The sequence below is a fragment of the Panthera onca genome, chromosome E2 (assembly GCF_046562875.1).
Source record: "Panthera onca isolate mPanOnc1 chromosome E2, mPanOnc1 haplotype 2, whole genome shotgun sequence".
Taxonomy (NCBI): domain Eukaryota; kingdom Metazoa; phylum Chordata; class Mammalia; order Carnivora; family Felidae; genus Panthera; species Panthera onca.
Window position 1 is genome coordinate 39,927,699 of NC_138353.1, and position 72,089 is coordinate 39,999,787.

General features: G+C 37.3%; 1 pseudogene; it reads right to left on the minus strand.

The window, feature by feature from the left end:
• Positions 1–1,882: 1,882 nt before the first annotated feature.
• LOC132691335 (transmembrane protein 160 pseudogene) lies at positions 1,883–34,077 on the minus strand (annotated as a pseudogene).
• Positions 34,078–72,089: the final 38,012 nt, after the last annotated feature.

A 72,089-nucleotide genomic window follows, 5' to 3' on the forward strand; every position in this document is an offset into this window, starting at 1 on the left:
TTAAGGTATTGGTCAGGCTGCATTCTGATTACAGGTTTGAGTGGGAAAGGATACTTTTTCCATACCCCTTAGTTTGCAGAATTCATTTTCTTGTGCTGTACAGAATGGTACCTTGTTTCCTTAGAGCAAACAAGAAACCCTCTGACCTAATCTTGGCCACCTGACTGCACTGCATTCCAGGTTTGAGTTTCTGCACCATGACTCAAGTTCCCCCTTTGGAGTCCACCCAGACATTTACATTCATCTTTCAGTACTGATGTTCTCCATGCAAGTTGTGGCTCATGTATCAGTGTTTACAAGAAAATCAATCAGTACTTTTGATTAAGTACTACAAATCATAACAAATTATAATTATGTGTAGAAGCTGCTTTCCCATATAAAATGCTAAATTCTTATAAAGAAGGTAATATGACTTCTTCATATGCTGAACAGATGGCACTCTTACAGGATTCATCTGATTGGATCGGACCACCCAGAATGATTACCCTTTTGATTAACTCAAAATCAAATGCTTGGGAACTTAATCACATCTGAGAAGTCCATTTACCTTTGGCAAGTCACAGGCTGTCTGTACTCAAGGAGAGAGGGTTATATAATGTTGTGACTCATTGGCGAGTCACCTTAGAGTATGTTTGCTTGCTACAGACTGAATGCCTGTGTTCCCCAAAATTCATATGTTGACATCGAATCACCAATGTTAAGATATTTGGTGGTGGTGACTTTGGAAGGCAATTAGGTCATGAGGCTGGAGCCCCTATGAATAGGATTAGTACCCTTACAAATGAAATACCAGAAACCTCCTTGCCATTGTACCACCTGAGGATACAACAAGAAGACAGTCATCTATAAACCAGGAAACAAGTTCTCACTGTATTCCCATCCTCCAGAACTGTGAGAGATAAAATTCTATTGTCTCTAAGCCACTCCATCTATGGTATTTTTGTAGTAGCAGCCCAAATATTATACCAGCCTCTCAATTTGTAGAGTGACAAAGAAATAATACACACACTTCCTTAGGTCTGTCACAGGAATTCAATGAGTCAAAGCAAGCACAATGCTTATATATAGTAAAGGTTTTGTAAGTATTAGGTATCATAATAATTATTTACCTTATTTATCATATGTCAATTATTAATTCTTCCTAGTATAAATTTATTTTATTTACCAAAGTTAACGGAGGCTAGAAAACAAAACCTAATCATGATTATTGTATTTTGAGGTTGAATAACAAATACTCAACACAACTGACTCCAATGCTTCAAAATATATTTTGAGATAGAAAATAGCATCCTAGCCTCCACAAAGAAATGATAGATGGGCTGATAAGGAGATGTGTGGAGTTTTCTGAGCATGTCTGCACACACAGTACACTTTAGAGAGGACTTTAGTGGAGTGATTTTTCCCTTGAATGATGGTGGTAACCAAATCAATGGGAGTGGCCAGTGCTGTTGGCAGCTGCTGCCTAATGGGTACCTCTTGCTAAGGGACTAGCTAAGCAGTTCCAGATTATCCTTCCAGAGCCTTGTGCTATTTCTTGCCTCTGAATAATTGCGTATTTCTTCATTGCCATAATGGACATATTCTAGATTTTCATGCAGCAGTGCTAGAAGCACAGGCAGCAGGCCAGTGAGGAGGTGGATCTAGCCCATTCTATGCTGAAGAAAGTTCCGTGAGGAGGCTACATAGGTATGGTCTCTGAGAACTGGGATACTGTATTTGTTCTATCACCATCAAGCTGTGTGGCTAGACAATTACATAACCTAGCTAAACCCAGGCCTCTCCATCCGCCAAGTAAAAATAGCCATTTCTTAATTTTAGTAATGATTAAAGCACTACTTGTTAAAAATACTTTTTTTTTTTTTTTTTTTTTTTTTTTTTTTTTTTTTTGTGGACAAGGGTCAGGTTTTAATGTCCCGGTCCTCGGGCCGTCCAGCGCCCGGCCATTCCCCGTGGCCCAGCTGTTCACTCCGGTGGCGGCCGGCCGGCTTCGTCGGGGCCTTCGGTGGTGGCGGTCCCATCGTCCTCGGGCACCAGTTCCACATCCAGCTCCAGCTGACCCATGTAGAGACCGACGTCACAAGCCCAGAGCAGGCCCACGGCCAGCACGGCCCCCACGCCCGCCGCTGCGCCCCCCAGCGACAGCTGCATGGGTCCCCGCAGTGCAGCCAGGCCCACCACGTAGGAGGCACCGCCCCACACGACGCACAGGCCGCCCAGCAGGAAGAAGCCGTAGGCAGCTTCCCGACCCATGTCACTCTGCAAGAAGGAGATGACCCCAATGCCTGATGCCAGGAGGCCATTGCGGAACCAGGAGAGGAAGTCTGTTTCATGCGCCTTCCGGAGGAGCCAGGCGTCCGCACGGTCCAGCTCGGACACGGGGGGCGGCGAAGCCCCGGCGCGGGGGCCGTGGCCAGGGGCGAAGAATCCTCGGGCGCCCCCGCTCCGGGGCCGCGGAGGCGGCAGCAGCGCCCCCCGGAAGCGGAGCCCGGCCAGTCGGGCGCCACTTTTGTTGTTATTACTATTATTATTAGTGTTAGAAAATACCTAACACAGAAGCTGACACGTGTGTGGCTTAAGGTCAATTATGACCCCATTTATGCAAAGGTCTTAATATTCAAAGCTAAGATAAAGCACATGGGTGGGATAGTATGAACTTTCCCGGAAGACAAGTTTGACTTTAAGCTCAAACTGTGTGGCTAAGGATCCCTGCTAATACTTGCATGACCTAGAGTCTCCACAAACTATTGATGCCAGTTGTATCCATCACCTGTAAAAAATGGTGGTAAGTCACAGTGCTGCCATGAACACTGGACAAGGTGAGCTGAGGGATTTCGTACCCAATGCCTAGTATATATCAAATGCTCAGTGGGGTAAGATACTAGCAAGGAATAACAAGGGGGGGGGCGGATTTTAACATCACTCCTCTGACTCCATAATCCAAAATCTTAGTCATTTAACTTTACACAATACGTTTTTGAGGCTCTGCACCATGTCTGATGCTCCTCTTCTGCAGTCCACACAGAAAATTTGTATTTATCCTGATGTTTTCCATGCAGATTGTGGCTCATATGTCTATTCTCCCAGGGCAACCAATCATCACTTTTGCTTCAGTACTATAGATTATATCAAACTATAATTATTTGTGTAGACTCTGCCTACCCACTGAAAATGCTAAGTTACTGAAAAAATGGTAACTTTTAATTTTCTTCATATGCTAAACACAGAGCTCAACTAGCAGTAGTCACTTAAGTAATGTAAACTATAAAAGCAATGATGGAATAAATGAGTGAATGAACAAAAAATAAATGAGTGTTCCCTTACATCATTTTGCAGTTATCTTTGCCACGTAAGCATCTGGTAAAGGAGAAATGTAATTCCCATTTGCACACAGCAGATCCCTTTAAAATGGTTTCAATGATGACTGGCATGGTTCTCTGCCCTCAAATCTCTTCTCTAGAATTCCACTTCAACAGATAATTTCAAATATTCCTATAAAATTATTTCCATAGCAGTTTCCAATCAACCCAAATGAAACCATCCAAAGCAAACAAATAATGTAAACAAGAATAGAAATGGTGATTAAGAGTACACTTGTCATGATGAGCACTGAGAAATGTATAGATTTGGTGAATCATTATACTGTACACCTGAAACTAATATAATACTGTATGTTAATTATACTTGAACATTTTTTTCAAAAATTAAAAAGTAAAATAAAATAGCAATGAAAATATATTTTAAAAAGAAGTGTTTCCTAAGTTGTTTTTATACTGTATTTATTTATGTCTAGATAATTCAGTTATTTTATTTTCAAGAATTTTAATTCTTATTCCATGCTTTTTTATTATTTTAAAATAAACAAGTTCCCTACTCTGTTTCCACTCTCCCCAAAACTTTCCAGATAATATAGCTATGATATCACTTCCTAAGACATGATCCACGTCTGATAGGAAAAAAGGAGGCAGTGAAGTGACTTATAACACCCAAGGGGTTCTGTGGAAATATCTCCTGGATGCGGGGGTGGGGGGGGTGGGGAAGGTAAATATCTGATTGGAATCCAACCAGTGGATGGCAGTTCAAATGAGAGAACTATGAAGATTGGTAAGAAATTAGGTAGTTCCTAGAGAAGAACAAAAAAGATAAAAAATAAGTAAATATACAGAATCAAGAGTGTGAGGAAGAAAATGGAGAAGTGTAAATCACTTACTATGTATGAGACATCACTGTAGTCTTTGGATATTTAATACACAAAAATGAACATTTAAATAGCACCACTCCATCTACCCACTGCCTCATAATTTATATACCACAACAAGTAATTACTCCAACTGAAACAACCTTGGTATGTTTACTCCAGAACTTTTTAAAATTGCTTTTACTGTCCTCCTCTGCATTGACTGATATTCTCCGGCTCCAGTGTTTTATTCTTACTTAGTCATATTTCCTTGTATCTAAAATTTGAGCTCAGGTATCACATTGTCCATAAAATCCTACCCGTCCAATTCCCTGCCATGTTCAGTGCCCTATACTATGTTTCTTTATGCTGCTTTAATAACCCGTGGTTCTGTTTTGTTGCACCTACTTGGTTATATCTGTCTTTACAGTCATCAACGATAGTTAAATAAAAATTGGAGGAATGCCCCATTTTAACATTCACAGAAAACCTGTAAGTAGGTGTTATGCTGAATCTTACACATCATAAATACTCAAATACCCAGAGTATCAGTGTCAGCTCCAGGATTCAAAGCCCTATCTGTCAAACGTACAGTCCATACTCTTGTCACTCAGAAACATTTTAATACTTTAATTATAATATAACCTCACAAAAGAGAAAATGGCTGTTGCTTGGAAAGAGTTACACCAGAAAAACAATATAGACCTGACAAAGAGAATCAGAATTAACTTCTGAATTCTTGATGAGAAAAAGCAAAAGAAAGGAAATAAACATTTCTGACTGATCAGATAAGTGAAAATACATTCTGTGCAATGAAATCTGTGTTCTTTATACATGCCAGAAAGACATTTTGGGGGTGGGGTGGGGGCATCCAAAGTGTTATAAAGTCTTTCTTGTACTCCTATTATAGAACTCTTAGAATAAAGAAAAAGACCAATGGTCTTGGATCCAGGCAAAATGAATCCATTTGTTATCCCTGATCAACAGAGCAAAGCTGATATTTTTAACAGTGTGACTTTAGTTAGATATGTTAAACTCTCTAGACTTAGTTTCCACATCTGAAAATTGGACAACGTGATATCAATGTCATAGAACTTTTATAGGTTGTAAATTAGGTAATATAAAATGTCCATTCCAGTAATTGCCACATACAAAATAGAAAGACAAGAGGATAATGATCATAATGGCAGCTAAGTCAGGTCTTAACTCCCTGAACTACAATGTCCTTAGGCAATTATGTTTTGCACTATCCAGTGATCATAGGAGTACCCTAAACCATGGTAAATTTATTTCCAGGCATAATGTGCATATGCTGGGTGATAAAATTTTTATGAACACCACTCAGAATTATTTCTGCTTTTGTTAAGAAAGCCACTGGGCCAAGAAGGCTTCATTTCTACCTTGGCTTATTGGTGCTTTGTCGTTGTTGTTGTTGTTACTTTGTTTTTTACCATGAAAAAGGAAATGCAAACACAAAGGATGAAACCAAAGGGAAACTATGGCACTATTATCATTTTTAGATGGAGAAAGGTTTGTTCTCCACACCCTAGTATGACTTTCTCTGGAAGTGAGCAGTTGGCCTAATTGTAGTCCCAAACACAAAGTTTTCCTACCCGCTACACCCAAATTATGTGAGCCAATGGCTGCTCAAAATCTCAGAAAGTATCACTGCATATGAATATAAGAGTAGAGGTAAAACGAAGCCAACTCTTCTTTGTGTTTCATCCATCTGGTTTCCCTTCTTACTGATCCTAACACATGGTCCAAAGGTTGAATTCTCTGAGAAGCATATGCTGAGACATAATAGGGGTCCAAAGAGTTTACTGGGGAGTCACCCTGAGAAAGGAAACAGGAGCAAGCATGATTGAGAAGGACATGCCATCAAATTGCAAGGCAGAGCTGGCAAAGTCTCTTGTGTCCCAAAGAAAAAGTCTGGACCAAAGATTACCAATCTGAAGAATCCCATGATGAGTGGGAAATGGCCAGACTTTTTACCACTGCCTTGCTTAATAATTAGATAGAAGACACATGAAGGAGTGTGATATAAGCATGAAAATACTGAAAGAAACCCTGAAAATGCTACCAGGTGAAGGTTGTCAGCTTCCATACTCCATGAAGATAAACATTAAGTCTTTTCTTGAAGAGGAATCTGAAAGGTATGCCTCCATACAAATGACCCAGTGGACCATGTACATAATACAGTCTCAGACCTAGCATGTGAAACCTCAGAATTGCTACCTACTCTTCTAGTTGAAAAACTAGCTGAGGGACAGAAATTTTGTTTCTTATCTTCACCTCTTAAAATAGTGGCCATGATAATGATGATCAGTCAGTTTCAAAACAGTTTCATTTGTTCTAAACTTTGTGCTTCTGCCAGAGTAAATTCTTATATATTTTTTAAGTACTGATATGATAAAATAAGTTTAAAAAAGTAATTTAATTGTTCTACATTTAGAAGCTGAAAATTAATAAGAAGGCAAAGATCATAGCATTAATCCTACTCTGACACAATCTTTGAGATTATTCTTGGGATGAATATTTTCTCTAGGGGTTAGTAAGTATGAGGGAATGAATGAAAAGCTGTAGTACACTAGATAATTTAGAATAAGGAATTCAAATAAGCAGTGAATACAAACTATTCCAATTAAGTTGTATGTTTAATCATCTGCCTACTTTTAAAAAATAAAATATTTAAGCCTCTTTCCTCCAAAAAATAATAAAAAAAAAAAAAGCAATTTCCCTCAGAAGCCTACTGAAGCCTGAACTGAAATATGAGGAGGCCACTCAGTCATGAATTCTACCAGACAGAGAGACAAATAGCCCCACATAGTTTCATTTAATCAACTAAGCCCATTTGAGAAATGTGGGGTTGGGATACTAAGTCAAGTTGGAGATTACACATGTCAGCAGAGTTAATGGCCTTTCTCTTTTGAGAAACTGCCATGGGGACAGAATTGTATTTAAACTTGTAGGGGGGTTAAGAAAGCCTTTAATTTAGCATATTCCATATTACCCAAGTGCACACTGAAACAATCAATTTATTGATCATTTTATTGAGCACCTATTATATATCAGGTAGAAGGCTAGGTTTACAGCGCACAGGGAACTGTCAATAAATTAAAAGAATTAAGTGCTAGGATATGACTGATATGACTCACTGATCAGTTACCCAAGGGCATTCACTCTCACTGTATAAAAGTTTTCCAATAATATGCCCATGAAAGACAGACTGACTCAAATTTACAATAATATGGAGAGATATGCAAATTGTTCAAATATATTTGAGAAAATTACCATGAGTTATGGTGTGGAGAGACACAACTGAGAAGAAATCAGAGGTTGAACAGACTCACGGCCTACCAACCAGAAAGCCCATCATCAATAATCTAGTCCCATCCACCCAGCAAACACACACACACTGCTCCTCTTCTTCTGCTTCCTTATGAAAATTGCTAAAATGAGCTGTAGGAGTGGAAGAGGAGGAAAGGCTGGGTGCTACATTCTGAAACAGGAGTTCAGGCAGATTGTGAAAATAGAAAGGGAGAAAACAGGTAATGGAGGAGGTGTGGACATTTTATTTCCTTATATACTCTTCTAGGTAGAAAAGAGTCATGAATGATTTCCACAAAAGCAAGAACAACAAAAGCAAAAACTCCTCCATTCATTTGTGAATTCTATCAGGCAGTGATGCCAAGAGACACAAACAGCTATTGCTACCCAAAGATCACCAACCAGAAAGACCAGGGCAAATTCTTGCTGAACCTTTGACGCCCAACAGAGTCTCACCTGACTTTGTCATGGAAATCTACACAAGATACTCTATCACTGAACATATGACAAGTACATTCTAAAGACCCAGATGTTTACAAGTGAAACATAAGAGGGAGAAGCATATCCTTAACTCAGCAAACAAACAACTATGCAAGTTAAACACTCAAAATGTTCCACCTATACAGAGAGATTTAGCTTAAAAAACACATCTCCAAGCAACAAAAAAGATGAACTTCATTAGAAATTAGGGAATCACAAAAAGAAAACATTTTGCACCTAGCACTTAGACAAATACATACATTTTAAGGACAATAACTGTGGCTTCTTAAAGCCAGTCTTCTCACAGAGCAGGAATGTAGGGGCTTGAAGGTTGAGTAGATATACTTTAAGAGGTAAAGATGTGTAAACACAAAGCAACGGGAAGAAAAATCATCTGAAAAGGGACTGAATTTTGAATAAACATGGCATTTTCTCAAACAAAACAACACAGGTCTTAAAGCCTGGAGTTAGGGCTGTGTGGTGGGGTTAAGGAAGGAAGCTAGCCAGATGAATGTAGAGTGGGGAGGAATACAGAACCTTGGAATTCAAGGTGCAGAGTCTGGGTCTATTGTGTAGGCCAAGGGCAAGCACTAGATCCCTGGGCATTATTTTCTTGGAACTCTGGTCTAAAGGGTTTCTTTAAAATCTTGCCAATGCCACACTACATGCAGAACTGGAAATCGAGGAGACTTTGGTCAAGAGAGGTAAAGGGATGTACTCAGGGCCATGCAATGAGTTACTGATTTTATTGTCACAGGAAAAATCCATGCTGTGCATTGCTACAATATGCATAATTATCCTTAAAAAGAACTACTTCTGCCTACAAAGGCATCTGAAACAGTGCAAAAGTCTGTGGGTTTTTTTGGTATTTTATGCAAATACATTTTTCTTTCTTTTCTCAATCTGTTCCCATCTGTCTTTTTTAAGAATACTCTGAAAAATAAAGAAATAAGTAAATAAATGCGGAGGGGGAGGGAAAAGCACCTGGTCATTTATATCAATTATTGAGTACTTTGGATGTTTTCATGAGTAACAATCAGAATGGATTGTTCTCTAAAGATTTTGCAGTTACACTGTTTATCAATACTGAGCTCCTCACACATGCTTACTATGAAAAGATAAGGATTAAAGAAGTGGATGTGGCTGGATTCTGAGATGTAGAGAAGCTGTAGCCAGGTGGTATGGACTTGACTGTGAGAACCTGGGCTATGACTGATACACAGCTTGCTTAGCTAAATATCTTTGCTAAGGCAGGTTCTTCAGCTCCTTCCCTAATGTTTATAAATATGTATATAGTAAAAACTGCACAGTTGTAGAATACTGGGTTAGAATTAGACCTTTCTCATAGGAATGATATAAGCATTACACAGCATAATATATGTAAAATGCCTTGCCCAGAACCTGGAACAGGGTCAGTGGTTAATAAATGTTTACTTCCATCATTTAGAATTAGTCTCTTACCCTTAGTCCCTTAAACTCCTTATGGGCAGGGCATTTATCTCCACATGTGAGCTCATCACTTCACATCTTGGCATTTACATTGCCAATATGTTGTTTTTAAAATTTTGTTTATTTATTTTGAGAGAGAGGGAGGGAGCGCGTGCACAAGTGGGGAGGAGCGGGGAAGGAGAGGGGGGGAGAGGGAGAGAGAGGGAGAGGGAGAGGGAGAGGGAGAGGGAGGGGGAGGGGGAGGGGGAGGGGGAGGGAGAGGGGGAGGGGAGGGGGAGGGGGAGGGGGAGGGGGGGTAGGGGGAGGGGGAGGGGGAGGGGGAGGGAGGGGGGGAGGGGGAGGGGAGGGGGAGGGAGGGGGAGAGAGAGAGAATCCCAAGCAGGCCCAGTGTGGTCAGTGCAGAGCCCGACAGAGGGCTTGATCCCATGAACTTTTGAGATCATGACCTGAGCTGAAATCAAGAGTCAGATGCTTAACTGAATGAGCCACCTAGGTGCCCCTGTTGCTTCTTAATAGAACACTCCCTCTGCCTCCATTCTCTCATCTGTCAGGTCATGATGGAAAATACTCTTCCTGAGCTTGAACTGCAGATTTCACATGGTATCTGTCTGGTGTATGAAACACTCATGGTAAACATTCAATAAATGTCGACCATTTTATGCAATACTATAATATAGGAGGCAATGTAGTGCCATAGTTAAGCAAATGTTCTTAGGAGCTCGACTGTTAATACTAGCTGTAGGACTTTGGATAAATTATTTTAATGCCTTGTGCCTCCTTTCCCCATCTGAAAAGAGGGGCTGATAATAGTACCTATATGACAGGATCGGTGGGTTTAATAAATTAGTTAAGTAAAGCACTTAGAATAATATCTGATATATAGTAAACATTGCTCTTTAATGTCTGCTAATACTCCTCCCTTTACACACGAATAAATGAGATATCAAAAGACAAACAACCCATTATTGTCACCCCTATTGTTTTAGACCCTGCAATGCAGGGGGAGAGGGGCATTTCTTTAGAGCTGGCTGCTCCAGTCACCAGCTGTTACTCTGTTAGAAAGATCTCTGGTGCAACTGGTTATGAACACATGATAACCCCAGAAGATGTTTGCCTTCTGCTGCCTTGGGCTTTTGCAACTATTCAAATCTCGCCTCTGCTTTCCTTTCCTCTTTTCCTTGTCAGCTGTCGCCTTTGGAATCCACGCTGAAGCCAACGTCAGTCACTTTAGCAAACTTGAGTGCTGCTGTGGGCTGTTCTTTGAACCCCTTCCAGCAAGCTCATGGTGTTCATCTGTGCGGAGAGAAGGAGTCTGCCCAAAGAATTCTCAGCACTTCAGGGCTTCCAAGCATTTCCCTGGTGTCTTTGTGCAACTCTATTTCAAATTTGTATGTCAGAAAGTTGACATTGTCTGCATTGAGAGTAAAATGTTACTTTTGGCATGTCATGTTTCTTTAAGGCTAAAGTATTTCAAATCTTGGTGCAAGGTATTTTGTCTCAGTGATATCAAAATAGGTTTAATCCTGGTGTGTTTTGTTTGTTTGTTGGGTGTTCTTGTATGTTTGTTTTCTTTTTGTTTTGTTTTGTTTTTGTTTTTGTTTTTGTTCTGTGGCCAGATTTATCAGTGTTCTTACTCTGAGATACGTTTTAGCATTTTTCATCTTTTCAGGGAGACCTACTTTCAGGTCTAGACTCTGCCACTTTCTGGCTACAGACTGGTTATTTTAGGCTTATTGATTCATAAATTCAACAAATATTTATTCAATGCCAAATATGGGTGAAATGCTTTGTGTCTGTGTATCACTGCATCCCCAGCACGTACAGATATTTCCCATGCTCTCAAACCGATATTTCAGTGGGAATAAACACAAATCAACATGGTCACAAACAAGAGCGTAGTATAAAATGAGATAAGTTAATGGACAGAAAGAACATGCACTATGAAAGCAGCAAGTAAGCTTGCTTAAATATAAGGATCATGGGGAAGACGGATCAATGAAGTTATATATGCATGGAAATCTGAAAGCCGAGTATAAATTCACAACAGGAAAGGGAAAGTGCTCCAAGGAGAGGAGATGGATGTACAAGTGTACAAAAGCACAGCTGCTGGAAGAGCATAGTCTGTTTCGATCTAAAAGGTCAGTGAAAGAGAACCAAAAATGCATCCATGGAACTGTGTATCACAGAGGTCAAGGTTAAAACAAAGAACCTGCCTTGCCTTCTCTAATCTGGACTAACGAAAAGGACACTTTACTTCCTGTTAGATTACCAGGTGATGCTGTGAATTCTTTAAGCAAAAGGCCGTTAGTGGGAGAAGGGAGGGGGTTCTTAAAACCATGCAATTCTTTCCGTATTATTTGCCTGTGTACCTCCAAGTCTCCCCACCCACCATCTCCACTCTACAATAAACTGCTACTGGCTCAGTGTTCCCAAAACATTTTATCCTATTTTCTGGGTGAATGGAGGTTGCTTGTATTCTTATAGTTATGCTAAATTATTTCCAGTTTGGCCCCAACCAATCTTCATTACTCTCTTGTGATGGGGGTGGGCCAACTTTTCTTGAAATAGCTGCCTTCCTTTCCCCAAAATGCTCCATTTGCTGCTGACCCATGGACCTTGCCTCACAAAACCCTTTATGTACATTATTTATTCTCATTTCAGTCCCTAAGTTAAGACGATCCAAATAAGTCCCTATCCCTCCAGGAATAACAGCAAAAACTCATTGGTCATTATTCCAAATTGCTTAAATATTTAATTTTATACTATTTGTTCCCATTAAATATAAGTTATTCAAATACAAGGTTCATATATTTCATTTTTTATTGGCCATCGTACCTTGTCTCATGTTTTTCTGTTTGGAAATGAATAAGACAGCTAAATATGGGAATGTTAAAGAGGTCCCTGCACTAAAAGTGAAATGAAATGAAAATTTCATTGAAATTTAAATGAAAATTAAGGAAGTATACATCACTAAGACATTATGGGCAAGGTAAATGAGACACTTAAAACTCTCTATATAGTGTGTTTCAGAAACCTAGTACCAGCTCAGTTACTAAACCTACTATATTAAAAATCATAATTTTTGAGGATTATGAGCTTTTCCAATGGTATATGTTTTAGTTCTTGGTCAAATGTGATCAAGGTGCAGTGCTTCCTCGACCATCAAACAGCAGATTCAGCACAGGTCTTCAGAGATTCCTTTGGAGGAAATAAACACACCACAAGCACAAACTACTCATTCCAGCATCTTAAGCCAACCACATGGACCATTTTAATTAAGTACTTTTGACATGCAGAAGCTTAAGCAGAATCCACTTATATTTGGACTTTAGTGATCAAACCAGGAAATAAAGTATCGTACTATAGTACTCCATTTTTTCTACATGTCTCAGGCATAGGTCAGGATATTACCAACAGGTGACACTACTCTTGGATTATTTGTTTTCTGAAATATAAACTGTCTCAATATTAGCAGAAGCTTTTTCTGAAATACACCTGATTACTTTCAGCTTTCCCAATATCTTATTGAAGTACCCCTTAGGTCAAATCTTTCATCCTTCAGAGTCAAAGGGAATCCAGTGCAAAAAAAAAAAAAAAAAAAAAAAAAAATTTGTGAATATGTGTTCACAGCTCCACTGTCATTAAACATTCGAAGAGGGAAAGGTAGAATAATCATAGTCAGCTCAGGCTGCCAGAGCAAAATACAATGGACTAGGTGGCTCGAGCAGCAGAAAGGTATTTTCTCAATTCCAACATCAAGATGTCAGTCTTACCAGCTTCTGGTGAGAGCTGTTTTTATGGCTTGTAGACAGCAACCTTCTTGCTGTGTCCTCAAATGGCAGGAAAGAGAAAGGGAACAAGTTCACTGCTGACTTTCTTTATAAGGACACTAATTCCATCATGGGAATCTACCCTCAGAACCTCATCTAAACTTAGTTATTTCCCCATGGCCCTATATCCAAATATCATCACATAGGGAGGTAGGACTTCAACATATGAATTTTGGAGGATTCAACTGAGTGCACTGCAAGTAGGAATGAGGTCAGTTTCCATTTTCAGGAGACTGAATACATATAATCTTTAGACAACTACTTTATTACTAGGAACTCCATGGAAGTTTATCCCCTTAATGTTTTCATATGTATTCAGAAAATCTTTTGGACTTTATCTTGATGTACAGAAAACTGTATCTCCAGCCTACAACATTTAGTCAGCCAGTGGATGCCCAATTCCTTCTTCCTGAATTTCACCTGAAACAAGACCTCTAGTCTTTTACTATACTTCCTCTAACAAGACATATAAACACATTTCATTGAAATAGAATAGCTTATTTATTATTTACTAAAAGTTACATTTGCATTGCTTAATACATATTTGCATCTAATCCATCTTAATTGCAATTTATAAAAAAAATCGCCAAATATAGGGTATAAAAAAATTTCAGCACTAAAAGATACTCAGGTGAGCATTTTCAAGATCATTTTATCCCATGACACTTGTCCTCAGCAGGAGCTCAGAATGTTTGCTGATAGATGTATATCATATGACAACACCAGGGATGATTGAAAACTGGCTCATTCCAAAGACAGCAGGGGACAATAGCAGGGGGTGGGGTGTAGGAACTAAGAGTTCACTTTCAATATGCTACACTTTAAGGTGATTTTCTCCCTCACTGAATTGTCTGCTTCTTCAAATGAATTCACTAATCTCTTAAAATGGGCTGGTGTAGACCATATCCTAAAACAGCATTGATATACTTAGTAAATATTGGTAGAATAAATGCATGTATTGATATACTTAATAAATATTGGTAGAATAAATGCATAAATGAACTCCCAATGCTCCCCCATACCCCCTACACCCAACATACAAAAAGCAGTAACAACCACAATCCTATCAGTGTGTTTTTGTTTTTTATTTCCTGAGAAACAGATACAGGATGTTTTTTCTCTAGCTGTAACATGGTATTGGGTATTGGTGTCTATGAAAGGGAAGAATTAAAATTAATACCATAAATTCTATTTATTGATTTAAAAACCAAATCATTAGCTAGTTAAAATAATAGTCTATATCCCAGCTGCTGATATGAATTAACAAATTAGCATGCTCCTGCTCATGTATTCCAGTAACATTTTATGAACTTGTGGCCTCTACTAGGCTCTCTTCTTGGCTCTGAGATTTTAAAAATAAATAACCTACAGCCCTGACCCACAAGATGCTTATAATCCAGCGGGGGGAAGATAAATATTCCAAGCATATCAATTATAATACATGTTTTTGCAATCGATAGTATCTATATAAAAATGAAGTGGTCTGTGAATCTAAAGGAAAAAAAAATTAAAAAGCAACAGAATACTGGAAAGGCCAACCACGGAGATCAATTCAAATTCAATTGATGAATCAGTTCTACTTCAAATGACGGAAAGAGACTGCTAGGTGGAGTCATTCATATATATTTACACTTTAAAGTTTTTACTGTCATATAATCCACTTGTAGGTTATAATCCAATTGTAGGTTCCCACATAACCTTCCTCTAGCTTCCCCTAATATAAATATCTTACTTTGTCACAGTATAATTATGAAAATCAGAAGGTGAGCATTGATACAATTATATGAACTAATACATAGATCTTACTATTTTGCCACAGGACACATGATCCAAGTTCAGCTTTTCAGCCTAATCCCTCCTCTTGGCTACAGGAATGAGTTTAGGGTGTGGTTAAATGCTTATAACAATTTATTAAGACTCAAATCAGGTGTTTTAATAGAATTCATCAGGAAATAGAAGATTCTTTTGTGCTAGAATTTCTAGGTATAGAATGAGAATCTCGGAACTACTAGAGGAGAAGATGTCTAGAAAAATATAGAGAGATTCTTAATGATATTAACATAGTACAGCAGTGACTGATAAAGATCTATCCCTGAATGCCTAGTTATAGGATTAAACAAATGACCTTTTACTTAGACTACTTGGAGTTTGATTTTCTGTCATATGCTAAATAAAATATATATGTGACTGATAGATATACACAAGTGACTTCCTTCAGGTAAGAGCACTTTTAAGTCATATATGTATATATAATTACTTACCTAATTGCCCTTGGAAACAAAGGTATACATAAATTATAGGAGACATATCTGGACTCTGAGTATGCTAACTTGTCACAACCTAAGTTTTCTCATACACGGAAAATCAAATCTATCTTACTGATTCCTGAGACAGTAAGCTTGAGCACTGAGCACCTAGCACCATAGTGTAGATGGTAAGCTACATAGTGTGCCAGGTCATCAGTGAATGACCACACCCCTGTCTTTCACATAATTCAAGGGGGTTCTCACTGTGGGTACCAAGGATAACTCATTGAGAACAAGATCTGAGAGAGGCAAAAGAAATTATATTCTCACTCTTCATGAATTCCTCAACTGCCCTACTCACTCCTTTGGTGGAAATGGTGCTGGGGGACTGAAATTTTCCCTTTATATTCAGGATTTAGACAAGAAGTTTGATATAAAAACTGCCACGATTATTTTCCTGTTCTCATCTTTGAAAGTCGCAGCCAGGCTGAGAGTGTGTTTGCCAAGTTTTCCGCCTGGAGGAAAATTGTGTGGCTGAGTTATAAATACATTGATGGATCCAGCTGGAACTGTCTCTTGTAATTTAATATGCAAAGAAATAATCTGAGTCATAGATGGAGACAAGCAGCTCCTTTCAGATAAGAGCGCTCTAAGTTTGGCTCTACGGAAGACTTTCAAAAAGCTTCTTCCACAGAACAAGAGATGGTCACAGGGCAAGTGGGGTCAAACTTTGTCCTTTAAAACAGCATTCAATTGCCTGTCCCAGTCTTTGTTCCAAACATAAGCAAAGGGGCTTATGCCACCTGAATTCTTTCTTAATAGGCTTAAATCAAAGGATGGTCTATAAAGTGTTTGCCAATTTTGGAAAGAAAATAAATTTTAGTAGCTGAGAAGTGCACATTTTTTATATTCCTTTAAGTTACATAATATGTACATGTACCCACTATGAATGAGATAACACGCCACAGAGTGGAGGGGAAGAGACGCTAAGAATTGCAATTGGACCCTGCCAGACCCTGCCCTGAATATAATGTTGAAGTCATATATTAATCCATATGTGGTTGAATTATTTTGAAGAGTTTATGATACTATTATGTCAACAGTACCATAAATATTTTAATTAAAAATAACAATGGTGTTAATAGTGCTTTTTTAATAAGAACCTATACCATTTGATACATATGGACACTGTTTTAACTATTGTTTATAAGGAATCATCCCTAAAACCCAGGGGCTACAAACAGCAATTTGTTATTTATCTTAATTATGCGGGGTGGTTAGGAGATTTTCCACTGGTTTCACCTGGATTCACTCTTGCATGTATCTGGAGGAGGATTGGCTATTAAAAGAGATTCTAGATCCTCTTTCCTATGTCTGGTAATTGATGGTGCTGCAAGTAAGGCATTTTTATTCTCCTCCATGTGCTCTCTCACACTCCATTTGGCTAAACCACCTTCCTTCCTCACATGGCAGTTTCAGGGCAATGCTCCAAGAGGTTACAAATCGAAGTTCTAAGTCTTCTTAAGGCTCAGCCTAAGAAGCAGTCTAATTTCTCTTCCATGATTTTCTCTTAAGTCAGAGCAGGTCCTGAGGTCAAGCCAGGTTCACAAAGTAGTGAATGAAACATGGCAAACATGAGAAAGCTGAAGCTCAGAAAAGTTCAGAAATTAAATAGTAAATGTCAGAGTAAGGATTCAAACCCACAGCTACTCATGGGGCCAATGTTTGTGAGTTTTCCACAGTGGCTGCCTGTGTGTTCAGTTTTGTTAAGCACTTTTTTTACCTAATATTTTAACTCTATCATTCCTGTGAGATAGTTGATGTGGGTATTTTAACAATAAAAATAGAGGTTCAGAAAAATTTGTGATTTTGTCAGAGAAAAGTTGGTAAGTAGGAGTATAATATAGAATATATTGAACTTTGCCAATCTCCTTAGGATGTTAATGATGTCATTCATTCATCCTAATTCCTCTGTGGAGACTACAGAGTTAGGGCATCAGACTCAACCAAGGAGGGCAATTAGGAGGCTACTATGATGATGATAGTGATAATGGTAATTCAGATCAGGGTATATAAATGGAGTGAAGTGGACTGGTTTGTGATATCATTTTGAGGTAAAACTGTGAGAGATCATAACTTTTCATCAAATCAATTCCTCAAACTTGTGCTGCTCTGCTTTTTAGGTTATCCTAGTAGGCAGTATCTCTAAGGATTCATTGTCATCTGGATTTTCAACCAATGGGAGGCACAAGTGGGAGATCTGAAAGGAAAGAAACAGAGCAGATGGTGTCTCTCACATGATCCCTCTCCTCCCAGCTCCATCCTCAAAGGATGCTGTATATCTTCCAGGGCTTCATCTCTGCTGCATAATCCCAAGTTTCTTCTACCAACCTAAGCAAGGTAGCGGCTTCCTGTGTTCCTAGGTTCCCAAAGGAGTCTTCTCTTTGGCTTTCTGTTTATCTACCACCGAGGTCATCAATTCCCAGGCAAATCACCTTTCTTCTAAGTAAACACAATACTTTTTATTTTCCTGCTTGGATCTCGGACTGATAGTGACTCAATGATGGGTTTCGTGAAGAAAGGGAGGAAAAGGGTAACCATCATTTGAGGTTTGAGCAAGTACATGGCTGGAGGTTCCTCTTATGAAGATCTGAAATCTTGCATGTGTGTGCACTTGCTAATTTTCATTCTCTAAGACTTAGTTTAATTATCAACCCTCAAAAACCTTCACCTTGAACTCTCTATGTAAAATAGATCTAGCTTAGCCCCACACTTTTAGTTTTTGTTTCATTTAGTAATAAGTGAATTATTTTTATTTTTTTTTTAACTTTCTGTGTAAAAATATAAGCTCTATGGTGGCAATGCCATGATCTTCTTGTTCCTTGTCATATTCCAAGTGCATCACACACTAATTGATAGATTAGTGTTTGTAGAAGGCAAAATGAAAATAGGAGGGGAAGAAGAAAGGAAGGGAGGTAAGGAGGAAAGAAAGCTAGAGAAGGAGGGAGGGAAATAGGAAAGGAGTACAAGAACTTTAAACTACCTCTAAGCACGTCTATCCCTACCATTGACGCACAAACTCTCTGCAAGCAAAGAAAACTGCCTAGCACCATGACAGAAATGAGGTGAGTCCTTCTCCCTCTTGAAAACATCAATAACCGGCCTGCATTTCTGGTTGTACCTGCCCTAGGATATTCTAATTATTTTCTCTACCTTCCAGGAGACAACCTTACCATATATTAAGGCTCAAATGACAATGTATTTCTAGGGATGCACCTTTATCTATGTCTGTCATTGTACTACTTAGATCTTTTGTTTTAGACTGTATGCCTGATGGGAAAAATTAAAGTCTGACATTTGCGTATTCTTTCTATATAAGACTCTAGTTGGGGGACAGGCCCCATCCTAAACAATCTACCTCCACCCAAATGCAATTAACCAGTTCATAATCAGGTTTGTTCTTAGGTGTAATACCTTGAAAGCAAAGTGGTGCAGAAAAACTTGGGAATTAAACACAGACAGGTTCATCCCACCTCTGTCAATTACTAGCTTGTTATTTCAATAAATCTTTTTTCCCTTCCTGAGCATAAATCCTCACATTTGAAAGTAAAAGATAATTACCCAATGATAATTACAGTATCTGAAAAACAAGATACATTAAACATTTGTTGAAGGAAAGACTGAAAGCCTGTCTCTGTTGCTATGAAATTTATGTGATTTTACATGAGTACAAAATAATAGCATGGTGCCTGCTCCACAGAGGTACTCACCAAATATTAGCTCACCAAACCTCCAAATGCTAACTGATATCACATTACCAGACTTCAAATCAGCCCTATTCTGCCCAGTCGTTATGATCATTAGTGGCTGCAGAAGTCTCAAAGGACTGCCTTATTCCATTTTCACTTCACTTTAGTAGTTATTTCATTCTACCAATTTCTTCCTGGTTCTGTGTTCACATAACTGCCCCACACTACCCTCAACTCTGCATTTCTAAACCTCATCTCATCTCCCATCTGAATGCACCTTATTTCCTTCTAAACTCTTATATTTTCAGGCCATAAGCCACATTACAGACATGGGGTCAACACCCTCTGACCATGTACGTCCAACTGATTCTTTCACAAAAATCTATAAATGCATTATTTTCTTTCCTGTCTTCACTACCTATGTCTTAGTTCCAGTCCCTACTGTATTATTCTTCAATTCTTTTCTATTTTAATAGACGGCTTATAAGATCACTTGAGGATCCTCATTTCCTATATACTTCACTATTTATGTTGCTACTTGAGTGATTTTCCTTTTAAAACATCACATAAATAGATGAAAAATGAAAATCATATCTAACCATTATCATTCTCAGTTTCCTTATCTGGGTCGTCATAGGAAAAATCCCAAACTAACCATAATACATCATACTCTTCACAATGCAGACCCCACCTACCTCCCTGGCTTTGTCACTAAGGTGACTATACACTTTTTATTATTATTATTAATATTATTATTATTATTTTATTAAGACTTTATTTTGTAAGAGCAGTTCTAGACTCACAACAAAATTGAGAGGGAGGTACAGGGATTTTCCATATACCTCCTACGTCCACTCATGCAAACCTCACCTCATTGTCAACCTCTCCCACCCAAGTGGTGTGTTTGTTGTAAGTGATGAACTTTTCTTGACACATCACAATAACCAAGTCCATAGTTTACATGAGGGCCCGCTCATTAAATCACATATTCTATGGTTTGGACAAATTTATAATGACATACAGATGTGTATACCTTTATAGTATATGCAGTAGTTTCACTTCCTTACAAGTCCTCGTGCTCTGCCTATTCATCCCTCACCACCTCCCAACCCCTGGTACTCCCTAATCTTCTTAGTCTTTCCAAAGATTTGTCCTTTCCCAGCATGTCATATCGTTGGAATCCTAGATTGGCTTCTTTCACTTAAGAATATTCCTTTAAGTTTCCTTCATGTCTCTTAATGGCCTGATGGCTCATTTCTTTTAGTTTTGTGTTCTTTTTACTTTTGCAATGTATTTCTTTAGGGAGAGATTCATGGTATGCTCTAAGGGTATCATGATTTCACTTCCTTTAAATTGGTGATGAAGGAATTTGAAAGTATTGATCTAGTGAACTCGATAGATACATACACACACACACCTTCAAAATTACAAATGTTTTCTTAAAAAAAAAACACAACTGACAAAAGGAGTTCTGAACAGGGAACAAAAATAAAACTTAGCAAAGAAAAAAATGATTTACTACCCAAGACATGCACTCAGCAATCATACCCAACAGTATCACTGTCCTTGGCATTTTGCTTCCCCACCAACAGCCTCTAAGAATAAACAATAAGAAGGAACAGCTTGTTCATCTTTTCATATGCTGCCCCAAACATATGTTATCAAAACTTTGCCTTTTTAAAAATATCATTAAAAGCATTAAAGATAAATCAGGCCTTTGTGGGTTTAATTATTCAGTATATTGCATTTTAAGTATTTATTAATATTCTGTCTTTGACAAACATTTCCAGAGAATTAGGGAGGTTATAATAAAAAGATTAATTGACTCCATTAATATTCCAGAATGAGCCTAGTTTATGCATCAACTGGGCAAAGCACATCTATCTTCTCTGAAGAGAACCCAAGACTAGCTTTGTAACCTTGGGGAAACTGTCTGACATCTTTAAGCCTTCATTTCCTCATCAGTAAAACAGAGATACTAATCATGTCTTTAACAAGAGATTCATATAAGGATTAAAGGAATGAAGTATATTAAGGAGGTGGCACAATGCCTTAAAGTGTCCAATAAATTTTTACTAATATCCAATATTCTTTCCAGTTACAGAGACAAGGTAACACACATTTTTACACAAATGGAAAGGGTCTGGGAATGCCCTGGGTGGGTGGTGATATTTGAACTGCTTTTGGAGGATGATGTAATATGCTCCAAGGGGAAAAGGCACTCCAGGGACTTGGGAAAGCATCAGCACAACATTATATTTAAATCCTATCTCTTCTGTGATTGATTTACTGCTGAGCACTACCCAAAACTACTCTACAACATTAATGAATTACGAAAATTCAAAGCAATACTTAGAACACAGAAGATACTGTCAGAATTTCCCACCAAGGTGCAAAAATCTATCTACTCAAACAAGGCATTACATGCACCCATATTCAGTCTTAGGAGCAAAGCAGATTCGTAAGAAGGCCCCTCAAATGTGATCTTCTTCCAAGCTCTTAAGATATAACAGGAAGGGTAATAATCTCTGCCACCTTGGATAAGCCTTTGCTATTCTTAAATTTAGAAGGGAAAAATGTCTGAGTCTAGGATGAATTATCAACAATGCTATCTGGTATGTCACTTTTTGTTGTTGATAATCTAGAGTCTGTCAGTTTCCCCAGAGAGACTAATACCAACATTCCGCAGATAAAGAAAAACAGGTAAATAGCACCTGTGGAATGTTTATTTATTTGTACATACCACACAGATCATTTTATAGGTATCATCTTATTTAAGCCTCACAACAGGCCTGTGAGAATGATAGTATAAACATGTTTGGGGAAGAAACCAAGGCAAAATGAACTAGCCAAAGTCACGTCAAGTGTGCACTGTTAATTGCATGCTACTAAAAATTCATCTCCTTATCCATTCTTCTATGACAGTACTGTAATCATTGCAAGTGTCTGCATATTAACCTACCTATGCCAATTAATTATAGCATTTTCGTTTTCCAGGTTCTGCCTGTGGAATCCAAGCATCCCAAAATTCATTAGTAATCCAAAACACTACAAGTCCATACATTCCTTTGTGTAAACAGGATCACTAGGGAAGAGTGTTGACTATATTTAGAAACCCCCCTGGATCTGTCTCCAATAACCAAACTTTGACTAACATTCCAAATCCTATGTTATTGGTGTTTAAGTCCATCTTCCAGCCAGTACAGCATGTGCAGTAGGCACAAATCAGAACAAAAAAGGTCTGCATTTTGGTCCTGTTACTAATAAACTGAGTAATTCAGAGGAATGATTTTATCAATCCCCTTATGAGGAAATGGGAACATTAAATGTACCTACCACATTAAATGTACCCACCAGCCTACACTCCCAGATTGGAAAACATCCTAGACAGTTTCCAATGTATTCCATAATAAATAATTATATGTTAACTATTTGTACATAATTTTTGCCATCATTATCCTCATCATCATTTTAAGATTATCTGTTGCTTTATTTACCTCCAGTGGCTCCTGTAATCAAGAAAAGATTATCACTATGAAAACAGAGTGACAGCAGGTATGGGAAACGTCATGTCTCAGAAACCTCAAGTGTGGATTTAGAAATTACTTTTATTAAAAGGAACCAAAGTCTGTTTTCTGACTGAGCCACGCAGAATGTTTAGGAGATACTCAAAGGATTCAGAGAGAAAAATAATAAAGAGTCAAATAAAAAAGAGAAAAGGAGAAAGAAATAATGACAGAGAAAAGATGTTAGTTTCTACTGGAACCTCTCTTTAGATCATGCTAATTACTGGAGACTGATGGCTTCAGGGAAATTGATACATCTACAACTCAGCTTTCTTGCATAAAAATAAGATCTTACTGGCTTCAGAATGTTCTAGTTTTAACTCTGCTTTTATGTAATTCAAATAGGAAGGAGAGAGACTTGTAAATTGTAGATGACTGTCCCCTCAATTCCTTAGACTTCACCAGGAGAACCTGAGTGTGAGAACAGAAATTAACAAGACATTTTAAACAACAGCCTTACTGGCTCAGTACTTATCGGAATGTTTTCCTGGGATATTTTTCACAGGACTTTATTTGGCCATGAAACAGCCTGTTTAAAACTGTTCTGGTGTCAAAAGGGGGGAATGAACAATCCTTAAGTACAAAGGGATTTTTGCTAACTCAGCTCCCTAGAAGAATCAATACTATATCATAACTCCCCCCCTCCCATTGAAATAGTGTGGTTTAAAATATAAAGATTCTACTCTTCTTTGGGGAAAAAGCAATGTTTAAATTTTCCACCTGACATGTTATAGTGTTATGTTTCATGTCAGGTTGTTTCAGCCATGGCAAATGATAGGAAGCCTCAGTGATACAATGATACAAATTCTGCAGCTCACATTGAGTTATCTTAGTGAAACATATCGGCTTGAAAACATACATGGGGAAGACATACAATTCTGAAAACCAGAGATAATACCCAGGGGTCCCAGAGATAGTGATGTTCATCATTTATTTTGGATGCAAGGACAAGGTAATAAAAGCAAGATAGTAATACTATTTATCCAGCTTCATAAAATTAAGACAACAGAAAGATTTTTGCTTTAACTCAAGGGGTAGATAAACCTAAAAATAGCTAAATAGAACCAGTTGAATATAAATAAATAATTCTAAAAATGACAAGAAGTCTAATATTTATCTCATACCTACTGTGTGCCAGAATCTTTCTGATATATTTGATTTAATAATCATAATTTTCATCATGTAGGTAATATTATTTTCAATCTTCATTTCTTTTCCAAAAAAAAAAGGGAAAAATAAATTGAAGTTCAGCATATTGAGCTCAATTCCCCACCATCATCTTTTTTAAGCCATCCAAAGACCACATAATTTTTTTTTTTTTTCTTTTTGGCATGGCTTTGAGTCAAGAGCCAAATAATGCCGGTTTTTCTGTTGTCACAAACACTGCCCTATGTCAGGCCTTTATTACTCTGGCTTAAAATTCTACAGTGATTTTTTTTAATGATTCACCCAAATTCAGCTCCTTGTTAAAGCCTTCCATATCCTTGTAGCCAAGTTTTTATTATCTTTAAGTGTAGTGCCAATCACTCATTCGTGTCCTCAGAAAACGCTATTGGAATTATTTCCAGTTTTAAATGCCATCTGAGCAGCACAGAATTGCTGGCTCGGCCTCTCCCAATTTCCCACTAAAATAACTAGAAACCTACAGAAATCCCAAACGTTCTTCCAGGCAACCAAAGAACTCTGAAAGAGAGCTCTGGAAACTGAGTAAATGTAGACGCAACCTAGGCCTCACAGCATCCATGGATAAATGTAAGGTCAGAAAACTAAACAGACTCTCTTATAAAACATTAATGTCAAAGTGATTTAAATATATAGGAATACCAGATACAAAGAAAAGGGTCTTCAGCCAATCCCAGAAATATAGGACATGTTTCATGTAGGCTAAGGGGCAGCAAGAAAAAGAGGTGCAGATCACAAAGAATCCATGAAATACCCATATGCAAAAGTTGACTCCATTAAAAAGAGTCATGGTTACAGATTATAGATGTTAAGCCAAACATGCAGGGAGAAAACCATAACTATATTGAACAGTAGGTTTACTTACTGCCAGAAAATGTTAGGACTGAAAATGCCAAAAAAAGGAACCAGACTGAGAAATTATAGCTCATATTTGCTATACGACAAATAGAAATCTACCAGTCGGATATGTTAGGAGATTCCTTTATCTCTTTATTGATGTTTCTTATCTCAGTTTAGAAATGATGTATTTATCAACTCTACAATCACCTCTTGCCACCACATATGATTTTTCAGCTGCGACAGCCTGAGGGTTCTTCCTTTCTCATCCACATCAGGATCTCAATTACTCTTTATACTCTTGGACTAGAAGATGCAGAAAGTCATTGGCCAGTAAGTAGAAGCTACAGGGGTAGGATGTAGATAGAAGGATGACAGGAAGGCTTTTGGTAGGCATGCATGTAGGCGACTGTTGTTGTCAGGCATTCCATTTGCCAGATTGTCTGAAAACTTAACACTCAGGATGAGGCTAACAGGTCTAAAGTAGATTTAAACAGGAGCTGTACGGGAAGTGGGCACAGAGCTATTTACAACCTACTTCCACCTGTGGAAATCCATGGGCATTTTATATAATGGGATGGTTGGCCAACTCCAACTAGGAGGCCTCCCTTTTTTAGGTGTAGAAATGAAATGAAAGTAAAATAAATCTATCCATCTGTCTATCTTTATATCTCACTGGAAATACATTATAGAGCGATGGAAAGGTATATCATCCAGACACTGAAGGATAACCTCTACTGGCCTTATAATCGGACATTGTTCTCTTTTTACGGACTAGTTAATAGAACAAGAGAGGAATCACTTTAAAACTAAGCCACAGTAGGGACACCTGGTTGGCTCAGTTGGTTAAGCACCTGACTTTGGCTCAGGTCATGATCTCACGGTTTGTGAGTTCAAGCCCCAGGTTGGGCTCTGTGCTGACAGCCTACAGCCTGCTTCGGATCTGTGTCTCCCTCTCTCTGCCCTCCCTGGCTCACTCTCTGTCTCTCAGATGAATAAATGTTTTAAAAAATCAAAAAGGAAAAACTAAGTCACAGGAAAAAATAAGTACATAGAACTATAGTCAGTATGATTCTGACTCTATCCATGTCAAATTGTGTATGTATGTAAGGGAGGTACATATTCATGTTTAACTGGAAGGAAATGTATGAATAATATAATTATTATCTCTGAGTAATGGATTTGGGAGGACTTTCATGTTCTCTTACCTACTTTTCCATGGTTTTAAATTTCTTATAGTTGTCACATTCTTTCTTTGTAATACAAATAAAGATTTAAAAATAAATGAATAAAATAGAGTCGCATGCAGCAAGTTCCCCATGAGCTGCTTCCAAATGTGCTATTTCTGTTAGCATTCAAGGCTTTGCGTACTTTGATTCTAATTGTCACTTTAGTCTTCTCTTCATTACTCTCTGGCAAACATGCCAAATCAAGTTCTCACTTTGGCTAGAATCCTCTAGCCAGGGCACTGTAAAGTTACACAAGGAAAAAAAAATATTTATCAGCAATTTTATGTTGCTTCTATAGTCAGACAACTTATATTCAGTATTACCTTAGGAAGGCTCTATTTTTCTATATCTTAGTCTGCCCATCTCCCTATCAAAAGGTTTAATTTTATTCAAGTATTTCATGTTAAGGGAAAAGCTTATCTTGGAATAATCTAGTGATTTCTTTCTATGCATCCATACCTGTATATCAACTCCTTTTTCCTATCATATATTACAGACCACGTGATCCATTAACCATCAGCCTTCCACTTATCAGCTGTGGTTTTCTTCATACCTTGGCTTCCCTTGTTCTCTCCATGTGATGTCACTTGTGCAAAGCAGTACCTCAAGGCCCAAATCAAATGTCCCCATCAGTTAAAGATCATTCCCCCCTCTTTGGCATCCTAGAACATTTCACCCCTCTAACTTCTTTCAAGTATTTTTCCCCGACTGTACTTGCTGTGTAACAGTACATTTTTTGGAGGGCAAAAGGCTACCTTTCTCTGTGTTCTCTGGTTTGCACATTCATATACTATGTGTGGATAGCCGTTAAAAAAAGGTGCAATCAACGTTTCATCATTGACATGTAGTCCTTTGGAAATATTCCAGGAAGCACAGAATAAGACTCAAGGAAATGGGACTGGAGAGATGTAGGAAGGAAAGGAGAGAGTTTTCTCCTCTTGTGGACAAGTTACCTTTTTTCACAATCCAAGGTAACATGAATGCTGGAGACAGGACCCTGAAATTGCAATCGATCCCTAACACACTAACTGGAAATTACTCCATTCACTGCAAAAAAAAAAAAAAAAAAGAATGGCCAGAGCCAAAGCAAAGCTAAGTCCCTTCCTTTTCCTATAAATAAAGTAACCAAGAATTATGATAGTAACAAAAACAGAATAGAGGGGGAAAAAACGCGTTTCCTTTTCCAAATCCAAATTCATTCTTCTCTTTGCTATAAAAGGAGAAGTGGGGGCTTGTTGAAAGCCATGTGGAGAATACATGTGATTTCTTCCAAATAGATACATAGGTGTGTATTTTGTACACACACAGACACATATTCTCTCTTATAGTCCACCTCTGCAACGACTCAGTAGTAGTACTTGAGATTATAGATTATAAAAAGCCAGAGATGTCATCAGGTCTAACCTTTCACCTGTGCAGCAGGCTAAGTCACACCAGATCATGGGATCACTCAGCTACAGATCTATCAGTGTGTGTGTTGAGTATTAGGTCATTCCTACCTGACTACACGTTTCTCAGGAGAAGCCCTATGTCTATTTTCTCTTTGTCCCAAATCCCTACCTTGAGAAATAGTGAAAACAAACAAACAAACAAACAAAACAAAAAACAAAAAACAAAAAAATGGTGGAATGAGTGAATACAATATTGAGCCAAACTAATAAACCAAAAGTTTTAATTTGCCTGTATTGTACCTGAGATGTTACATTCTACCTATTTCACTCAGAATCATGTTTTAGGCTGAAAAGGCAAAGCAGGAGGCAGATCTGTCTTTAGATTATTGACTGCGGCTGTCAACACTTCTGTGCGGCTTCTGACACTTCTTCTGGTTCTTTAATGACACATTTTCATGATCTCTTTGAACTTCTCTTCTTAATATTAGTTCCACTTGGTCAGCACCTCTTACTCATTGATGGACCCTGGGAGCAATAAATCCTAGGTTATTGAATTTATGTAGCTTGCATCAGTCCAGACTGGTTCCTGACTTGATGAGGGTGGAAGCTGTTTTTAAAAATACAGTTTATTAGATTCTATCTCTGGGGATTGTTTCATTCCATTAGGAAAGAGTTCAAGTAGTGACATTTCAAAACTTTTCCAGGTGATTATAATATTTTACTAATTTAGTTAACCTCTTGAGCTATGGGAGGCAGTTATACTTAACAACACCAGATTTGCCCAAGGAGACACCTTTATGAGGAAATGTTGACCTGAGGAAGGGAGGCATGAGGCCAGGATATAATGGTCAAAGGCATAATTTACCAATAAAGACGGAAATATTCACTAACATTCCTCAAAATGCACTACACATGTCCTAATATTACTAGAGGTAATTTAGGGGTAGTGAAAAGTATACTTTTCATTTCAAATTTTCATTTAAATTCCAGTTAGTTAACATATAGTGCAATATTGGTTTCAGGAAAATTCAGTGATTCATCCCTTATATATAAACACCCACTACACATCATAACATGTACCCTCCTTAATACCCATCCCCCATCCAGCCCATCTTCCACCCGTTTCTCTCCATTAACACTCAGTTTGTTCTCTATCATTAAGAGCCTCTTAGGGTTTGTTTCCCTCTCTTTTTCTTCTTTTCCTCCTCCCATATGTTCATCTGTTTTCTTTCCTAAATTCCACATGAGTGAAATATTATGCTATTCATCTTTCTCTAATTTATTTCACTTAACATCATACACTCTAGCTCCATCCACATCAATGCAAATGGCAAGATTTCATTCATTTTGATTACTGAGTAATATTCCATTATATATATATATATATATATATATATATATGTATATAATATACACATATATATATATACATATATATGTGTATATATATATATATATATATACATACATACACACACACACACACACACACCACACCTTCTCTATTCATTCATCAGTTAATGGGCATTTGGGCTCTCCCCATAGATTGGCTATTGCTGACAATGCTGCTATAAACATCAGGGTGCATGTACCCTTTTCAATTTATACAAAGGGGTGCAATTACCCTTTTGGGTAATACCAAGCAGTGCAATTGCTGGGTCATAGGATAGTTCTACTTTTAACTTTGTGAGGAAACTCCATACTGTGTTTCAGTGACTGCACCAGTTTGCAATCTCACCAACAGTGCAAGAGGGATCCCCTTTCTCTGCATCCTCACCAACATTTGTTATTTCCTGTGTTCTTAATCTTAGCCATTCGGACAAGTGTGAGGTGGTATCTCACTGTAGTTTTGATTTGCATTTTCCTGATGATGAGTGATGGTGAGCATCTTTTCATGTGCCTGTTTGCCATCTGTAGGTCTTTGGAAAAAACATCTACTCATGTCTTTTGTCCATTTTTAAACTGGATTATTTGTTTTTTGGATATGGAGTTTGGTAAATTCTTTATAGATTTTGGATACTAACTCTTATCTGATATGTTATTTGCAAATACCTTCTCCAATTTCATAGGCTGACTTTTAGTTTTGTTGATTGTTTCCTTTGCTGTGAAGAAACTTTTTATCTTGGTAAGGTCCCTATAATTCATTTTTGCTTTTGTTTCCCTTGCCTCCGAAGACAGGTCTATTAAAACATTGCTATCACCAAGGTGAAAGAGGTTCCTGCCTGTGTTCTCCTCCAGGATTTTGATGGATTCCTGTCTCACATTTAGGTCTTTCATAATTTTCAATTTATTTTTTGCATATAGTTTAAGAAAGTGGTACAGTTTAGGGGAGCCTGCGTGGCTCAGTCAGTTAAGCATCCGACTTTTGAGTTTGGTTCAAGTCATGATCCCATGCTTTGTGAGTTTGAGCCCAGCATTGCTGTGAGTGCAGAGCCTGTTTGGGATTCTTCTCTTTCCCCCTCTCTTTCTTCCCCTCCCCTGCTCTCTTTCTCTCTCTCAAAATAAATGAATAAACTTTAAAAAAAAGTTAAAAGAAAGTGTTGCAAGTTTCATTCTTTTGCATGTCACTATGCAGTTTTCCCAACACCATTTATTGAAGAGACGCTCTTTTTTCCACTGAATATTCTTTCCTTCTTCGCCAAAGATTAGTTAACCGTATAATTATGAGCCCATTTCTGGGTTCTCTATTCTGTTCCATTGATCTTTGTGTTTGTTTTTTGCTCTAGTACCATACTGTGTCGATGAGTGCAGCTTTGTCATATACCTTGAAGTCCAGAATCAGGATGCCTCCAGCTTTGCTTTTCTTTTTCAGGATTACTTTACCTATTCAGGGTATTTTGGGGTTTCATACAAATTCTATGATTGTTCTAGCTCTGTGAAAAATGCTGGTGTTATTTTGATAGGGATTGATTTAAAAGTATAGATTGCTTTGGGTACTATAGACATTTTAACAATATCTGTCCTTCCAATCCATGAACATTGAATCTTTTCCCATTTCTTTGTGTCCTCCTCAATGTCTTTCATGAGTGTTCTATAGTTTTCAGAGTACAGATCTTTTACTTCATTGGTTAAGTTTATTTTTATGTATCTTATGGATTTCGGTGCAATTGTAAATAGGATTGGTTCTTTGATTTTTCTACTGTTTCATTGCTGGTATATAGAAATGCCAAAGATTTCTGTATGTCGATTTTGTATCCTGCAACTTTGATGAATTCATGTATTAGTTCTGACAATTTTTTGATGGAGTCTTTTGGGTTATCTACATAGAATACCATGTTGTCTGGAAATAGTGAATGTTTGACTTCTTCCTTGCCAAGTTGAATGCCTTTCATTTCCTTTTGTTGTCTGATTGTTGAGGCTAAGTCTTTCAGTACTATGTTAAAGAGTAATGAAGAGAGTGGACATCCCAGCCTTGTTCTGAACCATAGAAGAAAAGCTCTCAGTTTTTCCCCATTAAGGAAGATACTGTGAGACATTGATATGACATTTATGACACTGATGTATGTTCACTCCATCTATCCCTACTTTGTTAAGGGTTTTTTCTCAAGAATAGAGGCTGTATTTCATCAAATGCTTTTTCTGCATCTATTGATAGTATCATATGGTTCTTATACTTTCTTTTATTAAGGTGATGTATCACAGTGATTGATTTGCAAATACTGAACCAGCCTTGCAGCCCAGGAACAAATCCCACTTGATCATGGTGACTAATTTTTTTAATGTACTGTTGGATTTGGTTTGTTAGTATCTTGTTGAGAAGTTTTGCATCCATGTTCATCAGGGATACTGATCTGTAATTCTCCTATTTAGTGGGGTCTTTGTCTGGTTTTGGAATCATGGTAGTTTTGACATCATAGAGTTAGTTTGGAAGTTTTCCTTCCATTTCCATTTTTTGGAACAGTTTGAGAAAAATAGGTATTAACTCTTTCTTAAATGTCTGGCAGAATTCCCCTAGGAAGCCATCTGGCCCTGGACTTTTGTTTGCTGGGAGATTTTTGATTACTGATTGAACTTCTTTGCAGGTTATGGGTCTGTTCAAATTTTCTATTTCTTCCTGTTTCAGTTTTGGTAGTTTGTGTGTTTCTAAGAATTTATCCATTTCTTCCAGATTGCCCAGTTTATTGGTACATAATTTTCATAGTATTCTCTTATCATTTGTATTGCTGTGTTGTTGGTTGTGATCTCTCCACTTTCATTCTTGATTTTATTTATATGGGCCCTTTGTCTTTTCTTTTTGGTAAGTTTTGCTTGGGGTGTATCAATTTTATTAATTCTTTCAAAGAATCAGCTCTTAGTTTTGTTGATATTCTGTTTTCCTTTGTTTCGATATTGTCTATTTCTGCTCTAATCTTTATTATTTCTCCTCTTCTGCTGGCTTTTGGCTTTATTGCTGTTCCTTTTCTAAATCCTTTAGATATAAGGTTAGGTTATGTATTTGAGACTTCTTTTGCCTCTTTATTTAGGCCTGTATTGCAATATACTTCCCTTTTAGGACTACCTTTGCTACACCCCAACTATTTGCTACATTTGGACTATTCTGTTTTCGTTTGTTTCAATGCATTTTTAAATTTCTTTTCTAATGTACTGGTTAACCCATTCATCTTACCATAGTAAGATGTTCTTTAACTCCCATGTACTTGAGGGCTTTCCAAATTTTTTTTTTTTTTTTTTGTAGTTTACTTCAAGTTTCATAGTGCCGTGGTCTGAAAATATACATAGTATGATCTCAGTCTTTTTGTGCTTGTTAAGGGCTGATTTGTGACCCAGTATGTCATCTATTCTGGAGAATGTTCCATGTGCACTCAAAAAGAATGTGTATTTTGTTTTAAGATTAAATGTTCTAAATATATCCGTTAAGTCCATCTGGTCCACTGTGTCATTCAAAGCCATTGCTTCGGGTGGGTTTTCTGCTTAGATGATCTGTCCATTGATGTAGGTGTGGTGTTAAGGTCCCCCACTATTATTGTATTTATGTTAGTAATTTATATATTTGGATTATTCAAGTTGGGGGCATAAATATTTACAATTGTTAGATCTTCTTGATGGATAGACCCATAATGCCCCTCTTCATCTCTTGTTCAATCTTTATTTTAAAATCTAGTTTGTCTGATAACAAAGCTGGAGTAGCCATACTTTTTGACCTCCATCAGCATGATAGATGGTTCACCATCTCCTCACTTTCAACCTACAGGTATAAAATTAGTCTTTAGACTTTTAGACACTTTCAGTCTTTAGGTCTAAAGTGAGTTGCTGGCAGGCAGCATATTATATATATATATACATATACATAAACACACACATATATATATGTATATATGTTCTTGATACCCTCTATGTTTGGATTGGAGCATATAGTCCATTTACATTTAGAGTGATTATTTAAAGTGTATGCAAAAAGTGTAATTCTTCAAGACTAATTAAAGCAGAAAGAAGTTTCTTCTTTTTGAACTATCTTTCATCCATGATAATTACATCAAGGAGAAAGTTTTAATACTCTTTGATAATTTTCACATAAAACAATGAGGAAAAAAAATGTCTCAGGTTCAGAGCTTTGGTAACAATGAGATCTAATTAGAATTTAATAGTATTCTTCTATTTTCTTAGGTTTATCTTCACCTTGTCTTTATGGCAAGTAATATTAGTTCCTTGTAAAATACCAATATATTCAAACCTCTTTGGTATGTGCACTTAAATATGTTGTGAATATTACAACATTAAGTCAGTATAGCAGATGACACTTGGTTGTGACAAAACCATGGATATGGCAAGAAATGACTAATTAGAAAAACTGACCAATAGCAATGGATACAAATGGCAAATAATCTTCCAGAAATATATTTCAATTGGAATGGGGAGAGAACAGACCTATTCTCGGGGTGCCTTTGCACCCCCCTATTCTTGTTTACCTAAACTTGGGTGTGAGCATTTTATAACTTTGTATTTCTTTATGCCCTGTTAACCCATTGGTGCAAGCCCAGGAGATTCTTAAACTTATCCCCACATTTCTGGATGAGATTAACTTTTGAATTGGTAAACTGAATAAAGCACATTGTTTTCTGTAAGGTGGGTGGTCCTCCTCTAACCATTTGGAGGTCACAATAGAACAAAAAGGCTGATAGTCACAGATACATAAAGGGGAACTTCTCTTGCCTTATATTTTCAAGCTGGGACATCAGTTTTTGTTGTTGTTGTTGTTGTTTGTTTGTTTTCTAGTTAAACTGAAACATCAGTTCTCCCTTGGGCTGTAGCCTGCTGGTCTTTGGACTAGAACTTAAACCATCAGCTCTCCTTGGGTATACAACTTGCTGATTGCCTATCTTGGGACGTGTCAGCTATCATAATCACATAAGCCAATTCCTTAAAATGAATGAATGTTGTGTTCTGTTTCTCTGGATAATCCTAATATTCATACGTTGGTGTGCTGTGGACAGGGAATTTCAGTAGGTATGAGGCCATCCATTTTATCATTCATTTCTCCCTAATTTTTTCCAACAATTTGCCCTAGCAGTTCTGAGATATAGGGGCCTCAAAAAGAACATTTTTAGTAAGAAATGTGACATCACTTAACTTTTCACCCTTACCAATTCTCTGGTCTTTTCCCAGACATTAGCCATCTCTCGCTTTTAATCCTATATCCGCTCTTTTGATGGCCAAAAGAGAACTCTAGACTTAAGAGTCTACGACACAGAAATACCTTCGTGACCAATACTGGGTAACAGATAACATTTGACCAAATGCCTGGGCATTCCATGACCTAGTCAAGTTGACATAGAAAATTAACCATCCTAATAGGTATTCATTAAAACAATATAGTAGTAGAATGTCAGATGTAGGATCTACAGCAAAGCTTGTCACATACTTAGTATCTAATAATCAGTAGTTGACAGAAATCAACCAGCAAGGACATGTTCACATGTTTATAAGGTTTGCCTGCAACTGGACAACTTGTATTAAGTCAAAAGAAAAGGGGGGGAAAAAGATTATAATAAGCATCAATTAAAAAGTTTTTGTTTTTTTTTTAAGTGACATGAGTTTCAGTAAAGTGGGTCAAAGAGGCTTTAAATCTGAATTTCCAGAACAGAGAAAAAACAGATGGCATTTGTGACAAGGTCCTACCAATCAGCAAGCAGCCTGGCTTTTAAAAGGACCAAGGCTGTAGTGGCAAATAAATCTAAAGCCAAAACTTAATTATTATAGGTTTAGTAATTTCCCCTTATATTTTCTAAGCATCTGTTATCTCAAATGTAAAATGAGCAAGATGATACTGTTCTCTTGCATTCTTCTAGTCAAAATTAATTTTGGTACTTAAGGTGACAAGCCACGAGCACATGCTAATGCTATTTTACCTCCCTCACTTAAAAGAAAGACATCAAGGATGATAACAATATCACAAAGAACTGAAGATCTATTGATTTGTTTAAATAGCCAGGAAAACTCATCAAAACAGGAGGTACATCTTAAAGTCTATCAAGAATATTCTCTTGTGGCATCTGGGTGGCTCAGCTGGTTGAGCATCTGACTCTTGGTTTTGGCTCAGGTCATGATCCCAGGGTCTTGGGATTGAGCCCTGTGTCGGACTCTGTGCTGAGTGTGGAGCTTGTTTAATATCCTCTCTCTCCCTCTGCCCCTCTCCTCCTCCTCACATTCTCGAAAAAAAAAAAAAAATAAAAATAAAAAGAAAAGAAGAAAGAAAAAAAGAATATTCTTTCATCTCTAGAATGTTGGTTAGAATGATACAGGAATTACTTCCAATGAAAAGAAAAAAAAAAGTGTAGATATAGAAAATGTGTAAGAGGTTAAATAGCTGGTAAGTAATTCTCAATACTTTTATATCTATTTTGTATCTTTTACAAACACTATATTCCACAGAATAAGAAATCTTTAGAAAACCTGAGTACTGTTCTTACTTTTGAGAAAACTATGATTCAAATGAGAAGAAAAATAGATTCTGTGACAATGAACTCATTTGAACACTACCCTGAAAAAAGTTTTCTCTTGAATTTTCACCCATAACCTTTTCAATGGGCATTGTAGTGAATTATGTTAATATTTATTTGAATACCAAATTCATCAAAAAGACATTTGGACTGGAAAACTACATTTATGCCATAAAAGCATGAGGGGATATAGTCTCATAAAAAAACATTTTCTTCTTAAATTATTCTTAGGTAAAACTTAGAGCTCATACATTTCTTCCTTGATGCGTATTATTAAATGCTCTTCTCAAAGGAAAGAGATTTGGGATTGGAGTCCATAGAATGAATACCCAAGATGATCTATTTTCTTCTCTTATCCATTAAATTTGTATAGGGAATACTTAGAGAAAAAAATTAACATTCAGTAACTGTATCATTTCATGCAATATCAGAGCAATCTTTTAAAGATGTTTTCTTATTCATATTTTTAGTGTCTGACTGCCTGTACCACAAAATAAATAAGTGACAGAGTAGGTATTTCTATTCCATCTGTTTTTTTTTTTTTTCCAGTATTTATTTTTCAGGTGGGGAGGAGCAGAGAGAGAGGGAGACAGAGAATCCCAAGCAGGGGATTCCCAAGCAAAGAATCCTGTGCTGTCAGTGCAGAGCCAGTTGTGGGACTCCAACTCATGAACCACGAGATCATGACCTGACTTGAGCTGAAACTGAATCAGACACTTAACTGACTGAGCCACCCAGGGGCCCCTCCATCTGTTTTTCAAGTCTATGTATCTTCATTCTTATGCAGCTTTTGTGTCTCAGAACACACATAAGTCTATAACCGTATTTTTCTATAACAATATCTTAAACAATGTATTAAATATATGCTATTATAATTCGGAATTTCACAAATAAATGATTTCAATCATCAGTAACACTCAACCAGAAATTGCCAAAATCTACTTGTTCTGTGATAACATCACACTTATATGCTTAAGAATCTTCATGGTATCAAGTAAGGATTTTATTTTGATGTATAAAGTTTCTGAAAGGCTAGTTCACTTGGAGATTTCCGTTATTAACTTTTATTTTTATTCCTGACAGGATTTTCAATAAATAATACGAGTGATTTTTAGCACCAAATCAATACTTAAGAAACCAAAACATCACTGAACAAATGTAGCTTTAGATGATGTCTATCATGCGGCAAAGTTTCTAAGACTTGAATAACAGGACCATTGTTTAGGGAAGAAAAAAAAAAACACATACTGCAAGTGGGTTTGAAATACTATAAAATTATTTAAATACATGCAAACATTATTTCAGAAATAAAATCCTTATACTCACTATAAACCTTTAAAACCGAAACGGAATCATACATTAAAATAAATACAATTATAAAAGAAAAAAATCATTAATGTGAAATATGAGGCTGTGTGTAGCAGGTGAGCTAGGGTTTCCAGTTGCTAGTAGCACAGTAGATAGCTTCCTTTGAATCGTGCATAACTATGCTGTAGATACCAGGTAATGAGTCAGGTTTTATACTCTTGTTTTATGTTCAAACTACAGACAAATCTTCATTCTCAGATAATGCAAAGAAGTTTGCTATCACTTAATGTGAACGTGTAACTTATATATTATGTCCCACTTTTCAATTAACTTAAAAATAATTTCTACCTGCTATCAATAAATATAGAACACAAGAAATTAAAATAAAGAGCACACAGAGTAAAAATGGTTTCATAAGTAGTGCCTAGTCTATCTTTATTGAGGATTCTTGTATGCCAATATTTTCTGAAAAAAATCTCACCAATGAATGTCCATTTTACTGTGTAAACAAACGTTTTCCAAATTTGTTTTTTTTAATCATGAGGTGTTTTTATTAAGATACCCAGCAGCACACTTTGAGAAATGGTATATTAGGCTGACAATTAATTAAAAAAAAACTTTATGTAATTGTTTTAATTAAAATGCATTATTTCAAGTATCTTGTTCAGTTATAGTAAACACCAAGGATGAAAAAATATTAAGTGCTTGAAATTAAGTAAATACAACCAGTGGGAAACTGTAAGAACATACACTTTCTTTTCCTCTCTGTCTTTTGCTTCTTTTTAAGAGAAAACAGTTTGTTGCATTATTTTTTTTTTAATGTTGATTTCTGAGAGAGAGAGGGACACACAGGGCACAAGTTGGGGAGGGTCAGAGAGAGGGACACACAGAATCCAAAGCAGTGTCCAGGCTCTGAGCTGTCAGCACAGAGCCCAACACGGGGTTCGAACTCACAAACTATAAGACCATGACCTGAGCCAAAGTCAGACGCCCAATCAAGTGAACCACTCTGGTACCCCAGCTTGCAGTATTTAAACAGTAAGTAAACATATATTATCTTCACACTTGACCATTTAAAAAAATATACTATTATCTGTAATTAGTAAATACAAAAGAATTTTTTTGTCTAATTTGATATTGTCAAACAGAAGTTTTTAAAAAAATTATTTAAGTGTATTGACAATTGTGATCAAGGTAGAGAATTACATATCCAACACTAAAGTTCTATTTTATTAAATGTTAATTTAGTTCTGTGTATGAAAAATAATTAAAGACATGAAGGACATGAAGGACGTGAAGTGAAAAATATATTATGGCAATAAATATGGCAAATTATTAAAGGAACTGTGTGTAAAGTGTGAGGTCATTTTCCCAGAGGGAGAACAATGGTATATGTTCAAGAATGTAAAGAAAGGTTTTGATGGATATACATCACATCCCAACTCTATGAAAAAATATGGCCCGTTGTGTTTTGAATAGCCTATTGAGTGGCCAACCCCCCACGAAATACTCTGCTGCAGTCCCCTTAAGGCTGAAGGCTTCTCTCACACTGAACTGGTTTCTAAACTTTAACTTGCTGGACCCAGTTCCCGAGTATTTCTTGAGACTTTAATTCGGTGGGGCTGTAAGTCAGAAATTAGAGAATTTCCTCACTTGCAAGACTCTCTTTTCCACTTCAGGTCCCAGTGCCATTATTCCTTCCACGTTACACTCTTCTCCTTAAAAATAGACACTGAGCTGGTCTTCCATGCCAGGTGTCTTTACCTTAGCTCATTTATCTATTACTCTTTTTAAAATATATTCTATAGAGCATTTTATCCATCCAGGCCCTGTTGGGATAAATCTGAGGACCAGAAGAGAGTATGAACAGCAGAAATCACCTATTTTGAAACTGTACATCTAATGTTTTGCTAAAGGTTAAGACTTAAATAACAGATGCACATAGAAGGAATAGCTAACAGGTGTGAGAGAATGACAGGAGAAAATGCCTTCCTAGAGATGATAATAATCTAAGTCTCAAAGAATTAGTGGGGACAACATTGGGGACAAATTACAAAGAAGAAATTACAGTCTTTTTTTTTTTTTTTTTTTTTTCTGGACAAGAGGGGAGGCATTTGGGTGTGATACAGAATTCATGTAATCCTTACAAAAGCAGACAGATTTTATGTGTCCTGGCCTATATAAGTCTGATATAATTGTGTTAAATAATAATCAGAAGTTTTTCATTTAAATATTATTTCAAAGTATATCAAAGTGTAACTTTTTCACAAGCCACAATGTTATTTGGTAAAATTCTATGTCCTCTTCTTTTTCCATTATTCACCCCAAATACTTACAACTTCTACTTGCAAGATGCTCAAATACTGCACCCTGACATGCACGGAGATCTCATTTCTCTTACTTAGGTCTCCTCCCTTTTTACCGTGGTAAGAGTATTTAATGAGATCTACTCCCTTAAATAATATTGTATTTCACACTTAAAATTTTTAAGTACAGATACAGTGATGTACTTCAAATCTCCACAGCTTATTCATCTTTCATAACTAAAACCGAACAACTCTTTATCTCTCCTCTCTCCACTGTCCTTCACAATTACCATTCTACTCTTTGCTGTTGCTAATTTGACTATTTCAGATAAACCATATAGATGGGTTCATCCAGTATTTGTCCTCCTTTGACTAGCTTATTTCACTGAACATAACGTACTCAAGGTTCATCCATGTTGTTACATACTGAATAATCTCTTATGTTTTAAGGCTGAATAATATTCCATTGTCTGTGTGTGTATATATATATATATCTATCTCATATTTCCTTTTGCCAGTCATCTATAGATGGATAGTGAGATTGTTTCTGTTTCTTGGTTATTATGAATAATACTTCAATGAATATGGGAGTCCAAAGACAATATATAAAATGACAACAGGTATAGGAAAAGATGTGCAACATCACTAATCATCAGGGAAATGCAAGTTAAGACCACAATTATATATAATCCCACACCTGTTAGGATGGCTATGATTGGGACACCTGGGTGGCTCAGTCAGTTAAGCACTGGACTCTTGATTTTGGCTCAGGTCATGATCTCATGGTTCATAAGTTTGAGCCCTGTATTGGGCTCCATGTGACAATGCAGAGCCTGCTTGGGATTTTCTACCCCTCCCCCAACTGCTTTCTCCCCCATATGCACGCACTCATGAACACCAACAAAATACACAGTGAATCTTTTTAATGATGTGATTGTATTAAAGGTGTCAGAGGAGATTTTATTAAAAAAATGATACAAACTATACAAATGTTATTTCTGTGAACAAAGAGGTTATGATAAAATTACATATTTGAATAGTATGCAAAATAAACTCTGCTTGATAAGAAGCTATTTGTTAATAGAAACATTATATGAGGGAATGTAATCACTAATGAGTGCCAATTACAATAATTTAAAATTATAATAGCAGATATTTAATATTTAAAACTTAGCATCCTTAAAAATGAAAATTTAAAACACATGTGGCTTCATTTTTTCTATCCTATAGTTTTAATTATTGTTCCACAATTTTTCCAGATGTCGAAAAATTTCTTTCATTTTGTACTGATGTTGGTTGCACTGCTATGAGCTCATCCATAGCAACATCCACTGCAAGTTGGGTGTCGTATTATGTTTTATAGAAGTTCATTTTCTTCTTTAATAATAAACATTTGGTCTACTTCTCCTGATTTTTATCTGGCTATTGAAATCTGGATTTCTTTTTCTACTTCCCATTTTAGATGAGTTTCTAATTTCATGTTGGAGTATTCCACATCATCATTCATATATTCTCTTTGCACTTTTTCTTTCAAAGATCAATAGCATACAGTGAATATCCAAACACTCTAAAACCCCAGTGAACATTATTCAGTCGTATTTAAATAATGTAACATGCAGAATATCTAGCAAAACTAACAGCACTTTACATAATTATGCATTGAAATTGTCAATTTAAACATTCATTTGCTTCCACAAAGTTGTTATTTCTTGCACCACCACTGTTTAAAATGTATCATATGTCTAAACTTATTAATATTTAATATTTTTGCACGAATGACTCACCTTTGGCAACAGCAAATAGCATCATGAACATTTACTATTACAGGGCAACAGCTATGAGGAAGATTAAATCATCAGATGGCTATTGCTTATTTTTATGTATTTCTATCCTGGTTCCCAGAAATATCCACTCTATAATTCCACCTATTAGTATGCCTTCTCTTGTTTCTACTTAATATTATTTGATTCCTTCTATCTAGCAGTCTCTCCATGTTAACTTGGCTGTTTTTATTTCCCAATTATGATTACTTTTTTTTTTTCTCTCTCCAAATAAACAGATCCTCACAAATTATTATGTTAGTACCAAATGACAAAATATTTATATGATCCAATTCCCAAGGCTGGGGGGGGGGGGGGGAGGGGAGGGGGGGAGGGGGAGTTTGGTGAAAGAAAACAAAATGAAAGAAATAAACCTACAGATACAAGGAGCTCAGTGAAATTTAAGCATAATGAGTTGCCCCACCCAATCATGACTTTAAACATCCAAACAACTGAAAACTGAAGACCTGAAAACATCCTGAAAAGAGAAAAATAACACACTATCAGGGAACATCAGCCCTAATGACTAATGATTTCTCATCAAAAACCTTAAAGGATGGAATAAGGTGGTACAATTACTTTTGTAGGGCTAAAAAGAAAAGAAAAGAAAACAAAACAAAACAAAAAAGGAAGTAAACTCAGAATTCTATATCCAGAAAAATTATATGTTAAGAGTGAAGGTATTCCCAGATGAAGAAGAACTAATAGAATCTGTTGCTAGCCATCTTGTTCTAAAATAATCACTAAAGGAAATTCTTCTGACAGAAAGAAATGCTATGGATGGAAAACTGGAGAATATTAGCAACAAAGTAAAAGCAACAAGAATATTTAATATTTGGGCAACTATAATAGACTAAGCTCCTCTTAGATCTTTAAAGTGTTTAACAGTTCAAAGCAAAAAGTGGTTATACTGTCTGAAATGGTTTTTAATATATCTGGAAGACTTAGTTTATATGAAACTATAACATAAAGCAAAAAAAAAAAGTAAAGAAACTCTATGGTTATGTGTTGCTACTAATTATACTGTAAAAGCATTAGGAATATTATGATTTCTCAAGTAATAGCATTTAAATAGTATAGTCAAATATAAAATAGTCGAGTTAAATAGGAATACTAAAAATGTTAAAATATGGCAAAATAGATAGGAAAGTAAAAACAAACAAAAGGGGACAAAACAGAAAATACCATTATAGTCTTAATCCAAACATACCAGTAATTTCATTCAATATAATCTAAATGCACCAATTAAAAGATAGAGGTCATGAGACTGCATTAAAAAATATGCCCCAACCATATGCTGCCTACAAGAAATTCACTTCAAATATAATGATAGAAGTAGGCTAAAAGTAAAAGCCTTGGGGGGGGGGGGGGGGCAGGGGGGCGGGGACAGGTATCACACAAGTTCTAATGAAAAGAAAGCCAGAGTGACAATATTATTATCAGACAAAGTAGATTTCCAATCAAAGAAAGAGAAATAGAGGCATTACAAAATGATAAAAGGGTAAATTCACCTAGAAAACTTAAACTCAAACGTGTATATATAACTTACTACAGAGCTTTGGACTATACAAGAAAACCCCATAGAAATGAAAGGAGAACTGTTAGATAAAGCCATAATAACATTGGAGACTTCACCACCCTTACCCAGTAAAAACCAGGATTAATATGAATTAGTGCTTATAAAATCAACATGGACATAGAAAAACTGAACGGCACCATCAATAAACTGGATCTGATTGACATTCACAGAGCACTTCACTGAACAGAACATGCATTCAAGTGTAGATGGAACATACATCAAGATGGATCACATCATGGATCATCAAACAAAGGTTAACGCATCTAAAATAACAGAAGTCATATAAATTTTATTCTCTGATCACAATGAAATTATACTAGAAAACCAGTAACCATCACTTACCTTGGAGACATTATATCAACTCTTGCTTTTAAAAGTTCATTCATATAAAGGAGGTTTTCCATTGTAATACATAAAAACTCAAAAACCCTCATGAAATATTACTAAAGAGGATTCAACATAAGTATCAATAATAGTAAGCCACAGCTACGTGCGGTTTATAAGAATGCAAAGCTTGCTTAATATGTGAAAATAAAAACATACCCTAATATAGCAATAGTCTAAAGAAGAAAATCCACATACACCTATCAATTCATGCCAAAAAGCATCGGACCAAATTCAGCTTCCACCACTAATATAAATGCTCAGCAAATCAGAAATCAAGACAACTTGTTCAACTTAATAAAGGGCACCAACAACAAACAAAACAGGAAAAAAATAATGAAGCTACAGCTAATCTCACACTTAACATCAAATACTAAATGCTTTTCCGCTAAATTCAAGAACAAGACAAGCCTGTCAGCTTACACCAATCCTATTATACGTACTATCCCGTTAAATAGGAAGCTATACCAGGCTCAAGATGATAATAAAAAGGCATACAGATGTGAAGTGAAGAAATAAAACTGTCCTTACTTGTAGATAATTTCATCATTCAAGGTCCAAGTCGAAAATCCCCAAAAATCTAAAAACAAAACAAAAGGATAAAACCTCCCAGAATAAGTGAACTTATCAAAGTTGCATGAAACAAGGTCAACACGCAAAAATCTATTATATCCTATGTACTAGCAAAATAGTATAGAATTATAATCTGAAATTCAAAAGCGATATTGTAAATATTTAAAACACTTTAAAATAATGTTTGAAACAGTTTCAAAATGAATCACTGATGTATAAACACATAAAACAGAGACAGGAACTGTATGCTGAAAACTGCAACATAGTGATGAAACAGCCAAAAACAACCTTAACAAATGAAGACGTGGACTGTGTTCATGCCTTGGAAGACTCTACCCGGTAAAGATGTCGTTTCTCCAAATTTCTTTACAGATTTAATTTGAGTCCAATCGAAATTAAAGCAATGTATTTTTGTAGATATAAAAAAAAAAACAACTCCTAAAATTTATCTGGGAGTGTGTAGGATGGACATCACCAACATGGTGAAGTAGGGCACAGCAGCCCCCATCCCTCCACAAACAACAATTCGAGAGTTATCCAAAGAAACCAGGACTGGGAGAGCTCAGGTGTGTCCACTCAAGAGGCTTTGGGCGCATAGAGGAGCGCATGCACGCACACCTAATAAACTACAAAAAAAAAAAAAAAAAAAAAAAGGCAGAACAGTTTCACTTTGTATCATCCCATCCCGGAGGATGGCTCTGCTTGGAAACAGGGGGACACCTCCAGACCCCAGAGGGACCCCTTCACTGGAAAAGGGAGAACGGGGACAGTGACTAGCTTCCCCAGGCTCCAGGGCACTGCATCAGAACCCGCTTGCGTTCTGCGCACCCCACCCCCACCCCCACCCCCGAGACTGGTGGAGCAGAGCTGCCCAGGAACCGCTGCGAACAGTCAAGAAAGCGGAGCCCGCGGTACCAGTCACACACAGCGCGGGAGCGGCCTCAGTTCCCAGGAGCCTGCTCTGCAAAGGCCTTCAACAGCTCTTTCTGCTGAGGACCTCAGCAGCCCTGGCGGGGCTCAGACACCCGCAGCTTTCATCATTAAGAACCTCGCCTTGGAAGGCGGACAACACCAGCAGTTTGTGCCAGCAAGGCAATCAATACCCAGCCGACCCACCATGGACGTCTGCAACTTTGGGGTAGGAGGGCTCCCCAGGTTTTCACTTGTTTGCGGTTAGTACCTGCCAGGGTATCTGCCTGCTCCACTCCTCCTCTTCCACTCCAGCAGCCCAAGCCAAAGCCACAGAAGACGGACGCCCTGGAGCCAGGATGCGCCCAGACCGCCGTCCTCGCAGCTAGCTAGGGCTTTGGCTGTCAGCCCCTTAAACTCTTGCAGCTGCTCAGTACCCGGATGTGTTGGGCTGTCCCCTCGCTGCGCCCACCTCCACGCGCATGCCCAACAACTAACTCGTGCAGCGCCCACACGAGAAAAGTGCGCGCCAACAGCCAACCTCCCGGCAGGTGTTCCTGGGCCCAAGTCTGGTCGTGACTCTTGACACTGGCCTGCGCTGTTGTGGGTGCCCACAGATAGCACCTGTAGGTCTGCATCTGGATACAATAGGCCCTGACTCAGGTCCCAGGCCTCCACTGCACACGCCCGCCGCTAATCCGTGCAGCCTCAGGAGTACACGGCAATTTCCAGAGCCGGACTGCAACTGTTGCGCCTGGATCTAATCGCCACTCGTGGTTGCTTCCTAACTGGTCCCTGGGCATGGAGGACAAGAAGAGATGGAAGACAAAGGCAGAGCACTTCAGACTGGTAGGTGGCGATTTTAATAAGCAGGAATTTACTCATGAGGCTTGTCTTGGGCGGTCGCAAAAAAGTAGACCTCCACGCCAACCGCCAGAATCTTAAAAAAAAGCATAGAGGTCTTAACGGAGTTCAGCTGCTGTGGATTGAGTGCAGGTGCCCTGAAAAATGCATTACTGTTTAAGGGCTATATCCTTGAAATGGCTCCATCTGTGGAAAGAGTGGGCTCAGCGTATAGATCTGGGAGTGAGTGAGGAGGCTCTAATGTCCCAATTGCGTGTCACAGGTCAACAGAGGGTCACGTCCTCTGGATGAACTCATGTAACAATTTATCCCTTATGATTGGGTGTTTCGATTTCATATGCTTCCTCCCCCACCCCTTTTCTTCAGTATACCCTGAGAGGTCAGCAAGTTGTTCACTAGCATGGAGGTGGCATGTTTGGCAACCGTCTGGCTGCACCATGCTGGTGGGACTTCCCACTGCAGATTCCAGTGTTCCACTTCCACCAATGATCCATTGTGAAACTTGGGGCAGTGGCTCCTTCCTGTGATTTCTATGCCTTTACCATGTTGCGTGTCTTGGCAGGGCTTCCCAGTCTGGCATATGAGTAACAGGCCCTAGTGGTTGATTATTTAAATGTATTAAAGTCTGGGCAAGGTGGTTTAGTCAACCTGGGCAAGGTGGTTTTACTTTGTAGTAATTTAATCTGCTGCTTTAATATTCCTTTCTTTCTATCAACCCTGCTGCTGTAGGCTATAAGGGAGATGGAACCAATATTAAATGTCATATTCTTTTGCCCAGTCTTGCGAACCATGACCTTGAAGGTGGGACTCTCAATCACTGTCTATTTGACAGGGGTATCTGTACATGGTACTTAGCTTCTCTAATCCCCCCATGGTGGTAGCCTGGTTTGCAGAGCAACAGGACAAGGCTTGGGTTAGGCCATACTCAGTGTCCACACAAACCAAGGCATACTGAGAGCCCTCATTCAGAGGGAAAGGGCCAATAGAATTTGTCAGTTCTTTATCTGCTGGGAACTCTGGGTAGCTGACCCCAGATTCCTTTGGCAGTTGCCTCAGGTGTTGTTTAGAACATGTAGGATCTGCTGTTATTGCATTAACCAAGTCAGTGTATTTCAAGGGCAATTCAGCATCTGTAGCAATATATCATCTATATGGGTGCTATGGTGGCCATTCTCCCTGTGTATCCAATCTACTGAATCTACTTTTGTATCTACTGAAAGGTTAGTTGCCAGGATTCATATTTAGGCTAGGACACCAGTTTTTTGATGGTCAGGTGGCGTCAGTGCATCATGACACAAGACATGGAAAACAGTGAGAAATGCCTCAGGTTCTTGCAAGAGAACACAGATGTCCTTCCACTTATCCCGAATCACAAGGGCTTATTCAGGTTTATCCATCCACAAGAGAAAGGGGAGTTCTTACCACAGTATGTTTTTCTTTAAAGTTGTCTGGTCATATCTGATTCTATGCATAGTTTTAAATACGACATTCTAGTCAAATCTTTGGTAATATAATCAGTGTTTTCAAATGCTACCTGTAATAAGGAGAACAGAATCTTAATGAAATTTGCAAATAAAGGGGGGGCCAGGGTGGCTCATGAGGTTAAGTGTCTGACTTCAGCTCAGGTCATGATCTTGAGGTTGACGAATTGGAGCCCTGCGATGGCTCTGTGCTGACAGCTCAGAGCCTGAGACTGCTTCAGATTCTGTGTCTCCCTCTCTTTCTGCCCCTTTGCCGCTTGTGTATTCTCTCTCTCTCTCTCTGTGTGTGTGGGTGTGGGTGTCTCAAAACTGAATAAAACATTAAAAAATTAAAAAAAAATAAATTTTCAAATAACCATATTACCATGAAAATTAAAAATATACTTGTGACCAAATGGACATAATAGACATACAGGAAACATTCCATCCAGTAGAATACCCATTCTTAAATAATCGTAGAACATTCTCCAGCATCGATTATATGTTAGGCAACAAAATAAGTCTTAACAAATTTAAGAAAGTTGAAATCCTAGCAAGTATTTTTCCTTCCACAATGGTTTGAATCTAGAAATAAATAATAGGAAGAAATTTGGAAAACTTACAATTATTTGGGGATTGAACAACATGCTCCTGAAGAACCAATAGGTCAAAAACAATTCAAAGGGAAATCAAAAAGTATTTTGAGACAAATGAAAATGGAAACATGGCACACCAAACTCAGGGGATGTAGCAGATCAGTTCTAAGAGGGAAGACTACAGTGATTAATAACTATGTGTGAAAATAGTAAATAAATAATAAATAGTAAATAATAAATAGTAAATAAATAGTAGTAATAGTAGTACTATTTTAATAATAGTAAATAATAAAATATGTGTGAAATAAATAACCTAACTTTATACCTCAAGAAACTAGAAAAAGAAGAACAACCTAAGTCCGGAGTTAGTAGAAGGGAGGAAATAACAAGGATCAGTTGGAGATAAGTGAAATTAACTAGAAAGACAACAGTAAAGATTAATGAAACAAGGATTTTTTTTAGAAAGGATAAAATTGGCAAACCTTTTAGCTAGACTATGAGAAAAGAAAGATTGAAGTCATAAAAGAAAGAGGAAATACCACAACTAATACCAGAAAATACAAAGGATCATAGAAGACTTTGATATGCCAACAAATTTGAGGATATAGAAGAAATGGGTAAATACCTAGAAACATACCATCTACCAAGACTAAATAATGCAAATATAGAAAAATCTGAACAGACCCATTAATAGTAAGGATATTGAATCATAATGAAAAAAACCTTCCAACAAAGAAGAGCCCTGGGACAAATGCCTTCACTGGACAATTCTACAAGACATTTAAAGATAAAATAACACCTGCTCCTAAATTCTTTCAAAAAATTAAAGAGAACTCCTGCAAACTCTTTCTGTAAGGCCACCATTACTCTGATACCAAAGCCAGATAAAGACACTACATGAAAAGACAACTACAGGCAAATATCCCTGATGAATATAGATGCAAAAATACTCCACAGAATACTAGCAAGGAAACTTAACAGCACATTAAGATTACACACCATGAACAAGTTGGATTTATCCCTGGGATACAGGGATGGTTCACCGTATGTAAATTAACTCCACTTTTACAAAATGAAGAATAAAATCTGCATGATCACTTCAGTAGATGTAGATTTGATAAAACTCAACACTATTCCATGATAAAAACTTTTAAACAAATTAAGTATAGAAGGAAATCCCAACACTAACATCATACTTGGTATAAGGTGGACAGTTTTTCTCTATGATCAGGAACGAGACAAGGATGCCAACTCTCATCACTTCTATTCAACATAGTACTGAGAGTCCTAGCTAGCAAAGTTAGACAAGAAAAATAAATAAAAGGCACCCAAATAAGGAAGAAAGAAGTAAAACTTCATCTCTTTGCAGAAGACCTGATCATATATATAGAAAACTCTGAAAACTCCAGCAAAAATCTGTTAGAATTAATGAATGGATTTAGTAAAGTTACAGGTTACACAATTAACAGAGAAATAAGTTGCATTTTATATACTAAGAATAAGATATTTAAAAGATAAAATAAGAAAATAATAAAAATTAAGAAAAAAAATCTTATTTACTAGGTCCTGAGAAACAAAATATTGAGGGGAAAAAAAAACTAATCTTTGAAAACTATAAGATGTTGATGAAAGAAATTGAAGAAGATATTAAGGAAGGGCAATATATTCTATGTTCATAGATTGGAAAACATAATATTGTGAAAATGCCCATAGTACCCAAAGTGATATATAAGTCCTATGCATTCCTCATCAAAATCCCAATTACATTTTCCACCGCCATAGAAAAAAACAATTCTAAAATTTATGTGGAACAATAAAAGACCCAGAATGGTGAAAGCAATCAAGAGAAAGAAAAACAAAGCTGGAGACTTCACATTTTCAGATTTCAAAATATGTTACAAAAATACAATAATTAAAGCAATGTAGTACTAGCATAAAGATACATATGTGGCCAATGGAACAGAATAGAAAGTTCAGAAATAAACCTATGCATATAAAGTTACCTGATCTTCAATGAGAATTCTGAGAACACACAAACGGGGCTGGGATTTTCTCTTCAGTAAATGGTATTGAAAAAACTCTATATCTACATGTAAAAGAATAGAACTGGACCTTGGTGTTAGACCATACACACACACACACACGAGCTAAATGTAAGAACCGAAACTATAAAACTCCCAGAAGAAAATAGGAAAAATATTCTTGACATTGGTCTTGGCAATTATTTCATGTATATGCTTTCAAAAGCCCAGGAAACAAAAACAGAAATAGGCAAGTGGGACTACATCAAACTAAAAAAGATTCTGCATAGTGGGGCACCAAGGTGCTTCAGGTGATTAACTGCCTGACTTTAGCTCTGGTCTTGATCTCTTGTTTCCTGAGTTTGAGCCCCTCATCAGGCTCTGTGCTGACACTTCATTGCCTGGAGTCTGCTTCAGATCCTGTGTCTCCCTTTTCTCTCTCTCTTTCTCTCTCTCTCTCTCTTTCTCTCTCTCTCTTTCTCTCTCTCTCTCTCTTTCTCTCTCTCTCTCTCTCTTTCTCTCTCTCTCTCTCTTTCTCTCTCTCTCTCTCTCTTTCTCTCTCTCTCTCTTTCTCTCTCTCTTTCTCTCTCTCTTTCTCTCTCTCTTTCTCTCTCTCTCTCTTTCTCTCTCTCTTTCTCTCTCTCTCTCTCTTTCTCTCTCTCTCTCTCTTTCTCTCTTTCTCTCTCTCTTTCTCTCTCTCTCAAAAATAAATAAACATTAAAAAGGAGGGATGGCGCCTGGGTGGCTCTGTTAAGCATCTGTATTTGGCTCAGGTCCTGATCTTGCGGTTCTAGCCCCGTGTCAGGCTCTGTGCTGATAGCTCAGAGCCTGTAGCCTGCTTCAGATTCTGTGTTTCCCTCTCTTTCTGCCCCTCCTTCCCTCCATGCCCTGTCTCCTTCTCTCAAAAATAAATAAAAGTTATTTTTTAAATAAAAAAAAGATTCTGCGCAGCAAAAGAAATAATCAACAGAATAAAAATGAAACCTATAGAATGGGAAAATATATTTGAGAACCATATATTGATTAGTTGTTAATATTCAAAATATGTAAGGAACTCTTATAACTCAATTTCAAAAAATAAGTCATTTTATTAAAAATAGACAATTTTTAATTGAATATTAACAATTGAATAGATATTTTCTCAAAGACATACAAATTGCCACCAGTATGTTAAAAGGTGCTTAACATCACCAGTCATCAGGGAAATGCAAATCAAAAGCAAATCAAAATGACGTATCACCTAACACTAGTCAGAATGGGTATTATAAACAAACAAAAATGATAATAAGTGTTGGTGGGGATGTGGGCAAATCAGAACACTTAAACACTGTTGGTGATAGAGAATATAATATGGTGCAACCACTGTCGAAAACAGTATGGAGGCTCTTCAAGAAATTAGAAATAGGACTAGCATATAATTCAGCCATTCCATCTCTGGGTACATACCTGAAAAAAATATCTCAAGGAAATATCTGCATTCTAGTGTTCATTGCAACCTTATTCACACTAGCCAAGATATTAAAACAATCCAAATGTTCAAGAAATGAATAAAATGTGATACATAAATACAATGGAATATTATTCAGCCTTTAAAAAGGAGGAAATCCTGCCATTTGCAACAACATGGATGAAACTGGAGGATTTATTGTAAATAACACAATATACTACAAATACTGCTTATATGAGGTGTTTGAAAGAGTCAAAGCCATAGAAGTAGAGAATAGAATTGTGTTTCTCAGAGTCTGGGGAAGGGGAAATGGGGAGTTGTTGTTCAATGGGTATAAAGTTTCAGTTACACAAAATAACTAACTTCTAGAGATCTTTATGCAATATTTTTTAACAAAACCGTATCATGCCCTTAAATATGTGTTAAGAGGGCAAATCTTGTGTTATGTATATATACTACAAACATATAATTATAAAAAAGTGGGGGGGGGGTATGGACTAGTATTCTCCAGGAAAACAGAACCAATAGGAAATGTAAAGATGTTTAAGAAGAGATTTATTATGGCAATTTGCTCACATAATTATGAAGGCTGAGATAAACCACATTGTGCCATCTGCAGGCTGGAGAACCAAGAAGGCCAGTAGTATAATTCAATCCAAGCCCAAAGGCCTGAAATCCAGAGGAGCCTATGGTATAACTCCCAGTCTATACGCCCGAGGTCAAAACATTTGATGGCTAAGGTCAGGAGAAGATGCACATCCCACCTCAAGGACACACACACACACACACACAGAGAGAGAGAGAGAGAGAGAGAGAGAGAGAGAATTTGTCCTTTCTCTGCCTTTTTTGTTCTCTTTGGGCCCCAATTCGTTAGAGCCTGCCCACCAATATGGGTAAAGAGGATTTTCTTTATTCATTCTATTGATTAAAATGCTAATCACTTACAGAAATACTGTCACAGACACACCCAAAAATAATGTTTTACGAGGTATCTGGGTGTCCTTTATCCCAATGAAGTTAGCACATAAAATTAACCTCTGCACTACACAAGGAAACTTTGAAGGTGATAGACATGTCTCTTACCCTGATGGTGGTGGTGGTTTCACAGGTATATGCATATATCCAAACATATTTTGTATATCAGTTATATCTCAATAAAACACTACAGCTAGGTTTGGTCCTACAAAAATGAAAACTTATATTCACAAAACAAGTTATACATGAATGATAGCAGCTCTATTTACAATTGTCAAAAGCTAGACACAATCCAAATATCCTTTAATGAGTAAATGGATAAGCAACTTGGTACATCCATACAATGGAAAATGAAATAAGGAGGAATGGCTAGTAATAGGTACAACAACTTGAATAAATCTCAGAGATTATTTTTAGTGAAAAAGAACACTTGTTTCAAAGGTTATATATTTCATGATTTAATTTATACAACCTTCTCAAAAAGATAAAGTTATAGAGATAGAATACAGATTAGTGGTTGCCTAGTATTAGGTTGAAGGAAAGATAAGACTATAATGGGATAACCACAGACGTGTCTTGAGGGTGAAGGGACTGTTCTATGTCCAGTCGATATAGTTCATGGATCTGTATAAATGCTAAAGTTCATAGAATAGCATAAGAAACAAGTCAGTTTCACTCTGTGATAATCTAAATAATAAAATGACAAGAATAGTATCCTATTTGGGGCACCTGGGTGGCTCATTCAGTTAAGCGTCTAACTTTGGCTTGGTTCATGATCTCATGGCTCCTGAGTTTGAGCCCCAAGTCAGGCTCTGTGCTGACTGCTCAGAGCCTGGATCCTGCTTTGGATTCTATGTCTCCCTCTCTCTCTGCCCCTCCCCTGCTCCTGCTTGGGTGCTCGCTCGCTCTCTGTCTCCCACCCACCCCCCCCCCTCAAAAATAAATAAACATTAAAAATTTTAATATAAAAAATAGTATCCTATTTTACTTAAATGATAACCAGTGTTTAATCACATATAGTGAGCTTTTACTACAACAAAATGATGCATGTTTTATTTTCTTTTTTTTTTTTTTTTCAACGTTTTTTATTTATTTTTGGGACAGAGAGAGACAGAGCATGAAGGGGGGAGGGGCAGAGAGAGAGGGAGACACAGAATCGGAAACAGGCTCCAGGCTCCGAGCCATCAGCCCAGAGCCTGACGCGGGGCTCGAACTCACGGACCGCGAGATCGTGACCTGGCTGAAGTCGGACGCTTAACCGACTGCGCCACCCAGGCGCCCCTGCATGTTTTATTTTCAGGGTAATTGACACATTGAAGGGAAATTTTCAGACGATCTTGATCGTATTATGACAATGATGAAGAGGGATGAACTTAAAAAATAATAATAATGTCAGGAATGCACTTTAAGAGAATATATTTGCCAAGACAAGCTGTTTAATGAATAACCGTTTGAACTGAGTCTTGAAGTATTACTAGATGTTGACCAATTTAGGAGGAAATGTCTTTCCAGGTGTAGACAACTCCATGGTGAATGCCATGGGCACCTACAATTTTTTTGTTTGTTTTTGTTTTTTCTCAAGAAAAGGCAAATAACAATGCAGATGTAGCTAGAGGGTATTATGCTCAGTGAAATAAGCCTCAGAGAAAGACAGATATATGGTTTCACTCCTATGTAGAATTTGAGAAACTCAACAGATGTACATACGGTAGGGGAAGGAAAAATAAGATTAAAACAGAGAGGGAGGCAAACCATGAGAGGCTCTTTTCTTTTTTTAATTATTTTTTTTTTGAAAGAGAGAGAGAGTGTACACGTATGAGCAGGGAAGGTGGTAGAGAGATGCACACAGAATCTGAAGCAGGCTCCAGGCTCTGAGCTGTCAGCACAGAGCCAAACCTGGGGCTTGAACTCAGGAGCCAAGAGGTGATGACCTGATCTGAAGTCAGACATGTAACTGACTGAGCCACATAGGTGCCCCATAAGAGACTCAAATGCAGAGGACAGGAGCACCTGGGTGGCTCAGTTGGTTGAGTGTCCAACTCTTGATTTCAGCTTAGGTCATGATCTCACAGTTTGTGAGAATGAGCCCCGGGTCGGGCTCTGTGTTAACAATGTACAGCCTGCTTGGAATTCTTTCTCTCTCTCTCTCTCAAAAATAAATTTAAAAAAAATTTAAAAACCTGAAAAAAATACAGAGAATAAATTGAGGGTTGCTGGAGAGGAGTTGGGTGGGAGGATGGGATAAATGGGTAGAGTTAAGGAGAGCACTTTTGGGGATGATCACTGGGCATGAATGAATGAATCACGGGGTTCTACTCCTGAAGCCAAAGAGGACACTATATGTTAACTAATTTTAATTTTAATTTAAAAGGAAAGAAGAGGCAATTAATATTTTATGTGTAGATTTTAAGTTTGTAGGATGTAGAATCAGGTGGGACTTGAATGGGGAAAGATCTCAATGTTAAAGAGCTGACTTTCTAGACAGGAAAACATTCATTTTTATCTTGAGGGTAGTAGGGAACTATTGGACATTAAGCTAAAAACATATCCTCCACCTCTTGTCTAAATAGCTGTAAAAACCAAACCAACCAACCAAACAGAAAACCCTCTCAGTATAGAGAATCTGAAGTATTGCCAGATACTTTCAAAGACATGCATGTTATTTGATCTAATTTCTCTATTTTAACTGTAACAAAATCCAGGTAGTGTTCTGAAGTTGTTTGAATGAATTGTTTTGCTTTCATCTTTTTTTTTTTTTATTTGAGAAACAGAAAAAAAAATTGTAGAAACATCAATAACACATTAGAAGAGTAACTAAAAAAGAAATTGACTTATATTTCTATGTATCCATCCATCCATCCTATAAACAAGTACTAGCACACATCATGTACCCACCAAGGTGTTAGGCATTGGGAATTAAAAATAAAAACAAAACACAACAGTCATTGTATCTGCCCTCAAAGGACTCTTTCCCATGAAAGATAGGTAAATCTATGATTAGTATACTCTGAAATTTGGATTATGACAAAATTATCCACAAAATTCTGTAGAAACACAGAAACAGTGCCCCAGATGTAGCCCTCAAAATGTTTCCGAGTCCTGGCAGATACATAGGAGTGAGCTAGCAAGTACAACACAGGAAGAAGAACAGGATCACGTTTTTTAAAGTGTGGCACATTCAAGGAATTTCAAGGAATTCCCTGAAGGTGGATACATAGAGAAGTAGGGAGAGACAAACCTAAGAAGATGTTTACAGCCAGTGATACTAGAATGTGTGTTTCACATCAGAGAGAACAAATCTGATGATTTGGTTCTGCCTTGATTAGCTCTGAAACCCAACCAAAACTTTCTCTGAAAATTGAGTAAGCAAACCAGATTTGAAAATGCCATTTTTTACTTATGTTTTCGTAGAAGAAGAGGGATTGGCAAAACTAAACATTTAACCCTAACCATTTTTCTGCCTTGTATGTTCTGAGAATCCTCCATAGCCAATATTTGAAAACCATTGCAGTAGTAATTGGGTAGTGACTAAGGGACTTCCAGAAAAGGCATTGTAAGGCATGTACCATTTGGAGAGAAAATATACTTCCTCCAGTCAGTATTCACAGAAAAGGAAGTCTCTGAAGAAGATAAAAATTAAAATTGCCATCTTTGATTCCAGTAATCACCAGTGTATACCATTGCTATAAATGGTAGGCATGTGGCTATGGCAAATTGAGTCAGCTTTCATTTTTAGGTTAAGCAGGGAATGCTTAATGGGAATTTTCCCACTGCCTTAGTCATAGCATGGCAATGCAAAACAGGGCTGGCCTAAAGTTATTGTCAGGCATTTACTTGTAGTAGTAGACATTGGCCAAAACAAGTTGTTTAATGAATAAAAGACTTCAATTTTTTTATTGTAAGAGAAATCAGCTCTTTCAAGCATCCCTAGATCAGAAGTTCTGTAACTGTGTTTCTGCAAGAATATTCATGTATAGTAAGTTCCCCAGGGACATTTATGCCTATAAAAGTTTGAGGATCTCTGCGTCTAGACTGTCACCTGTGTGAGACCTCACACTGAAGTCTTACACAGTCAAACACTGGGCACACCTCTTCCAGCACTGAATGGAAGACAAAATTTGGGAAATTCTTGAAGATTTCAATGTTATGGATGAGGGAAATGAGATGAGAGAGCTTAGAAAGCTTGTCCGAAGTCACATAATCCTTCACAGTTCTCCTGAGAATGAAATTAAGTTACTTTACTTGATATAATAACCAATGGATTCACTAATGTTTTTGTCACCCCTCACCCCCAGATAACCCTGCCTGCATTCCCAAGTGGGCATTTCAAGTCTCACGGAGACCATTTATACCTCAAAGAAAAGATCACTTTTAACAAGTAACAAAGGGAATGCAGATGTTTCAGTCCAACTGGCTGAGGGGGTGTCAAAGCAACTGAAATTAGTGATGCTCAGAAATTATCATTTTGCCAACAGTTTCAAGTTTTGCTCACATTTAAGGACCAGAACAGCTAAGGACCGGAACAATCATTTGAGCTTCACATTATCTTTTCCCTTTGGTCTCTTAAGGACATGCTAAGAATTTGTGAAAATGGACACAGCCAGATGTCCAGAAGGAGCAAGAAATAGAGAACAGGGATGAATTCAAAGGGTTTGAAGCATCTAATCAGGAAGAGACTTTTTTTTTTTTTTTTTTAAGTGAGTTGAGTTGACTTTTTGTATGCAAATTTGGATCAGGAAATCTCATTTATACCCTAATGAGGATGTGAAGTTCCTAGGAGTTCTCATCAGCCATTGGGCATTTGGCCTCCTGTAACTGAGAGAGAGCTCTGAGATTTTTTTTTTTTTTTTTCTAATTCAAGTCAGATTGACAGTGTCTCCAGAAAAACCCTGACCTGCCTAGAGCTAGGTGATAAATAATTAAGGTGTTGGGAGAGATATGGTGGCTCTCACCTGCTTGATCCCTTCAGATGCCAGGGGCTTTCAGACTGTAAGGCTCTGAGAGAATGTTCTTTTCTGGTGACTTAGACCTAGGAGAGAATCCTAGTAGGAAGTAAAGCAATTATACTCATTGTGTAACTTAATGACACAATGTAATGTGTCTGCTAAGTGGATGTGAATATATGTGGGTTATTAAAGCAAGGTTATGGATCTGAAGAAAGCAATAACCAAACTCTAAAACATTTATGACAATATTTAACAAGCTAATATTAAGCAGACTTTTTAAGAAGTTTCAAGCAACTTCATGTAATAAATTGAGTTAACCAAAAAGAAACAGCAGCCTCAAAGAGTATCAGTCCAATCAATCTTTTTCTCATTTTGTAATAATTTATTTGTATTATTCTCTGAGACACTGTGAACATATGTGTTTATTTCTGCTTTGATGTATTGAAACTCATTACCAAAGGGCTTTTTCTAAATATCCTCTGAAATATTTATATAAATTACAGACATAACAATACTGTTTATAAATTGACTTTTATTTTATTCTTTTTCTTTTTCCTGCACCCAAATCTTAGTAAACTCTAATCTCAGCATCTAATTGTTGTGCTTCTCTTAGTGGGGACAGGGAGAAGATCTCAGGGTTTATAACTCTCCATCTGTGCTGGAAAGTTGACATTTGTTGCATAATATTGTTTTTGTCAAAAAAACCAAAGAAGTGCAAATTGTGTGCATGAAAGATAATGTGACCTTTTTATATATTGATAACATTCCCGGTTGCTGATTGCATTATGGAGTGTTGATGTCACGTACTTGCCCTATGCCATACTGACACTTTTGCTTTTTATTTTTTTTTATTTATTTTTATTTATTTATTTATTTTATTTATTTTTGAGACAGAGAGAGAGCATGAACGGGGGAGGGGCAGAGAGAGAGGGAGACACAGAATCCGAAGCAGGCTCCAGGCTCCGAGCCATCAGCCCAGAGCCCGACGCGGGGCTCGAACTCACGGACTGTGAGATCATGACCTGAGCCGAAGTCGGATGCGTAACCGACCGAGCCACCGAGGCACCCCATCACTTTTGCTTTTTAATTTAATCTATAAGGAAATCCTATACAGTTACTTTTTTAAATTTTTTAATTGTAGGAAAATATACTTAACTTCAAATTGACCATCTTAACCGTGTTTAAGTGTACATTTCACTGACTTGAAATATACTCTCATTGCTGTGCAGCCATTACCACCATCCATCTCCAGAATTTTTCTCATCTTGCAAAAGTGAAATTCTGTAACCATTAAACGATAAAGCCCCATTCCTCTCTTTCTCCCCTGCTTCTTAAAACAGTTATTCTATTTTCTGTGTCTTATGAATTTGACTACTCTAGATACCTTTTGTAGTGGAATCATGCAGTATTTGTCCTTTTGTGATTAGTTTATTTCAGTTAGCATAGTGTCTTCAGGGTTCATCCCTATTACAGCATGTATCAAAATTGCATTGCTATTTAAGGCTGAATGCTATTCCATGATAGGTATATACCACATTTTGTTTATCCATTCATCCATTGCTGATCCATTCATCCATTGATGGGTCCATAACATGGGCCATATACTCTGGCCCATGACATATTTTAAGCTGAACTGAACTATTACTTGAAGATTAATTCATAAAACAATGAAATAATGGTCAAAAAGGTCAAACTGGTTGCCTCTTATCATCCAACATTTCTCTAAAGAAGGTAAAAGAAAGCTAGTGGTAGTTAGTTGTGTCTTAGAAAAATTAAGACTTGACATAAATGACTTTTACCTTAGAAATAATAGAGCTGAATTTGGTTGAAAGTGGTCTAGTAAAGTACACATAGCAGCAACCCCACCCCGGAGAACCTAATGTATCTTTGTCATCTTCAATTAGGTATCCATTTGAAAAATGGTACATCTCAAACAAAATGTGTCATTCCTATGACATTCATTTCAGTACTCCCTTGCAGGCAATATGACTACTACCCACTGATGTGTTCAAGTCCAGATCTTGACACACATCTCAGATTCTTACGAAGTCTCTCTCACCACCACCTCCGACCCAATCCAAGTATGAATTCTTATACATAGCTCACAAATTTATCAACTTGTTTCATACCTTTTGATATTTCCATGTGCTAGGTCATTGTGGTTGGCTTACTGGAACAATTTCATAACTGGCCTCTGATTTCATTTTTGTCTCTCAGTCCCATTTTCTAAAATACAAACCTGGTAATGTGTTCCTCTTATCTCATATATTTTTACGAGGTTGTCAGTGCCCTTAGGATAAAGTCAAAAGCCCTGATTTAGCTTGAAAGGACTATTACGACTGTGCCATGTTTTTTATCTCTGCCTACTCTTCTTTTCTCTTCCCTTAACCTTCTGTCTCCCTTCAGCTTCTCAAATGCATATTCTCAATTCGGGTGCTTTGTACTCATTGTCATCTGTGCCAGGAATACCCTTTATCCCTCTTACCTTTGCAAAGCTGACTTCTATTTCTATATATGTTATCAATGTAGGAGAAATTCCATAGCTGTCTTCTCTTGACCCACAAATCTAAGCAAAGTGGTCCAACTCACTGCTTTCACTCAACATGTGATTCCCCTACAGAAATGTATCATATCGTGTTATAATGGCCTTTTAGTTCATTTGTACTTCAACCAAACTAAAATTCCATGAGGGAGAATAACACATCCATTTTGTACATAATTTCTTCAATCCTCTACCCTAATGCTTGGTGTTATGGGTCGAATTGTGTCCCTGCAAAATTCAGAGGTTGACGTCTTAACCTTCAGTATTTCAGAATGTGACTGTATGGAGATGGGGACTTTAAAATGGTGATTAAAATTAAATGGACCCTGATCCAATATGACTGGTGTCCTTATAAAAAGAGAAGGAAACACCAGATAGGTGTGCACAGAGGAAAGACCATGGGAGGACACAGAGGGAAGGCAGACATTTGCAAATCAAGGAGAGAGGTCTCAGGAGAAACCAAACCAGCCAAAATATTATTTTGGTTCTAGCCTCTAGAACTATGAGAAATAAAATTTTGTTGTTTAAGCCACTAAGTCTGTGGTATTTTGTGCTGGAAGCTCTGGTAGACTAATATGCTTCATAAATGTAGACAGTCAACAAAAATGTGTTGAATGAGTGAAACACAGAAAGGCATAGTCAAGGAAGATTTTCATGGATTTTTAACTGAACTTCGCATTAATTATTAACACAAGTTATGCTCCTGTTGTGAATCCTTTATTCTGCTACACATTTTTTTTTTTTTTTTCATTTGTAACAACCTTGCAAGTTAGCCATTATTACCTCTACTTTTCAGATGAGGAAACTGAAGCTCAGGAAGCTTAACTGAGTCTTCTGAGGATACCCAATTAGTGGTAAAGATGAATTTCAAACCTATGTGATTGATACTAAGTCCAGAACATTAGTATGATAATCTAATACCTCCTACATCATCTCCTCTGATCAGGTTTACCTTAGTTTGATTGTCTCATAAATAAAGCAGTACCATTATTCTTTTTTTTTTTTTTTTTGATAACTGTTTCTATAATCAAGGAGAACTTGAATGTAAATATGGTTTTATGGTTCCTGATACCTTAAATAAACCATATAAATTACCTTGACAGATAAGATGTGCTCAATGTTCTGTCTACAGTTGGCTTGCATCTATAAGATGTTAATTATTTGATGAATTGAGAAAGTTCACATTAAAATGCCAGTATAAAAAAACATGTTTTGATAGTGTAAAATTAATATAATTCACACATGAGAGTTTATTTTAAAATAAATTAATTATAGGGGCGCCTGGGTGGCTCAGTCAGTTGAGCGTCTGACTTCAGCTCAGGTCATGACCTCACAGCTCGTGAGTTCGAGCCCCACGTCAGGCTCAGTGCTGACAGCTCGGAGCCTGGAGCCTGCTTCTGCTTCTATGTCTCCCTCTCTCTCTGCCCTTAACCCACTCACATTCTGTCTCTGTCTCTCTCAAAAATAAAATAAACATTAAAAAAAATTATTTAAATAAATTAATTATTCTTGCAGCACACATGTAAACCTGACTCTGGAAGTGTAATATGGTTGAAAGCCTATTCATTTTAGCATCAGAGGCAACTGGTTTCATATCTCACCTGTAAGATCTACACGTGACATGTTCGTGACCCTCAGGTCCTCTCCCTGGATGCCATTTTTCTTTAAAATAATGTGAACCCCAAGGAATGGTTGTGAGGCTGGAAGGAGCAAACTCGTAAAACTCTGACACATAATAGGTTTTCAATCAATGTTTTTAACGTCACCTTTGACATGAAGGAATAAAGATTTACTTTAGGATGTTATAATGGAACATCTCCTCAAATCTAGAGTAATTAAGCCACATCTAAAATTATTAGACGAAGAACTGGAAATAATGAGTTTGCTTAGTTTACCTAGAGCAATGTCTTATAAGTATAAAACTCTGAGGACATGTGATATCCTTTGTCAGTTAGACCCCTTTCTTTTCCTAGCAGCACTTCCAAATGGCTACTGTCTGTGATGCCCTGGAAAATCGCCTTTCTGTCCCTGGGCAAGTACAGTAGAGCAGAGCCTGCGTATATAAAAGGTGGCTGGTGCTTTGGTCGTGTCTTGAGAACTGTGTTAACAAACTACAAGGAGGAAGCACTTTACCTTTGCCAGGCCTGCAAGTTATCTTTAAGACTGCTTCAGGGTATTTTACTTCATCCATGATCATCTCCTTTATTACTTAACAGAAGGTCAATTCGTTCACTGTCTTAAAGAAATCTTTAAAATCCTGTCCATCCACTGTTAAACTATTAGGGCTGACAAGGGGAAGGGGGTGGCCTACTACTTCCAATAACTTACTCTTAGTAACTGCTATAGAAGCCATGCATGAATAAAGGCATTCTGCAAATCTCGCCTGCTCTGGTTGTCTTTAGTTTGCTGTTGAGTATGTCATGAGTGATGAGCTCTGACAAGTGCACAGTGGAAGACAGTGTCTTCCTCCATTTTTCTTAATAGGTTAATAAGCTTCAGTCATTTCTTCACCATTTCCATCATGTTCTTAAAGAACTGGCCTAAATTTTGCTTGCTTTTTCTTTAAGAGATTCTTAGTTGCTTGAAAATAATAAATTCTATACATTTCCCCTCAAAAAAATACTTATCTCTGATGTTTCTGCTAATGCTGCCTTTTCTGTGTTTGACTACAAATACTTTTCTGTATTTCCATTATAGTCATAATGATAATGTCTGCTTGGCTATGTATCCAACTAAAATATACATATTGACTGAGATGTCAGTAAGGTGGTAGAATAGGAGGTCCCTGGCTATAGCCACCAGCCATAGAAAGAGCAACAAGCAATTATCCACAAAATAATGACTTTTTAAAAATCCCAGAACCCAGGGTGAAGGTAAAGGGTCCCTTTGGACCACAAAATACAAGAAAAGCCTCATTAGAAGGGTACAAGGAACAGTTTCACTTGGCATCACCCCTTCCTGAGGCTGAAACAAAGCCACACTAAGAGGGACTCTCTGGGCCAACGGTTTTCCAGCGGAGAACAGAGAGCACCCAGTGGATATCCAGCTTCCACAGCATTTCAAGCTACTTCCTAAGAGGTCTGTCCAGTTCTTATGGGGATCAAGGAGGAAGTGGTAAGGCTAGAATATCTAGGTTGAGCTAAGAACAAAGAAGTGGGGGGCAAGACTCACAGTGACCAGTAGTCACACTGCATCCCTGCTGGCAGTGTCACCTGGCCATTGAGCCCACCCAGCCATTTGGCCCACCCATGGAGCCAAGCCTGAGGTCCTGTTTTGCTAAAGAGCACAGTTGGCAGTTCTGCCTGGCTGGGATTTCCAGCCAGCAGTCCAGCCCAGCAGCAGAGTACAGCTGCTGGTCCCACCCATGCAGGGAGCCAAGCCAGAGACCCTGCCCAGCTGTAGAACATATAGCCCATTCAGACAGCAACCCTGTCCTATTGCAGATCTCAGCCTAAGGCTCTGCTTAGGCAGAGAGCTAACTGTGAACCCGCCAAACTAAGAAGCACATCCCAAAGTTTTGAGGGGCCAGAGAGCCCAGACGGTAACCCCACCTGATCATTCAGATCATGGAGCCCAGCCCCTACTACCACCCAACTGAAAGATACAGATTCCAGTCTATCAGCAACCCTGCCCAACTGACCTGCCTGAACTGACAGCCTGGTAGTAACCTGAACCTAGGAGGGAGAACAGCCAGCAGCACTGCCTGGGAGGAGAATCCAAGGAGTGATCCTGATGGACTATATAGGGAATAGCCTGTGGCTCTAATCAATTGCAGGGACCACCCTGCAGCCTTGCCTGAAGGCAAATCCCAGCCAGCAGCCACAGGCCTCTGGAAAGCATAACCTGGGGCTCCACTTGACTGAGTGATTGTGGATTCCAACCTATGGATCCACTCAATTTCAGAGTCCAACCAGTGGCATTACCCTACCAGAGAGACCTAATAAATGAATTCAGTAAAGTTACAGGATAGAAAATCAACATAAAGAAATAAGTTGTATTTCTATACATGGACAGCAAGCTATCTGTAAAAGAAATTAAGGGAACATTCCTACTTATAAGGGCATTGAAAAGAATAAAATACTTAGGAATACATTTACCCAAGGAAGTGAAAGATGTATACAATGAAAGTATAAAACATTGATGAAAGAAATTGAAGACATAAATAAATTGAATGATACCCTGTATTCATATACTAGAAGGATTTGTACTGTGAAAATGCCCATACAACCAAAAGTGATCTACAGAGTTAATGCTGTCCCAATCAAAATCCCAAGGACAATTTTCTCAAAACTAGGAAAAACAAAAACAAAAACAAAAAAGTTGGTATGGAATCACAAAAGACCCTGAATAGCCAAAGCATTCTTGAGAAAGAAGAACAAATCTGGAGGCATCACACTTCCTGATTTCAAACTATACTTTAAAGCGGTAGTAATTAGAATGGTATGGTACTGGCATAAAATAGACTCATAGATCATTGGGACAGAATAGAGAGCCCAGAAATAAACTCCCTTATATATGATCAACTGATCTTTAGCAAGATCAAGAATACACAATGGGGAAAGCATAATCTCTTCAATAAAAGGTATTGGGAAAACTATAATCACAAGCAAAAATATGAAGATGAATGGACCTTATCTTACACAACTCAAAAAATCTTCCTCAAATACTTAAATGAAAGATGCTAAAGCATAAAGTTCCTCAAAGAGACTTTGGGAAAGTTTGACATTTGTCTTGGAAATTATTTTTTGGTTATGATGCCAAAAGCACAGGCTACAAGAGCAAAAATAAACAAGTGGGGCTATATCAAAGTAAAAAGCTTCAATACAATAAAAGAAACCATCAAAAAAACACAATATGATCTAGGAATTGGAAACAGAATCTCAAAGAGATATGTACACTCTCATGTTTTTTGCAGTGTTACTCATAATACTCAAGATATGGAAACATCGTAACTGTCCATTGATGGATGAATGGATAGAGAAGATGTGATATATATAAGCCATGGAATGTTACTCAGTCATGAGAAAAAGGAAATTCTGCTGTTTGCAATAACATGGATGAACTTTGAGGGCATTATGCTAAGTAAAATAAGCCAGAGAAAGACAAATACTGTATGGTCTCAGCAATATTTGAGATCTAAAAAAGTTGAAATAGTCAGAATGGTGGTTGCCAGGGAGAAATGGGGAGATATTGTTCAAAGGAAGCAGACTTGTTGGGATCTAATGGGTGGCTGAGAACCCTAATTGAGATCTAATTGGGATTCTGGGTGGCTGAGTCAATTAAATGTCTGATTCTTGATTTTGGTTCAAGTCTTTATCTCATGGTTTGTGGGACTGAGCCCCACATAGGGCTCTGTGCTGACAGCATGGAGCCTACTTGGGATTCTCTTTCTCTCCTCTTTCTCTGCCCTTCCCTCTCTCTCCCTCTCAAAATAAATACATAAAATATTTAGAAAAATAATAGTGACAGTTGGTGTACACAAGAAGGTAGGGTAGTTTATTTTCATTATTGTTATATTTTTATAATTTTTCTTTTTCAGAAAGAAAATATATCATTATTTCTGGAATTAGAAAAATTCATAAAAATAACTATAAGTAATTCATTCATGGTCTATCACAGAGAATAATTTTTAATAATTTCATATAGTTTATGTATAATTTCCTTTTATGCATATGTTGATATATAAAATTTATGTATATATAAATATAATTATATATTTTAATAACATTAACGTAATGCATACAAATTCCCATATTATGAGAATTTTGTGAGCATTAGTCATGATTACATAATTTTCCATCCCATAGATATAGTTCCATTTATCTTTGTCTTTATTTCCATTTGTTATATATTTAAATCTTTGATATTTATAAATAAAAAAAAAAGCAAAGGACAAAGATCAAGGCATTTTGTTGAACCTCTAATACTCCCAGGAGAATACCTTCAAAATCACTAATTTCAATTATTGTGATGAAATATTTGGTGTAGGGAATGTGTCTCACCTTTAGAGCCCCAAGCTTATTGAAAATATCCTGCCATGTGGTATCAATTTAAATGTTTGTTAGAAAATGAAATAATGACTAATATCTATAAATACGTACTATGAAATTGCTTTCTTTCTGGTGGTCATGTCTAGACAAGGATCTGAGTAAACATAATCTATAAAAAAGTCAGTAGCAGATATTTATTTAGAATACCAATATGCAGCGATCTCTGAAGTAATACTAGTTGCTCTCAATAGCACCTGCTTTTTGGACACAGGCCAAGTCTCTGGGAGTTATTGGCAGTCCAGAGTTAGCCAGCAGTCTGAGGCCTACACTCCAAGAGATATGGTAGGACTGGGCTTGACATAAGCTGAAAATGAAACTCAGAGTCATGTGTGTGAGTAGGCATGGCATTGCATCAGTGGTCTTTTTTTTTTTTTTTTAATTTTTTTAATGTTTATTTTATTTTTTGAGAGAGACAGAGACAGAATGCGACTGGGTTAGGGGCAGAGAGAGAGAGGGAGACACAGAATCTGAAGCCATTTCCAGGCTCCAAGCTGTCAGCACAGAGCCCAGCGCGGGGCTCAAACTCACAAACTGTGAGATCATGACCTGAGCCGAAGTCAGATGCTCAACCAGCTGAGCCACCCAGGAGCCCCTGCATCAGTGGTCTTTAAACAGTAACAATCCACAAGGTCTCTGTTGTATTAGTATGGGAGAATAGAACATCAGGGTTTTGTACTCCCAGCAACTTACCTTATCCATGAATCTCCATACAACTTTTTCTTTTTTTCCTTTGCTCTCATTCACATAAACACACCACTTTTGGAGTCTAAGGGACTAGCTGAAACCAAAATGTTGACACTTACAGGTAAATTGGCTATGTCTTATCTCCCTCCTCCACATCTCAGGGTTATTAGGAAGATGATGTGATGGTATCTCTAAGGCATTTGGCACAGCTCCAAGGAGTGAGGAGGTGTATATGAAGTGCAGTTTCTGATACTCCCCCCTTCTTAGTGTTGATGACATTTGAGCTTAAATAATTTAAAGAGATTGATTTTTATTTAAAGCAAAGCAAATAACAACAATAAACTGCTTGAATTTCTGAGAGTCAACATTATAGGGCCATTAAAATTTGTGAGCTGGGAAATTCCATGATAAAAAAATGATATTCTGGGAGAAATATTTTGTCAGCATTTTGAAAGGGAGACGGAAAGTGGACAAGAGGATTGAACATAAAGATACAGCAGTTGTAGGAGTATTTGTAAGAATACTTTATCAAAAAATATACGTGTGTAAAATAAAAGAATTTCGGCAGCAGGGTAGCTGTGGAATTTCTTAATTTCCAGGATGAGAAGAAAGGCATCATAAAGTACATGTTTATTATTTAGGCTGTTTATATAAGTATTTATAAAGTTGTATATGTTTATTATTTAGACTGTTTATGTCAGTATTTATCCAAGAAACACAGTGCTTTGTCCATAGATCAAATAAAGAAAAGAAGTCAAAATATTTTATTTTGGGGTAAATGCACTAACTACATTTGGAATAAGATGGAATGTAGGTGAAACCCAAGTGAGTAAGATTAGTCTTTTTTTTTTTAATTTTTTTTTAACCTTTATTTATTTTTGAGACAGAGAGAGACAGAACATGAATGGGGGAGGGTCAGAGAGAGAGACACACAGAATCTGAAACAGGCTCCAGGCTCTGAGCTGTCAGCACAGAGCCTGACGCGGGGCTCAAACTCATGGACCACGAGATCACAACCTGAGCTGAAGTCGGATGCTGAACCGATTGAGCCACCCAGGCGCCCCAAGATTAGTCATTTCTAACATATTAAGTCTTCCAACTTAAAAATACTGAGGAAACACAAAAGAGTTACTGCACTGTGCCTTCTATAAGAGTCTAACTTAATGTCCTTCTTCTGTGACGAGCCTGTGAGACTAGCCAGATCCAAAAATCATCCTCAAAGGGGTGTTCTATAAAACTGAATAATTATAGCTTCATTTAATCTCATTTATTATAGCTTTGCCATTTATGATGAATATACTACCTTTACAAATAACTAACTTAATACTGCGATAATTTATGGTTTCCCCTGTTGTAGTGGGATGAGGTAGGTTGCTGAGGGTAAAGGTACTACTATTTCTTATTGGAGTATTGTTACTTATGGAGATATCTTGATTTTCTTTTGATGTTTATCATTTTTTACAAAGAAACTTGGTTATCACCGCTTTCCCAAGATGATTATGTGCACAATGAATAGTAAAACATAACATAGCTGAACCGAGATACATGTGCTATCTGTACTTACTAAGTGACTGGCTCCCACACACCAGCTTCCTTGTCTGAGATTAAAGTTCCGCTAAAATTATAAATCAGTTTAGTTCATGGAGTTCTTGATCTTTCACAAAAGAAGATGTTCAATTTATGATTAAAGGTTTATAAGTGTCCTTAATTGAAATGCTTTCAATTGTACCTAGAACAGGAATAGAGAATTCAGATGCCTTTGAAATGTTTTGGTATATATTCATTCAAAATGGGAACACATAGCATAATTGCATTATGACAGTAAAGCATTATTTCATATCAGTAGTAATAATTGGAGTTTGGAGAATAAAACTAATTGCCCTGCACTTCATTTGGTCTGGAAACATGAGCAAGTATCTTGGCTTTGATTGCTCCTTGGAAGGTGATTAAAATTAGATAATCATTGTGTTCCAAAGGGCAATACAGAAGCACAACTGAGTAAGCCATGAGTGGTGAATGTGAACTCCATTCTGATTGGGGGTTTCAACTATGAAATCCATTAGATTTGCTGCTTTTGTTTGAGCAGCTGTTGATCTGCAAATATATTCAGTGTAAATGTTTATATTAAACATTTAGACACAGTGTGCAGTTTGCATTGTTTTAATCCAATAAAAAGGTATCCACAGCCACCCAGTTTTATATCTGTTTGCTTTATAATGGATCCAAACACATTACCATGAAGACTTTTTGTTTGTTTGTTTGTTTTCCCCCAAATGAGCGTTGCACGCCTACTTGCAAGACACAATGAATCAAGTATTTTGGTGAATTGTTGGCATGTTGTCTTTCTGAAATGAAACTAAACCTTAGAAAATATCCCAGTATATTAAATTCAAGAGCCAGTGCCTCTTCTTAGTGGCATAATGGGAAAGTGAAAATTGTCTGGAATTTATTCCAAAGAGACTTACTTAATGGTAACTCCCTAAATATTATGTCATTGGATGGTAAAGTGATGTGCATAGTTTAAGTGTAATTTGTTTTTGTCACTAGAATGTAATATTGTAGCTCCATATTGCTGACTCCTTTAATATTGGAGATGTATATGGCAGTGGATCAGAAAATAAATACATAGGGGCGCCTGGGTGGCTCAATCGGTTAAGTGTCCACTTCAGCTCAGGTCATGATCTCACGGCATGTGGGTTTGAGCCCTGCATCAGGCTCTGTGCTGATGGCTCAAAGCTTGGAGCCTGCTTTGGATTCTGTGTCTCCTTCTCTCCCTCTGCCCCTTCCCCACTCTGTCTCTGTCTGTCTCTCTCTTTCAAAAATAAATAAACATTAAAAAATAATTTTAAAAAAAGAAAAATACATAGCCAGCACCCTTCTTAATCACCTGTTTACTTTAAAAGTCTTGCTATCACTTAAAGTAACTATAATCCTGTTTCAGAATAATAACTTTAGATTTTTTTCAGCGAATGAAGTTTATTTAATGACTTTATGGGACTCTCCAGTATGGCATGCTTGGGAGTTAGATGGAGCTATGTTAACTTTGTGCTGTTATAACTTATCTAAAGTTCACCTTAAACACTCATGTAAATATAAGGTATGGTTTATACCTTATAGACTTATTGTGAAGTTTGAATGGAACATTGTAAATGACTTCACCATCAATAATGTCTGCATACAGCAAGTGAATAGTGTATAAATACTTCCTTCTGTAGGCAGTTTTAGTATAATCTGGGAGAAAAGTTTGGTCTGCCTGAGTTCCTATAATTTTCTGTATTCATTGTCACTGAGAAGTAGCGCTGTTTGTTTTGGGGTAAACTAACAGACTGGAAATAATCATTAAAAAATAATAAATAAAAAATAATAAAGAATCAACTGCATAAAGGGCAAAAACACATGATGTTTTAGTTTGTTTTTTGTCACCTTCCAATGCCAATGTGACAGCTAGGACAGGAATAACCAGTATGGAGACAAATGACTTTTGGAATGCCACCAGGTCTGTGGAACAAAAACTTGATGCAGTTTTCTGCTTGCGAGTGACTTTGATCTTATCCCCAGTTGCTGCTGGTATAGACTTAGGGCAGTACCCAGAGGGAGGGAGGGATGGAGGGAGAGGGAGGGATGGTGAACCGTATGTACCTCTTGGGTCTGTCTGTTTTCGGATTGTTTCCTAGACCCTTAGTACAAATGTCTCTTTTATTGTTTGGTTAATAGTTTCTGTAAGTGTTTCTTATTGTGTGTGTCATAAGGATCATAAGTTAAATGAATGACTTCTTAGACAAAACTGTTTTTCAAAAGTTATTTGAATGGTATCACTGACGTACTAAACCTTTAACTCTTAAATAAGTACACATTTCTTCTTGTTTCTCTTTAGAACCCTCCATAAATAGTTGGTGATAGGTGTAATAGAGGTCAAATGAAAAGAAATTAGGATTTTTAACCTTATTATTGAATTAATGGTATATCCCCCATGCTACCATTGAAGTGACACTAACTTTACCATGTACCTGTGAAGAATAATTGGATGAACAGAGTCAAGAGATAATGACATAAAATCTGGCATTCACCTTACTCCTTTGCAGAGCACGTTTGAGGTGCCTTATATCATTTGGTTATTGTTTTATTTCAGTATGTTCAGTGTTGTACCCCGAATCCCACAACCCATTTGCCTTATAGGAAAGAAAACTGTGTACCTCTTCACAATTTGGCTGAAGCCTAACTTATAGATTTTTCTCAAGAGAGGATCTTAAAAATGAGTCGATGCACAACTTTGAGAAGGAATATCAGAAAGGAATTTGTCTAAGATTTCAGAAGAGGCATCCCTTAGATAGCACATGTTGAGATGTGCAGTATGCTAAATAGTCAACTGTGTAGGAGGTGGGATGGGAGATGGCTTTCTTAGTTTAGGAAATAGGGGTGAATAGAGGGACAAAGGGCAAAAGGGCACTGGAAGAACTAAAAGGGAGTGTATGTTGCAGAGAGGATGAGAGATTGCACAAGAGAGAACCACTGAGTGAGGTGACAAGAGTGAGTGATGGCAGGCTAAGACTCAGAGAAGAGAGGAGAGAAGAGGGGGCAAATGGAAAATTAGAGAGAAAAAGAAAGAAAAAGAAGGCAAGGAAAGAAAATGGGAATTGTGTAGAAGTGGGAAAGGGTAAGGGATGCAGGGCTAGAACACAGCGTTGTAAGCCATGTTCAAATTTTGAACATCCTGTAAATGTTATGTAAAGACTTAGAGTATAAAGATGACTGTGCCATGATCAAATTTGGGAAGTGTGGTTCCATAAAGGAAAGAGGATGATTTTTCCCTTTAGAAGTTTAAAATCAAATGGAGAGAGGAAGTAGAGAAGAATATAATGAAAACAATGCAGAATGGCATAAACAAGATTATATGATTAAATAAAGGGAGATATCATAATTTCTCGAAAGAAAACCAATCCAAACCTAAAAGAGAAGATGTAAAATAAGTTGATATCGGAGATCAATCTCCAAGAACTAATAACTGTCAGGGGAAATATAAGCAAATATGCCCCAGGCAGAGGAAACAACCTAGGGTGGTTACACTAGAGAAAGGAAGGAAGGAAAGAAAGAAAGAAGGAAAGAAGAGAGACAGAGACAGAGAAGGAAGGGAAATTAAGGGAAGGAGGAAAGGAAAGGAAGGAAAGGAATTAAGGGGGAGAAAAGGAAGGGAAGGAAAGAAAGAAGAAAAAGGAAAGTAAAGGAAAGAAAGAGAAAGAAAGAAGGGAAGGAAGAAATAACATGGGGAGGATGTGGAGAAATTTGAATACCTGTACTTTGCTGGTGGGAGTAGAATATGGTTCATCTGCTATGGAAAACAGTTTGGCAGTTCATCAAAGAGTTAAACACAAAATTACCACATAATCCAGCAATTCCACTGTTAAGTATAGACTCAAAGTCATTGAAAACAGATACTCAAAGAGGTGCATGCCCATGTTCGTAGTTGTACTACTCATAATAGTCAAAATGTGGGAACAACTCAAATATCCATCAACAGATGAATAGGTAAACAAATCGTAGCATGTACATACAGAGGAATATTATTCAGCCATAAAAAGGGAACAGAATACAGATATATGGCTACAGTATAAATAAATATAAAAAATATTATACTAGATAAAAGAATTCAGGCAGAGAAGGTCCTATAGAATGTGATTCCATTTATTTGAAAGGTCTATAATAGATAAGTCCATAGGGAAGACAGATTGCTGTCTGCAGGGGCTGGAGTGAGAGGGTTAATAGGGAATAATTGTTTAATGGGCATAGTGTTTCCTTTCTGAGTGATGTAAATATGTTGGAGTTAGAGATAGTATTTGCACGATATTGTGGATATACTAAATGCCACTACATTGTTCACTTTAAATGGTTTATTTTATATTCTATGAATTTTCCCTCAATAATAATAAAAATGAAAAGTTTAAACCTCATGCTTAAAATTATAGGGAACACTGAAAGGAAGAAAGCATAAAGAAACGTGAAGAGAAAGAGGAAAAGAGGGAGAAAGAGAGGGGGGAAAGAGGAAAGGAAAGGAAGAAGGCAGATCGCATATGTGTTTTTGAAAACGACTCTGCCAAGTAAAATTAATAAAGTCTTGAAGGAGAGGTAATGTCTTCTCTGCCCCGGGGTTTAGATATCCTGGAGACAGGTCTGGGAAGAAGTCTGAATCTGAAATGTGTATTTGGTACTCATCAATTTGCAGTGTGCTAT